The following is a 71,806-nucleotide window of genomic DNA, read 5'->3' as shown; positions in this document are numbered from 1 at the left end:
CATTAACATTACTACAAATAGTCAAAATCTACTACAGGTGAATTTGCAGATCTAAGAGGAGGAGACTTCCATTTCTTTAGCACCTTTCACAGATTCAGTATGTCCTAAAGCACTTAAGAAACACTGAAGTGTGTTTTGAAGTATAATCACTCAACACAGTCAGCAAATTGCACTTGGCAAAGACTCACAAACAGCAATGCGACAGTGACTAGATAGTCTGCTTTACTGGTGTTAGTTCAGGGAGAAATGTTGGCTTGGACACTGCGGAGAACTCGCAGGGTCTTCTTCAAAATAATGCTTCCTCTTTTAAGACAGTCACGATAAGTGCAAAGTTAAGGTCTAAGCTACCACCATTTGTGTGGAGAGTATTTCATACTTCCACTCATGAAATGTCTGGCTCTAATTTTTAGACTAAGCCCCTTAGTCCTAATCTCTCCAATGAGCAGAAATAGTTTCTTCCAATTGACCAAACCTGTTGTTTTAATACCTTGAATATTTTGAAATCATCCCTTACCCTTCTAAATTCCAAGAAATACAACACAAGTTTGTGTCATCCCTCCTTGTAATTGATCCCTTATAGTCTAGGTAACATTCTGATAAATCTAACTACACTTCCCTCAATGCCAATTGTCCACAGTTCTCCTAGTATGGCTTAGCTCGGACTCTGTACAGCTGAAGCACGACTTTAATCACTTTGTGTTTGAATTACTGGGTGATGTACTGGATGCAATGATTCAGTGGCTGATGCTTCAAAGTAATGCTACAGTATATAATGGCATTGTAACAAAATAAATATCCCTGCTCCCCTCCCGAACAAAGATCATGAAAGATAATCACTCCAATAACAGCATGCAGAGCTTATCCTCATCCCTCTCATTGCCTAACCCTAACTAACTAACATGAACTAAGATCAGACATGTTACTTCAAACCCCATGAGCTGCTCCCAAGGAACAGTGGAAGCACCGAGCATTCACAATGTCTCATTTTTGCACTTAGCTGAACAATGGCTTCATAAAATATACATGTGACAGTACATTCCAATAAAACATGCTTTGGAAAATCAATTTAAAAAGAAAAAATTGAAACTATCTGGTCAAAAGGGTGTTGCTATCTAGAACAAAAACAGAAATACCTGGAAAAACTCAGCAGGTCTGGCAGCATCGGCGGAGAAGAGCAAAGTTGACGTTTCGAGATGTTCTTCATTTAACATGGCCAAATGGATTGTAAGCTTAAGTAAATGGAACTCAGAACAATTCTTTTCCTAATGTGAAATTCTGCATGAAATCATTGTGTCTATTTTCCTCCCTTGGATGCCCGACCGATACTTGTTTGTGTTATTTTTTTTTTTCAAGATTCAGTCTGACCCAAAACAAATGTCGATAAAGTCAGCAAAGAATTGACTGACTGGACATAACATGTGTCACATAGTCATTGTACCAACAAGAGCAAGTTTATCTTGATCTTCCCAGGTCATCACAACTTCTGCAATGAGATTATGACCATGTCAAGCCACATGATCAATTGAGTTTTAATACATTTAAAGTTTTTTTTTAACAAATATATCTCATGATTAATTAACAAAACCCGTGTATGGCTGTTACATTTACAAAGAGACCAATTAGCTGTAGTCCATATGACATTAGGAACGAGGCAGTTTGCCACCTGAAAATTATTTAGGCCAAATAATGTTATTCCAAAATCATGAACTTTGATACTGATAAAAAGTGGATTATTCAGCAAAGTGACAACTCCAAGTGGTCACCTGATAACACAGTTACTGGTTATATATTTGGAGACAGGACCAAACTGAATTCAGATTCAACATGAAACGTCTCATCTTCTTGTTGGCTCTTGCATTTGCGGGTAAGTCAAGCCATTGAATATTTTCCCCCTATTTTTAAAAGCAAATTCTTGTACATTTGATAAGAAATCCTTTTTCCTGCTCACTTTTACTTGTTCCTTATTTCCCAGGGAGTGACCAAGTCAACAAATATAGTATGTATATTTTTTCTTATTCGAACACTGTGATATTTTGCTGCCATTTTAATTTTATATTTTACAATTTGATGCCACTTTCTTATCTCAATTTGCACAGGTCCCAGCTTTTCTCAAAGCAAGTTGTTTATTTACAAGTATGATGGCGTGATTCTGACTGGGCTGCCGGAGAAAGGCTTGAACAAAGCTGGGTTTAGAATCACCAGCAGAGTGAAGATCAGGGGACTAGGAATGAGACAGTACCTTCTAAAAGTAAGCCGGTTTATGGATTTTTCTGCAATATTGGGTCAGTGGGAGCAAGCACATAGAAAAAAAAAATAATCGCGCTCAAGAGACTGGGTGGGTCTCTTAAGCCATGAGAATGAGTTGTACATAAAAAGACTGAAGCATAAGCTCCGTTCTTTACATCAGATCTGAACTTCTCAAACAGTGGTTCGGTAAGCAATATTATTAACAATGATTTGATGGCTTTAGCATTATAATTCCCTTGGTGTCAGGAATGAAGCATCGCAATCTAAGGGTATGGGGTAGGCCATTTAGGACTGAGATGAGGAGAAACTTCTTCACTCAGAGGGTGGTGAGCCTATGGAATTCTCTACCACAGATGGCTGTGGAGGCCAAGTCACTGAATATATTTAAGAAGGAAATAGATAGATTTCTGGACTCTAAAGAGATCAAGGGGTATGAGGAGAGCGCAGGAGTACAGCGTTGAGATAGAGGATCAGCCATGGTCATGTTGAATGGCAGAGCAGACTCAAAGGGCCGAATGACCCTTTCCTGCTTCTAGTTTCTATGTTTAAGGGTGTAAATGGGAAGATGGTGATACGTATTTCAACCACGATTTCCTACACCATGGATTTCCAGGTCCCAGCCATGCCAAGGTGCAAAGTGAACCTGCTCCTGTCCTTCAGGAAGGGAAAGTGACAAGAGTGAGATCGTCCAGAAATTCTTGAGCTCTCTTTAAGAATAATTTGAAACAAGACCAAATTAAGGCCAAGGGGAAAAAGTAAAGGATCTCTAGCTTAGTAAGGAGCCTAATTAAACACATTAGGGAGAAAGGGATAGGACATATGCCAGTAAGGTTAGATGATAGAAGATGGGAAGATGTTAGTGTGGAGAATCAACAACAGCACAGACCTGTTTGGCCAAATGCCCTATTCCCACCCTGTAATTACGATAAGTGTTTAAAAGCTGTGGTCTCAGATGATTGGTGCAACCAGCTATTGTCCCATCTATATTGCTTGGCTGGAATACCAATCAGGATGGACCTTACATACCTTATCATGTTATATGTGTTATTGGCTCCACTCCTAGTTAAAATGTTCATATTCATTGTGTGCAGGTGGCAATGCCCTGTACTCTATCAGTAAATAAATGGAGGGAAATTGCATTGAAAAGTGTCCAAGACACCCAAGGAAGTGTGTCTCTGAGCACTTCCTAAGCCTGGTTTGATACTACACTGGGTCTGTCCTCCATGCCCACCAATGGCTCAATGCAGGAAATCAGGCATTTTCACAAGAAGTCAGAGTTAAGGGATTGGCGAGCTCTGATTCATTTGTAGAGTTGGAAATAGTTAAGGGGATATGATTTCACCATAAAACAGTATGCAAAAATCCAATTGTCTCATCATTAAAACTAGGCTGTGGGGTAAGAATGTGTTGGCACCAGCACAGCTTTCATCTCCTGTTATATCTTAATCTCAGCTGGAAAGTCCTCAACTTCAAGAGCTTAATGGGATTTGGCCCAAAGACCCGTTTACCTCACTCCATAAGCTGACGGAAAAGTGGATTCCATTCCTGACCAAACCTGTGAAGTTTGAGTATGTAAGCGGCCGAGTGGGAACTATCTTTACCTCTGAAAATTTACCTGAAGATATCTTGAACATCCACAGAGGAATCCTGAATATTTTTCAAATCACCGTCAAGAAATCCCAAAACTTCTATGATTTACAAGAGGTACTTTTTTTTTTACATACTTTATAATTCATCTACTTTTGCTTCCTTTGTCTCATACAATAACTTCATTTCACTTGGTCATGTTTAGGCTGGAATTGAAGGAATCTGCCATGCAAGATATATAATTCAAGAGGACAAGAGAAAAGATCGCTTAGTTATAACAAAAGCCAAAGACTTCACCAACTGTCAGGAGAGGGTTTTGAAACAAACTGGCGCAGCCTACACCCAACTCTGCCCTTCCTGTCAGCAGGTACACTTTACATCATCAATTCTTTCTCAAATTATTCCAAGTTAACTCACAATAAAAAAAAATGAGATCACTGTAGGTTCTGATCCATTTCCCCTGCCAAAACAATATTCTTTCATCTCTCGGGTGGGCTGGGTTATTGGACACCTCACCTTGTTTTCTGAACCTATCAATAGAAATAGACAGAATGGTAACCATGGTGATGTTTTCCTATCATCAGAGAAGCAGGAATATACGTGCATCTGCTGCTTTCACCATCGTCCTGAAGCCTACAATGCTTGGCGCAATCATTCAAGAAGCTAGGGTTCGAGAAGTGCATCAGTTTACACCATTCCATGAACTTGATGGAATTATTCGATTGGAGGCACGGTAAGGATTTGGACATTGTGTCAATAATTAGTTTTTATCTAATGATTCTCATCATTTCATATTACATTCTATATTTCTTAAGAGTGTCTGTAACTTAAAATTTTCAAATATCTGTAAGTCTAAAGCTTTGTAGACTACAGTAAAGTCTGATTATAGACCAGAAGGTTGCCATTATTGGTTGCCAAACAAAAACTCCACCAACCCTGTGACCCAAAGCTGAGCTTTCCCCCCCAAATCGTGCTGTTTGACTTTCTTTCATTGTCACATTAGTTCTGGACAGCCTCTGAGGAATATTTTCTATTGCAGACAAAGCCTTATCTTGGAGTCAGTCACAACACCGCACATGGAAACAACACCTGAACTGCTTAGTCAACGAAGCTTGCAATATCACAGTGAGAGAGATGTACTCCAGCAACCATTCTGGCTGCTTAAGAGCCAAACTTCTCTGATCGCCCAGGTGAATATATCACCAAATGTTCTTTTCCTTGTTAAATTCATTCATAGGATGTGGGGTCCCTTGTAACACCAGCATTTATTGCCCATCCATTATGGCCTTGAGAAGGTGGAGGTGAGCTGCCCTCTTAAACAGCTGCAGTCCATGTGGAACTGGGGGAAATAAGATATCTTAAAGCCAGGCTGATTTCTCTGCTGAGCTGGACCTAACCGGGAAGGGATGAAGGGCGGACAAGGCCAGCTCCCACCATTAGGTACACCCACAGTGCTGTTAGTGAGGGAATTCCATGATGTTGTCCCAGTGACAGTGAAGGAACGGCGATATAGTTCCAAGTCAGGATAGTGTGGGCTTGGAGAGGAACTTCCAGGTGATGGTGTTCTCATCTATCTGCTGCCCTTTTCCATCTAAGTGGTAGAGGTCGTGGGTTTGGAAGGTGCTGTCAAAGGGGCCTTGGTGAGTTGTTGCAGTGCATCTTGTAGATGGTACAGGTACTGGACCCCTTATCCGGGATGCTCAGGACCAGATGTGTACCGGACATGGGGATTTTCTGGATTTTGGGTCCTCTGGTGGGCGATGGGGGAAATAAGATAACTTAACACCAGGCTGATTTCTCCGCTGAGCTCGACCCAGCCGCGAAGGGATGATGGGCTGACCAAGCCGGCTCCCACCATAAATCCCAGGCCCAAAGAGCAGGGGCTCAGCGTGCCATGGTAGCTTTGTAGGACTGTAGTTCCCAGCACAGGACCCGGTTTTTGGGTCCTTCAGGATTTTGAGGCACCGGATAAGGGGTCCAGTGCCTGTACACACTGCTGCCACTGTAGGATGGTGGAGGAGGGAGTGAATGTCTAAGGTCCTGAATGGATTGCCAATTAAGCGGGCTGCTTGGATCTGGATGGTGTTGGGTTCCTGGAGTGTTGTTGAAACTGCTCTCATCCAGGCAGTTCTGTGAAAGGGCTTAATTTTATGGAGTTTTCTACCTTTTTTTAAAATAGCTAACAGATACCTTGAATCACATGGCTCAGCACAATCTGCAGGAAGTTCATAACGATGCTCCAGAGAGACTGTTGCAGCTTGTCCAGCTTTTCCGTTCAGCTTCACACAAAGAATTTTCGGACATTTGGATCTGGGTTAAGCATCAAGCTGAACAAAGGTACCTAATCACTAGAGCATTAATATTGCAATTTAAGATGAAAGTTTTGGCCAACTATAATTGTCTGCAAAATATTGTGAGTTGAAAAGTTAGCGATGACTGTTATCCAGCGATATCAAACCCAACAGACCTTTCTGCCTCTAGCTCTCGTTCACAATTCTACATCTCAACTTGTTTTTAATTATAAGGAGATTTGTGACTTAAATTTAGCAGGTGTAATATGTTTGGCCAAATGAGTTGACAGATCCAAAGTGCATGAGTTTAAACAGTCTCAATCAAAACCCACTGAATCACCCAACAGCGATGTCTGTAGTGGTGTTCTGCCTACAGGCAGCTCCTCTGCTCATTTCCCCATGCTGAGTGATCTTGGCTGTCCTTGTAAGTTCCTTGTAAGATTCTCCCATTTTCATCTGTAAACAAAAATGAACAATATGACTAGGGAAAAGAATGCATGAGCTGCAGTGGTTTCCCATTGCTTAAAGGGACCTCAAGTACTCCTCCTGACGATCTGCTGGCTGTAAGCAGCTATTGTCCCTCCAGATTCTCATTCTCCCACCATCACCACTGAAATTTCAATTTTATTGGTTCTGCAATTGGCCATGGTTCATAACCTTGAGCAGTGGGACCCTTACCTAGGTCTGTGGTGATTCGCAAAAGGGCAGGGACAACCCCCTCCCTCCCAACCCCCCAGATCTCAACTTATTCTGCCACCCTTAAGAGGTGTCTATTTAAAGTGAAATACAACATATCAGTTTATCAAAGGCTGCAATATTTGGGATTTTCAGCTTTCAAGTATTATAGTCCATTATGGTCAGATTTTTGTTTTCTCTTAAGAATGGCGGATATGAACATCACAAGCCAGGCAATCTCAAACTAAGAGGATGAGTGAGCTGGTATGGGCATTGGAAATGCTTTGCCAGAGGAATGACACTTCAGCCTCCAAACTTGGAGTTAGTCTATGTCAGATCTTCAACCTTATAGTGACAAATGATGATCATTTAACAATTTCCCCTCAATTAATAATTTTAAAAGTTTCAGAGTAATCCATGACCTTATTGTCCAGTCAGGCAGTTCCGGAAATGGCTCACTGTATGGAGAAGCTCGTTTAATTCATTCTTGGGATATGGGCATGGCAACAAGTTCAGCATTTTACTCCTCATCTTAGTTGCCCTGAAAGAGCAGTGGTGAGGCTTCTTCTTGACCCGGTGATACCTATAGGGTGAAGGTGCCACCTCAATGCCAGGAAAATCAGGACTGTGACCCAACAACTTTGATAATATTAATGTGGTGTCCGGAAAGGGAATGAATGAAAACTCTCTTTGTTTCCTAATTGTAGGCATTGGTTCCTTGAGGCACTTCCTGCGGTCGGAACAATAGAAGCTATGAAATGCCTCAAGAGCATAATTCTAGAAACTGAAGTACTCCATTCCGAAATGGTTCAGGTTTTAATTCTTGCAATGTACCAAGTTAAAACCAACCGAGAAGTTCTAAAGGTGACGAAAGTGAGTATGCACTTAGTCTACCCTTTGTACCCTATTAAAAGAAAAATTATTCTTGCAATATGGGCATCTCTGGCTAGGCCAGCATTTACTGCCCATCACCAGCTGCCGCTGTAAGGAACATTTGAAGACTTCCAATTGTTAGGCCACTTCACAGTCAACCACAATGATGCCAGACTGGAATCACAAATAGGGCAGAGCGCATATGAACAGCAGGTTTCCTTCTCAAATAGACGCTAGTGAAGCCACCGGTATTTTAACAAAAGTCTGACAATGTCATGGTCACTATTAGCATACAAAATTGTTAAATTGATTTCATATTCTACAGCATGTGGGATTTCAACTCAAGTTCTCTGGATTATTTTGTCCAGTGCCATAACCACTCGACTCCGCAGGAATCTACTTTGGAACACTATTGCCACTTTCACCATGTTAATGTGTGCACTGTAACTGTAAATATAATGGTTATTCTAATTTGGTTTCTCTCTGCAGGAAGTCATCGGCCTGGACCAAGTGAGACATCACTGGCTTGCTCGCAAACTTGCACTTCTTGCATATGGCTCTATGATTTTCAGACACTGTGCAGAAAAGCCAGTCTGTCCTGAGGATATACTGAAGGTAAGCTGATACTCATCTGTCTGTCTGACCTGTTTTTGCTGTGTTTGTGTGACCTCTGCACATCTGCTAACTGAGCCCTGTGTTCCAGCCCATCCACAACTTACTCATCGACGCCAGCAATCGGCCCAACGATGAGGACGTTGTTCTCGGCCTCAAAGTGATCGGCAATGCGGGGCAGCCAGAGAGCATCAAGAATATCATTAAACTGCTGCCTGGATTTGGCACGATGGCTTCCAGAATCTCGCTGAATGTCCGGTTTACTGCTATCATGGCGCTGCGGAACATTGCAAAGAAAGACCCACGAACAGTACGAGAGCCTGATTTCTTTTCTTGTCATTGGTTGTGAAATTGACTTCTGCTTCAGTTTAATTCTGCAATTAATCACATTTAACGCGTTAGATAAAATTAATTGAAAATGAGAGACTTGGGGTGGGGGGAGTTCATTTATGAAATTGATCACATTTAACATGTTTAAACCATTCATTAAAACTGAGACACTTGGGAAAATTGGTCGCAGGGAGGGATGCAAAAATGGGTGACATCGCAGTGGTTGCCCGTTATGCACTTCGCCCCACGTTGAATTTCATTGAATTCGAAGGGCTGATTACCTAGCCCAGCAATGGGCAACCACAGGCTAGTGAGAGGGATGAATGAGTGGCCCTTCTTCATCCCAGTGGGCCACAAGATTGAAATTGGGCATGCGAACTAACCATGATGCCATGAATAAGAATTTGCGGGGCGTGCCGATTGAACTGTAGCAGCGCTTTGATTGGATGCAGAGGGACCACACGGCTCTCACAGTCAATGCTATGTGCAGTCAGCATGTGCCTCACTTCACGTGCGCTTGCTTTGCATCTGCATCACTTTCATAATACCGGCAGGAGAAAAACTACCCAGACGGAAACCAGCAGAATCTGGCAACCCTGCGCATGGGCGACGGTCAACAAAATGTATCACGGGCCGCACTCAGAACCCTGATGGGCTTCATGCGGCCCAGCACTGATCTAGCCCAAGTCGATTTCCAGCTCCATACTGCTTTACCACAGGGTTAAATTGTCCTTTTTAATCGTCTGTTCCAAGGTACAACGTATCACTGCCCAGATCTTCCTCAGTCGAAAGAATCATCCTGAAGAACGAATGATGGCTTGTGCGGTACTATTCGCTACCAAACCACCTCTGACTTTAGCAGTTGCGGTAGCTAGCTCACTGACAACAGAGACCAGCTTTCAGGTGGCCAGTTTCACCTTTTCCTATATAAGAGCTCTCACTAGAAGTTCACTTCCATCTTTCAGTCCGCTGTAAGTAACCGGACTTTTATAACCAGTATTCCAGGTCATTTGCAGGTTATTCAGTATTAAATCCCATTGTTTGATAAATGTCTTGGCTTTCACAGGGCTGCTGCCTGCAATCTAGCAATGAATACCATAAGTCCCAAACTTGAGCAACTTGGTCATCGCTTCAGCAAAGTTTACCGTGGGGACATATTTGTGTGTAAGTATCTTGGTCCACTGCCAGGAGAGAAGTTTATAGTGATAGCTTAAATAGTTGCAAGTTTTAACAATGAAAGAAATAACATTTGTTTAAATGGAAACAGAAAATGCTGAATAACTCAGCAGGTCTGGCAGCATCTGTGGAGAGGGAAAGAGAGTTAACGTTTCTTCAGAACAAAGAAGAGACATATTAGACACGAAATGTTAACTCTGTTTCTCTCTCCACAGATACTGCCAGACCTGCTGAGTTTTTCCAGCACTTTCTGCTTTTATTTCAGATTTTCAGCATCTGCAGTATTTTCCTTTGATTTTTAAATGGAGCACTCTGAAGTTATTGCCTTCAAATTCCTTCTTTAAATAGACAGTTATGTGTTTCTGTAATGTGTTTACAGCTATCATGATAATTCATGAAATATCCAGTGTAATATACAATTAGCTTAAGATCATAAACTATATTCATGTTGCTATTACCTACCATGCAATCAGTGTTAATTTAAAATGACAAATGTGGCCTAGTGCAAGTATTTTGTTGATAAGGGACTACAAAAGTGCTTGTTTCATTGTTCTGTTCTTATGATGTAGACAAACTGATGGCGGGAGGATCTGCTAAAGCCTTTCTGTTTAAGACTTCCAGCAGTATCATTCCCACAGCCCTGCTGGCCAAAGTCAGAGGTCATGCTCTGGGAAGCTCATCAGATCTTATAGAGGTAATGTGCCACCAGATTGAACCAGTTGTGAATCTATTACTCCGGTTTATTTTGTAGACAGTTCTTTTTCATACTGTCTCTTTTTAATCTACAAAGGTTGGCTTTCGGGCAGAAGGTCTCCAGGAGGTGCTGATGAATGGTCGTGCACCAGACCTTAGAAAATTTGACAGTAGACCCATTCGGCGCATCATAAACAAGGTGGGGGCAGTTTAGCATGGTAGCTTGTTAAGAAGTGTATAATCTAATGTCATATGGACCAATGAGACCTGTGTATTCATACTTAAAACTTTCCATTCTCCAGTTGCTAAATTGGAAAGAATTGCCAGAAGAGAAACCTCTGGCTTCAGCATACGTCAAACTTTTTGGACAAGAGATAGCTTTCGCTCAAGTGACAAAGGAAGATCTTGATGTAATTAAACAGGTACTAAGCTTATAAGTAAAAGAATATTTTTAATGAACTGACCCCAGAGAGATCTGTGTAATTACTGACTTTGGTATCATTGAATTATCAATACTTTTTTTTACAGAAAGTCCCTATTCCAATCAACAAATACACGAACAAACTTAAAGAAGGAGTTAGTTTAAATCCTTCCAAGGCATTGGTCATAGCTGAGATACGACGTGTTGTACCTACAGTAATTGGTCTGCCAATGGAACTGAGCATCACTTCAGCTGCCATAGCACTGTCCAGTGTGAAAAGTAAGATTCTTATGAACATTTGAACTCAAAAGCAAAGTTTCCCTTCAGTTTGGTGGTAACTAGTCAAGATAGCGATGAAATCGGTACAGGTGCTTCTCCTTCCTCTGTCAAAGAGAGATGATGCTTTCCTCAACCTTTATGCTTCATCTAGCTTGGCCACAAACTGGCACAGTTTACAGCTGGCAAGAGTTCAGTGTAAGGAAGGATTTAACCATTGGCATGGGAACATGTGTTAGAACAATTAAAGCACTTAGTATGGAATAGAAGCATAGAGTAATGTAGCACAGATATAGACCATATATGAAATATACCACTCCCTGAGAAATCAGCATGGTCACAATGCTCTTTTTCATTCTCTTTTCTCAGTTGATGTCCACTCTGAACCCCCCATTGATAAAATCTCTCGCTTGCTCACTTCCAGAATTCAACTGAATGCCCACCTCAGCCCAAGGTATTCACTCCAATCGATTTTGTTTTCAGAGCCAGGAATACTGCCACTAAAACATATCTTAATTTGAATTATCATTCGCTGCAGAGATTTATAACGTTTCATATCCTTACCAGGCCTGCTTACTGTTCATTCCTTCTGTTATTTTGCAGTGTGTCCCTACAGACCAGAGTTTTCATGGGAATAAATATGCCTCAGATTCAGTCAGGTGTGCTACTCCAAGCAAAGGTCCACTCAATTATCCCCATGACCATAACTGCAAAGATAAACATAAAAGAGAGAAATATCAGGATCGACAGTTCACCAGCCGATAGGGAGAACAGGATTCTATCCATGACGTGAGTAAAGCTATCTTGTTTGATTACCTGATAACTATTTGATACTTGATACACTGTAATTGCCTCACACATTATTCAATGTGCAGTTCTCAGGTTTATGCTGTTTCAAGAAGTATCGATAACTTATCTGCAGAAAAAGTAACCCCGATTTTACCTTCGGCTCCAGGAAGTCCCATTTCCAGCCAACACTTTAGATCATCAGCTAAGTCATCTCATGCAACAAGTGCTAGAATTGCTGTAAGTTTCATTTGTTACATGCAATCGTTTTTTTTTTCTATTCGTTCATGGAATGTGAGCGACACTGGCTAGGCCAGAATTTATTGCACATCCCGAATAGCACTAGTTCAGCAAGCATTTAAGAATCAAACGTATTGCTGTGGGTCTGGAGTCACATGTAGGCCGAATTTCCTTCCCCAAAGGGCATTAGTGAACCACATGGGTTTTTACAAAAGTTGTTTCATGGTCATCATTAGACTTTTAATTCCAGATTTTTATTGAATTCAAATATCAAATATCTGCTCTGGTGAGATTCAAACCCAGGTCCCCAGAGCATTACACTGTCCATTATGCAGCACCTGCTCCCATCCACACAGGTAGTCATTGCTGTGGCGCTCGTCATTGAGTTAATCTGAATTATATTTTAATTCTTTTTATATACCACCTGATACTAACCCTTTAATTTCTCCTGGTATGTGACAGTTTGGAAAATAATGCTTTATGCTACTGCCTAATGACTATGTTTCATTTCCTTGTGTCTCGGTAGGTACATCTATCTCCAGAAACACTGTCTGACCAAGTTCCTTGCTCGGAAGATGAGCAAAGTCCACATCTTCCCAGTCACTTATCTTATCGCACGTGTGCAGCAACAACTAAATTTGGCCTCAAAGCTTGTGTGGATTCCAGAATGGAAAATGCTCTTGTCTTCAAACATATTCCATTGTACTGGCTGATTGGAGAACATACTTTGAACTTATTGATTGCACCAGGTAAAAGCATGAGAAAGCATTTCCCTTAAAGGTGATGATACCTGGCAAATTATTTGGATCAAAGCTTAGTTTTTTTTTTAAATATAAGAAATGCCAGAGGAATGGAGGACTGCAAACATTGTCCCAATAATAAAAAAGAGGGAAGGGATAGGCCAGGAAATTGCAGGCCAGTCCATCTAACCTCAGTGGTGGGGAAGTTACTAGAAAGAATTCTGAAGGACTTGGAGAGGCATGGATTAATCAGGGATAATCAGCATGGATTTGTTAAGGGAAGGTTGTGTTTGACAAATTTGATCAAATTTTTTGAGGAAGGAACCAGGGGTGTTGATGAGGGTAATGCATTTGATGTGGTCTACATGAACTTTAGCGAGGCTTTTGATAAGGTCCCTCATGGCAGACTGGTCAAGAAATTAAGAGCCCATGGGATCCGAGGCAAAATTGGCTGAGAGGCAGGAAGCAGAGGGTAATGGTAGAGGGATGTTTCTGTGTTTGGAAGTCTGTTTCCAGTGGGGTTCCACAGGGTTTGGTGCTGAGGCCCTTGCTGTTTGTGGTGTACATAAATGGTTCAGACTTAAATGTAGGGTGTATGACCAAAGAGTTCACGGATGACACAAAATTTGGTAAGATGGTAAATAGTGCGGAGGATAGCCGTAAACTGCATACAACTAGAAGAAACTAACTTGTCATTAACTCCTTGCAAGAGGTTGATGATGCCGCAATTGGATGGGTCCAATTAACTATGCTACTCATTGCCATGTTGTAGCTCTGTCAGTTTGAAAAGAGAGAGGCCACAGCCTTACCATGTGTATTTACAGCTACATATGAATCGAACAGGGATTTCACTGTGATTGTAATTGTCATTTTGTGATTCCTGCACTGTCCTCCTTTTCATTACAGCATCTGGGTAACAAACTATGTCTTTAAAAGTTAAGAGTGCACAAGGAAGCCATATTCAATGCATCATGGTTGTACCCATTCTTTGCATGGCATTCTGAGCTAAAACACCTGTCTCAAAGAGTAGGAGACAATAGTTTATTTCCTAACAATGTCCTGTGCAAAGTTTAGGTTAGATAGAAACTGGCAAGCATAATTGTGGTTTCTTTGTGTGTTTGTTTTTCTTTTTAATTGAGATGCTTAGATAGAAGGCAAGTAATAAATTTAGGAAATGAAGATATTTAGGGATAGAGGGAAAAGGCAAGGTATTGGGAATAAGAAGAGAGGGATGATGCAACTAAGAAAATTGGACGATCAACACAAGATGTAAATTGCTCTGTCCTCTTCTTCCATTCCATCCCTGATCACTGTCTTTTCTTTTAAATCGATTCTCAAATGGAGGAGAAGGGCTCCCAGCAACAAACCTGGCAAAGCTTGTCATATCAGTTATAGGGCTATACCATCACAAGTCATGTTGTTGACTTTACCTCTTAGCAGCAGGATTATTTTCATTTCCTAGATCAACTTGGAATGGGTTAAAGATGGGATAGGCTTATTATAAAGGTCTGGAGGATCAGTGAATCCTTCTTCCCTTAAAATAAAACTTCTGGCCCACTACAAATCACTATTTACGTGTTGAATGGTCCTAATCAGTTGTGGTGCTGATTGCCAGTAGGGTATTGAGACAGTACCTTGACAAATTAACACCAGACATGCTGAACACTAAACAATATTGGTGTCTTTAGGTCTCCTTGAAGATTGCACAATAGAGGCTTCTGAATGAATATGTTTCTCTCCCCATCACCAGTCAGTCAACATGACATTTGTAAGTGCTGTCAACTCATGAAAAATCTTTTATTTCTAGTTAATTCAGACTCAGAAATTGAAAAGATTGTGCTGGAAATACAAGCAGGATCCAGAGCATCTTCAAAACTAATGCGACTTACTGACAAGCAGTTAGGACCGGACAAAGCTCACAGCAGTAGTAATCGACTGAGACTGATGAAAACAGGTTCACAGGTACCTTCTGACTAATATATGTAGTGAACTCTCACATTGCACCTTCAATGTATCACAGGATCTTGGAACTCCAAGATACCTTTAGCCAGGAAATTTGAAACAAAGAAATCCATTGGATCATTCCCAATCAATCTCAACATGTGAGAGAGAAACAGAGTTAACATTTCGAGTCCAATGACTCTTCTTCGAAACATTAACTCTGTTTTTCTCTCCACTGATGCTGCCAGATCTGCTGAGTTTTTCCAGCACGTTGTTTTTATTTCAGATTACCAGCATCCGCAGTATTTTGCTTTTATCAAAGTGTGGGAGCCCTAATCAAAGCATTGTGTTTGGTTAGGGAAAGTTCTAATGTGTAATGAGGCAAAACACAATTTTCAAAGCATATCCCTGAGGGTCCAGCAAGTTGTCATCGAGTAGCTGGGCCATAAACGATAAGCAAGGTCCCTTTTCTGATACTCTTGTCAAGTAAACCTGTCCAGTAGCCCAATTGCACAGGAACAAACTGATCTGCTGCATTGGAAAGGGTAATTGGCTGTGTACCTCATTCATTTCACTCTATAGGAAAAGAATTAAACTTGCCATCATTGTCCCCAATATGGCAGGCTTGCTAGAAATCCCAGAGTCCTCCCTAAACCCCTTTTTCTGCTTTGATCTGCACAGTGAGCCATTGTTACATCAAAACAAGTTACCTTAAAATGCTTTCTCATTCACAGCTTCAAACTCAAAATAGCACTTGGTCTAGTTCAAGCTCCAGCAGCAGCAGAAGCAGCAGCGGCAGGAGCAAGGTGCAGTCAGGAAGAAGTCGCACCATTCAAAAATCGTCACTTTCAATTAATTCATCAGAGTATAATCAGAAGAAAGGTTCTTTGGAAGACCTCCACAGTAAAACAAAAATCAGTAAGAGGAGCTGGAGGAGCTGGAGCAGGAGCAGCAGCAGCAACAGCAGCAACAGCAGCAACAGCAGCAACAGCAGCAAAAGCAGAAACAGAAGCAGACGCAGAAGCAAAAGCAGAAGCAGCAGCAGCAGCAGCAGCAGCAGAAGACGTTCACTATCTTACAAAAGCAAACTCGACAGTGGAATTGTGCGCGGTAGCCAGGTAATCAGAGAGTGGTAACTGCTGATTCCTGCCAATAACTTGTCCTTTTTATGCCTGTGTTGGGAAATGGAATACTTTTCATTGAGAAAAAGAACTCTTCTTCTGCCTCGGCAAGGCATCGACCTCAAAATCATACTCTGTTCTACCATTTCCCAAACTTCCAAAATTGCCCACTAGCAAAGGGTTGTGAGGAAAGCAGTTTTTTTTCTCCCATAACATCCTTCCAGCCAAGAGAGGCAGAAGTCTCCTAGCCTCTCTGGCTGTGCTGGATTTAAACTAGATCACTAAGAATAATGGGCCAGCTATTTATCACACTAAATACCCCACCAACTCCTTCCCTCATTATAACATGTTTTATTTATTATAGTGAAGATGAGCATATGTAAATAAGTTTGTAAATGTGGCATTCTAAGAACATGCATTGACACTGAGGTAAGCAATATTACAATAACAATTTATTTTCAGATTCTTTAAGCTACATGTATATCATGTTGACAGCTATTGAGGAATTGTAAGTTGCAAGAAATATTCACCCATCAGATTCAACATTCACTTTTGTGAAGTGTTGCAAGTCGTAGGTGACACTAATAGCATTTCAAAAGTATGAATAGTCAAGGGGAAAAAGTGGGGGAGGAAATAAATAAAATAGCTATTACTAGATTAAAACACGCTAGAGAAACTAATGGGGCTAAAGGCTGATAAATCTCCTGGACCTGATGGGTTGCATCCTAGGATATTAAAGGAAGTAGCTACACAGATAATGGATGCACTGGTAGTAATCTTCCAAGAATCCTTAGATTCTGCAAAAGCCCAAGAAGATTGTATAACTGCCAATGTAACACCCTTATTCAAAAAGGGAGGGAGACAAAAAACAGGTAACTATAGGCCAGTTAGCTTAACATCCGTCATTGGGAAAACGTTAGCATCTATTATAAAGGGTGTAATAGCAGTGCATTTAGAAGTTCATAATATAATCAAGCAGAGTCAGCATGGCTTCATGAAGGGGAAATCATGCCTGACAAATTTATTAGAATCCTTTGAGGAGGAAATGAGCAAGACAGATAAAAGGAACCAATAGATGTAATATATTTGGATTTCCAAAAGATGTTCGATAAGGTACTATATGTAAAGCTACTTAATAAGATAAAAAGCCCATGGTGTCGGGGGTAGTATATTCGCATGGATAATAGATTGGCTAACTAATAGAAGACAGAGAGTTGGGATAAGGGGGGTCATTTTCAGGATGGGAACCTGTAACTAGTGATTACAGCACAGGGATTAGTGCTGGAACTACAATTATTTACAATATTTATTAATGACTTGGATAAGGGAAATGAATGTACTTTGTCAATTTTGTGGATGACACAAAAATAGGTGGGAAGGCAAGTGGTGAGGATGACACAAAGAGTCTACAGAGGGATATAGACAGGTTAAGTGAGTGGGCAAAATCTTGGCTGATGGAATATAATGTGGGAAACTGTGAGGTTATGCACTTTGGCAGAAAGAATAGAGGAGCTGAATATTATTTAAATGGAGAAAGACTGCAGAAATCTGCAACACAGATGGATTTGAGGGTCGTCGTGCATGAACCACAAAAAGCTAACATACAAGTTTAGCAGGTAATAGGGAAGGCAAACGGAATGTGGGCCTTTATTTCAAAGGGAATGGAGTATAAAAATAGGGAAGTCTTGGTTAAAACTATACAAGGCACTAGTTAGACCACACTTAGAATATTGTGAACAGTTTTGGTCCCCTTATCTAAGGAAAGATATACTGACATTGGAGGCAGCCCAGGAGAGGTTCACTTGGTTGATCACACGTATGGAAGTATTTTCTTATGAGGTGACGTTGAGTAGGTTGGGCCTGTACTCATTGGAGATTAGAAGAATGAGAGGCGACCTTATTGAAACACATAAGATTCTTAGGGAGCTTGACAGGGTAGATGCTGAGAGGTTGTTTCCCCTTGTGGGAGAGTCTTGGACCAAAGGGCATAATCTCAGAGTAAGAGGGTGCCCGTTTAAGACAGAGATGAGGGGGAATTTCTTCTCTCAGAGAGTAGTGAACCTGTGGAATTCTTTACCACAGAGGGCTGTAGAGGCTGAGTCGTTAAGTATATTCAAGGAGGAGATAGACAGATTTTTAATCAGTAAGGGAATCAAGGGTTATGGGGAAAAAGCAGGAAAGTGGAGTGAGGATAATCGGATCAGCCATAATCTCATTGAATGGTGGAGCAGACCCGATGGGCCGAATGGCCTACTTCTGCTCCTACGACTTATGAACTTATGACCTTATTGATCTGTTGGAGCACAAGCTGAAATTGTAGAATTAACTTCCTTAATGTTGAGCCAAACAGTTCAGGTCTGAAATTTACTGAGTATCTTCATTGATTGAAAGAGCAAGCATAGGTATGATGGGCCAAATAGTCATTTTCGGTGCTGTTATTTCAGTGTGAAAACTATAATTGAGGACAAAGGACTTTTTTTCTAAATTGGACATCGTGGGTGCAAAATCTAAGACTGGGCAAAACTGATGTGAATCACCCCATGAGGACTGGAGAATGGTGTGGGATCCAGTGCCATCGCCCCGGGACTTCTGCCATTTTCTGTGAGAGTGGGGTAGTAGGGATAGAGGAGGATGGTGGGGAGAGCACCTTGGGCAAATCTTCATGCTTATCCTGTCCCATTAGGGCCCTGAGCATATCCAATAACATGGTTTTAGGAAGTCCCCTTCCAGAATTTAAGGAAGCTCTAGTGCTGCTATCATTATCTATGAGACAAACTGTTGTGATTACCATGTAAATATCACCGGATAGACTCTATGGAAAGGAGTAAGTGATCTGATTATTTATTAAAACATATTTTCACAGTCACAAAGTGTCCAGTTCCTGGAACTTGCATTCAAACCATTTCAGGAAAGCCGGGTAAGATAATATTCTTCTCCAACAGTTATCAATTCTTTTTCTGTGACATTTGGATATTTATGTAAATTATGTAAGTCATATTGTCTGGAACCTGATTTAATAATTTGCTATGTAAGAATATATTGGTGAATACCTGTAGTAAATATTAATCATATTGTGACACTGAAATATGTACATTTGCAATGATACATTTAAATAATAGATACCAAATAATTAACATAGCCAGCAGTAAATGAGACAGTTTGTTCTCTGGTTCTTGATCTGCATCTTCAGTTTATCAATTTGTAAATTGATTTTGTTTAGTACACAGTCAAAAGAAAGTCAGTACGAACCAGCTCTGGCTCTGGCTGGAGTCGCATTATCAGGAAACGTCATAGCTCTAGGTTAAGGTCAAGTCGGGTCAGCCGTAGCTCATCCATCCTTGGATCAAGTCGCTCCAGCCATAGTTCATCCATCCTTAGATCACGTCGCTCCAGCCATGGTTCATCCATTCTTCGATCATCTGAGCAGGTTTGTCTAATAGTCGCTAGAGCTGTTTAAGAAGTTTTTGGTGCTTAGAGATTGTTGTGGCCTTGGTGTTCATTTTTTAAATGTGGCATTTATGTTTATAATTGCAGCGCTATTTGATTAGCAGGGTGGGTCCACCTTCCCTCGTTGTCCTTCTTCGATCAAGAAGGACCAATGGCACACAACAAGGCTACCAGCTCACTGGATATGTGAAGATGAAATCTCACCTGCCTAGGGTACATTTGCGTCTCGTGGAACTGGATGAAACGAGCAACTGGAAAATCTGTGCCGACGCAGCAATACCCAGCTCTCACAAAGTATTGGTAATGATGAATTCTTCTCCAACCTACCTGCCTTCTGTAGACATTCTCAGGTAAAGTGTCTCCTAGTCTCATTGTTATTTCTTTCAACATTCTGTAGACATCAGCGAGATGGGGTGAAAACTGTGAGAAATACAAAGTTTCCGTTAAGGTATCAAATGGTCAGCTTGCAAGTCATCCAGCAGTCAAGATCAAAACGCAATGGTGGAAGATTCCTGAGAGTCTGAAATATAGGGCAAAAGTGTGAGTGTTATTATAATATCATTGTCTCAGCTTGCTCTTCACTTTGTAGCCTATACACAATATTAAGATCCCAACCATTTGTTTCTGGATCAGGGTTGGGGACTATATACCAGGATTGGCCTATGCATTCGGGTTTTCTCAAACCTACAAACGCAATCCTCCTCGCCAGATTACAGCACTGGTGGCTCTGACAACTCCACACACAATTGATACAATCTTCAGACTGCCCAAGGTATTTATTTACTGTTGATTGACTGTGATTTTCTCACTTATTTTCACACTTCTTTTGTGCCAGTGTGAACCTTTTTGTTTCTATTTCAGATGACAGCCTATTATCAGGGTTGGCAGATCCCCACAACACTGCCCATGTGCGCAATAAGTGTACGAGTGCAACAGAAAGGACTCAGCAGCATAAACGAAATCCCAGACCTGCTCCTGTCAATAAACCAACGTAATTACTATTTCAAATTCTCACTTCCCGGACTTGGCTGTGGCGAATGGTTGTGAAAACTTGTCCTTATTTTAATTTGAAGCTCATTTTTTTTTTATTCATTCATGGGACGTTGGGCATCACTGGCTAGGCAAGGGTTTATTGCCTACCTCTGATTGGCCTTGCTCAGAGGGCATTTTAAGAGTCAACAACATTGCTGTGGGCCTGGAGTCACAAAGACAGCAGAGTTCCTTCCCTAAAGGGCATTAATGAACTAGATGGGTTTTTAACAACAATCGGCGACACTTTCATTATCAACATCAGCCTTTGAATTCCGTATTTTTTTTTTGCTTTAATGAAAATTTCACCATCTGCTGTGGTGGGATTTGAACCCAGGATCCCCAGGGCATTATACTGGGCCACTGGTCTAGTGACAATGCTACCACAACGCCACCTCCCCCATAATGCTGATTTATGTCTGGTAACCAAAATAAGATGCTCCCTGGGGAATGAGCACATCAGCAATATTGGAAATGCTTCCCTCTGCTCTTTCGAGGGTGTGTTGGTTTTCAGGGTTTTGGAACCAATCACAGAGCTTAATGTGTAATTCTAAAGATAAAATGCCAGCCTAGCAATTATTGTTGGAGTATTAATGGCTGAATAATTAATACATTATTCTGGTGTTGCTCTGTTTCTCTTTTTACCATTGGTTTTAACTTACTTATTTTAAAAAGGTTAACCAACCCATTAAAATAAGGGACAAAGGAATAATGGCTGACTATGTTAGCACTTATCTCATTAATAATCATTTCAAGGCCCATGTATCCTGCAAGTAAAAATGTTTGGAATTCAATAAATGAAACTCCACTTACTACTAATAATACTGACTGCAACTCATTGAGATGCAAATATTCTTTGATTGTTCTATAGGTCAGTGCTCTGCAGAACGTGAAATTGTTAAGACTTTTGATGAGGTAGAATTGAAATATTCGCTACCTAATAGATGCTGGTATGTCCTGACCCAAGATTGTTCAGAATCTCCAAAGTTTATATTAATGTTTAGACGTGCTGAAATTGATCAGAAGAAGAAGGAAATAAAATTGGTGCTGGCAGTGAATAATACGTAAGTTATATTATATTTGATTTTTCATGCCTTTAATGTATATTTCTAGATGAAGTGATTGTTTCATTGAAAGAAAGTAAAGTTGTCAGACTGGGGAATGGCAAATTATGTGACAATTTAATGTATCTGATATTTCGATGCTACATGCTGGGTGTCCACTGTTAAATGTATTAGTGGACACAGGCAACCAGCTTAGTGCAGGTTCTGAATTGGTAATGCAAAGAACTTTTAAGGATACTGCACTGCTTATTAGAATCCAAATGTGGTATTAAAACTGGAAGAGCTGGAAAGATTAGTTAAATTTATCAAGTTAACCATGGGCTGGATGAGTAAAAATACACATTGTTAACAGGATAATCATGAAATTCCATTGCAACAGTGACTGCATTTCAAAGAAGTTCATTGTATATGAAACAATTTTGGACTCCTTGAGAATGATGAGGATACAAAATATTTGTTTGTCTCTTTCTTTCCTTCCTATTGGTTTCATTTTTCTGGTCGGGGGGTGGGGTGGGGGAGAGATATTTCACAATGGTGAATAATTGAGGTCACACTAGGTTCCATTAGGGATGAAGGAAATTAATGCAGAGGCTTCCCTCAGGAGCAGTAGGTTGGAGTCCATGAAGGGGAAATGTGGGAAAAAGTGAACTTGGTTATTTGACTCCATATGTTCCATTGTTCCAATGCTATAGAACATTTGCAGCTGCTTCAATAGGATCTGTGTGTTTGCTTTTACACAGGAGTATTGAAGCAATTCCTATACTAAGTGGGATAAAGCTGTTGGTTAATGGTGCAGAGAGAAATCTGAGCGAGCAGATTCCACAGCTACGAGGTGAGTAAATCTTCCACTCCTAACAGGCTACTGGTAACACCTTTACATTTTGCCAACCTCTTTGCATTTCTGCATATCAGGGAACAAGCAAATAAAGACATCAGACCCTGGGTTTCTTGTCTTACTCACTTCAGCATGTGTTGGCGTCATTTTACATGGTGAATTGCACAAATAAGAGTCATTTCAATGCCATGAGTTTATATTTGAGAAAATCACACCATATAATTGCACTGCTCACCATCATCTCTTGCACTACTTAATACGATAGGCCACAAAAACATTAATTGGCAAAAATTGTCCACAAATTATTTAGACACAGAGAGGTTGTTTCCGCTGGTTGGGGAATCTAAAACACAGGGGCAGTGTCAAGGTAAGGGGCCGATCATTTAGGACTGAGATGAGGAGAAATTTCTTCACCCAAAGGGTTGTGAATTTTGGAATTCTCTACCCCACTAAGTTACGGGTGCTTCACCATTGAGTAAATTTAAGGCTGAGCTAGACAGACCTTTGGGGATCAAGGGATATGGGGAGTGGGTGGGAAAGTGGAGTTAAGGCTGATGAGCAGCCGTGAACATATTGAATGGAGGAGCAGGCTTCAGGGGATCTATGGTCGCATCCTGCTCATTTCGTGTGGAGCTAAAAAGGTAAGGCAGACTAACTATAGAAAATAGAAATATCTTAAAAGATGTCTGTGAGCCTTTATCCTCATATTCAACTCAATGCCAAAGTAAGTAGCACAACCCTTTGCTGTGGATTTTTTTTTCTAAAGACAAAAAGCACAATAGGCTGTCATCATCTGCTGATGCATCCCTTCAATCTGTGGGCAGAACTCATGTTCTGGCGCTCGCCTGACCCAAATGGGCATAAAATCACGCGAGATGACATCGGGTGAGCATCCTGAAGTCATCGCGCGATATCTTGCTTGGCGGGTGTGCATGGTAGTTGGAAGAGCCCCTGCTGACAAGCGAGCAATCAGGCAAATTAATGGCGCAATTTGCAAGTGATTTATCATGGCCCACCGAACCTTAAGGGCCAATCAGCCAGCTGGCCTTTATATTTTTGATGAAACCTCATCCTAGGACGTGACGAGGTCTCCGTTAGGATATAAAGTAAAAAGAAATATCTGGGGACAGCATTTTTATGAGGCATGCTTTCAGGTGCTTGACGATGCTGCATGGACATATTTTTGCAGCTTTTTTGTGCTTTTTATTATCATTTGGAGGTCTGCAGCTCCCAGAGGCAGCTGTCTCCTTCAGGGAGCTCAGTGGAAGTGCTCACGCCTGCCCTCTTCCTGCCCCCCGCCCTGGTACCATTGAGTTTTTCAGCACGAGTTTCACGCTGGCTGGCTGTTAATTGGCCAACCCATGTGAAACCGTGGTCGGGGGCCAATCGCAGTCAGAGACCGGTTTCCGACCACTCCTGGGCCTGCTGATCGCGCGCGGCCCACGAGCACAAAATTCAGGCCTGTATGTTTTCTCTTCCACACTTCACTCAATGTACAGTTCAGTCCATATACTATCTACGTTACAATTGTCTTGCAGCTTGAAAGTCCCTTGCTTCTCACATTATTTTAGTAGCAACAGTTGCTCTATATAAATTGTCAGAAGATCTAAGTAGCTGATTGGAAAAATGAATGTCTGTCTTGTTCCAGGCGTTGTAACAATTCAGCAGAAAGATGCCGGGATTAGCTTAGAAGCACCATCTCTCAATATTGATCGATTGTACTTTGATGGAGTAAAAGTGGAGGTACCTCATGCTTATTAACACATTGCAGCTTCAAATGTAACTTTGAACTGTAGTTGATATATGGATGTTTTTTGCCTGTGTGTAGGTTGTACTTGATCAGATGATGAGTAAGACGTGTGGTATCTGTGGAATTAATAATGGCGAAAAAAAAAGGATGATGCCAAATCAAGAGGAAGCCAAAGATGTTGAGGGTCTTTTTGAATCATGGACATATCCAGGACAATCCTGCACAGATGGTAAGAGAATCACAACTCATTTTAAATCACGTTCTGTCCCTAAACCATCACCTTACCTGTATTTTTTTCTACAGCAATAAACTGTGCTTTGTTGAATTTCAGACTGCAAAGTTACACAAGAATTTGTGCAATTAGAAAAAGTCATTGAATTTGAAGGACTGGAATCCAAATGTTATTCAGTTGAACCAGTTCAAAAGTGCCTGGAAAATTGTTCACCGATTGAAATACGCTCTCAGATTGTCAGTTTCCACTGTGTATCATCCAGTAAGTGTGCCGTACGAATGTCTGTCCTTTGAACTACAACAAAAAAAAACCATAACAGAATTTACAGCACAGATACAGGACATTCAGCCAACTAGTCCATGCCAGGTTTATGTTCCACTCGAGCCTCCTCTCATCTTTACTCATCTAAATTTACCATTGTAACCTTCTATTCCCTTCTCCCTCACATGTTTGTCTAGTTTCCTCTTAAATGCATCTATACTATTCACTTCACCCACTCCCTGTGGTTGCGAGTTCCACATTCTTATCACTCTTTGGTTCAAGAGGTTTCTTCCAAATTCCCGATAAGATTTCTTAAGGACTATCTTACATTGATGGCCTCTAGTTATTGCGACCAGAGCTTTAAGCAGTTAAGGAATTCTATTCATTATTGCACAGAGTGAAATTCTCTTTGTTTCAACATTGTTTCAATGATCAGCATATGACCAAGTGCAGAGATCAACATGTCCCCACAAACCCAGATGACCACATGTCAGTCATAAAGAATCAAAGCTGTGATTATCCAATAACTCGTGATTTGATATTACCTAAACACACACAACAGCAATATCTTACTTTTAAAAGCGTTGCATTTTGTATTTTTACATTTAAAGTTCCATATTTATTTCACTGGAAGCTCTGGAGAAGAGTTGTGCTAGCGTGAGATGTTAACTCCGTTTCTCTCTCCACAGATGCTGTCGGAACTGCTGAGTTTTGCCAGCATTTTCTGTTTTTATTTCATATTTCCAGCATTTATTCCACTGGTTTGTACTTTCTTCCCTCCAGCTGCACATGAAATGTTTCCCCTTGGTTCTATGATTCTTTTTGATCGAGATATGGATTGAAACGGATTAAAATGATAGTTACATACCAGGAGGAATACCACTTAAATTACCAATTAAATATATCAGCACTTTAGACTGGTTCTCCTACTAATCCTACATTTTTCTATCCACAGATTTCACTGTGCCCGACAATACAATGTTCTATAAGAAGTCTGCGGACATACTTCATGCCGTGGATTCCCATAGTGATTGCACGTGCATGTGTGCTGAAGTGTAAAGACATAGATACAGAAATATATATGCATGAAATACATAAAGACATACACAAAAGAGGATACAGGGGGCTCTATATTCATTTGTGAATTTAAATAATTTGAAAATTATGAACCAGTGTACACAAGATAAATTAAATGTACTGTAAATTTAACATTTTGTCAAGTTCTTTCAAATGCAACAATAAAGTTTTTATTTCTCAGCAAGTGCAAAACAAACTGTTTATGAGTCATTTTTATAGTTCAGGTTGAACCGTTCTCTGAAATTATTCTGTCAGTTACTGCCTGTGACCCTCGATCATTTCCTAGTTCCTCCCTTGTCTTCCCCAAGCCATTTCTGAACTCATCTTGTCAGCAATAGCCACTTGCTGTTTCCTTGGTTCCAGTTCCACAAAACTGTTGACTTTACAACTTCCCTTCATGTACCCACCCTCCCCACATGTTAATTCACATTGTAAATGGTCCCCTTGCCCTAGGTACTGCCATACTCCCCCTGCCTGCATTCCCCACCACCAGCACAACTGCCCCCCCCACCCCCAACTAACTTTAATCTCTCGTGTTTATGGGACTTGGCTGTGAATGCATTGGCTGCTGTATTCTGCTGCACAATACTGAGTGTGTTTCAAAAGCATTTCTTTAGCTGGGCATGCATGCTTTGTGATGTCCCTACGATGTGGAAAGCACAAAATAAATACACATTTTTTCCTTATGAATTAAGCTCAAAAGATGCTATGCACCGGTTGGATAGAACTACTTCATACTAAGGGTAGTAAAGGCTTGGAATAGGCAGCACAGACTGGTAACACAACAATGTTAAATTAGTTCATGGGATGTGGGCATTGCTGGCTAGGCCAGCATTTATTGCCCATCCCGAATTGCCTTTGTTTAAGAATCAGCCACATTGCTGTGGGTCTGGAGTCACATGTAGGCCAGACCAGGTGAGAACAGCAGATTTCCTTTCCTAAAGGGTATTAGTGAACCAAATGGGGTTTTTACTACAATCAGCAATGATTTCATGTTCGTCATCAGACTCTTAATTCAATATTTTTATCTGCTGTGATGGGATTATGAGCCCCAGTCCTAGAGCATTACCTTGGGCCTCTGGAATACTAGTCAGTGACAATACCACTTCCACCATTATACTGAGCTTATACTGGGAAACCGAATGGAGGGAACTGGGTATTCATTTTTGAAATGTAGAAATCGCCAGTTAGTCCAAAATAGACTTTTCCACGATTAAATATCCCCCTGTTCCCATGACGAGAATCCCATGAAGTTTGAGTTCTGCTTCTGTATCATAGGCCAGAGTTTGCCCCACGTTAGGCGTGCTCAGCAGGAGCGACTGGGAAGCCGCTCGCAATCGGCTCCGCACCGCGATTTCACGTGGGCGGGCCAATTAAGCCCCACCCTGCGTGGATCGCGAACCTACAGCGCTCAGCGTTACCTGTGGGGGGCAGCGGTGGGGGGAGGGCGGGGGGGCAGGGGGAAGGAGGGAGAGCCAGGCCTTGCCCGCAGCTTGGGCATGCGTGTGAGAGGGTGCATTGATCTCCCTGGGGTATGGACCTGCCTTGGGGAAACTGAAGCACTTTTTAAAAAAATAATTAATACAGTATAAGTTCTTTTTTAAAAAAAAATCACCTCGTGTCACATGAGATGGGGCACGTTTTTAATTCCAAAATAAAGTTCTTATTTAATGTTTACCTGGTTTGGGAAAACCTCATCCCGATCGTGGATGAGATTTCCTAAAAAATGTAAAGGCCGCTTGGCATTTTTGCCTGCCCGCCAAGTTGGACGGGAAGCGTAAGTTTGATTTTAAGTAGCTTGTTAATGGCCTTAATAGGTCTTTCAATCATCAGCAGACGCACAGCGGACTCCAGCACACGCCCACCGAACAAAATATCGCGCAAGTGAGCGATGACGTCGGGATACACGCCCGACATCATCATACGGCATATTACACTCGGGCCCGCACGTCGAACGTAAAATTCTGCCCATAATTAACGTGCTCGTCACGTTGCCTATCCTGTCAGTAGGGTGCTACTTGTTTTTGGCTGAATGGTCACTAAGGGAAGGAAGGAGAAGTGAGAGTGAGGAACCGACGCACTTCTGCAGGGTCTCGAGTGGCCAACGACGCAGGACCACTCAAAAAGTGACACTGGGCAGAATTTTTCCGTCAGCGAGCTGGGGGCAGGGCCCGCTCGCCGAGGCAAAAATGATGCTGGGTGACGTCAGGAGGAATCCCGCCCCATTTAAATATTCAGGAAGATGGGGGGGGCGGTGGGGGAGGGGGACAGCAAAATCAGCTGTCCGCCCGCCGACCTGTCAATGGCAAATTGAGGCCATTGACAGGCTAGTTAAATCAATTAAAGGCCCTGCCCGTCCAACGTTAAGGCTGGCGGGCAGGCCAGGAACCCCAGCGGGCTCCTGATTATACACGAAACCTCATCCACCGGCGGGATGGGGTTTCATGTCAGTTTTAAAAAACTTTAATAAAGTTTCTGTGAGATTTATTAACGTGTCCCATCCCGTGCGACACTGTCACATGAGGGGGACATGTTAATGATTTTTTTTATTTTTCTATTTTTAAACTTTCAAAAACTTTCAGCGATCTCCCTGAGGCAGCACTTAGCCTCAGGGAGATGTGGGCATGCGTGAAAGAGCTCACTCTGACAGTTGGGGAATCCCACCCTCCCCCCCTCGAAGCCCGCACAGGAAGTGCTTCCCGCCGGGTAGCCCACTGGGCGGGTCTTAATTGGCCCGCCCACTTAAAATGGTGGGCGGGCCCCGTTTCGGCGGCGGCGATTGGCTGCCTGCCGGCCGCCAAGCCAGTGGGGCCCGTCCGCCCATCAAGGGCAAAATTCTGCCCCCTTTGTGTGTTATTTTAACTCATTCGAAACCGATCCACTTGCATAGATTTAAAATCAGGCCTCACAAGTTCTGGGTAGAGTAGAGTCGCTTGGGAATTTTCCTATCAATCATTCCTGGAGACCTCACTGCCCATGTATTAATGCTACACACCGTTTGCATGTAACTATCCTCCATTTACTACATTTTGCCATAGAAATAATACATTTGTACAATATTGGTCTCCTTAGTTAAGGAAAGATGTAAACGCATTAGAAGCAATTCATAGATTAATACTTGGAATGGGCGCTTTATCTTAAGAGGAAAAGCTGGACAGGTTAGGCTTGCATTCACTGGAGTTTAGAAGAGTAAGAGGCGACTTGATTGAAACATATAAGATCCTGAGGGGACTTGACAGGGTGGATGTGGGAAGGATATTTTCTCTTGTGGGGGAAGTGGTAGAACTCAGGGTCACCATTTCAAAATAATGGGCTGCCCATTTAGGACAGAGATGAGGAATTTTTTTTTCTCCTAAGAGGGTTGTGAGGTTTTGGAATTCTCTTGCTCAAGAGGTGGTTGAAACAGAGTCCATGGGCAGAATTTTGCCCTTGATGTGTGGGTGGACTTTGTGACTGTAACTGTAAACTTTTCCTCCTCGTCCTTCTTGACCTGTCTGTAGTCTTTGATGCAACTGACCACACCATCCTCCTCCAATGCCTCTCCACTGCCATCCAGCTGGGTGGGACTGCTCTCACCTGATTCCATTCTTATCTGTCTAATTGGCGCCAGATGCAATGTCATCCTATTACCTCACCATTACCTCTGGTGCCTCTCAAAGATCTATCCTTGGCCCCCTCCTATTTCGTACCTACATGCTGTCCCTTGGTGACAACATCGGAAAGCACAGATGTTGCATTACGCTGGTGACACCTGCCTCTCCCTCTCCACAACCTTTTTCAACTTCTCCATGGTTGCTAAATTATTGGACAGCATTAAACATTGAGAAGAATGAAGCCATTGTTTTTGATTCCTGCTCAGACTCCATTCCCAACTCCTGACTTTATCCTTCTCCTCGGCAACTTGGTGTTACATCTGAGCTTCTGATCTCATATTTGCGTCCACACCTAAAACCGCCTATTTCCACCTCTATGACCTTGCTCCACTTTGCCTCTGTTTCAGATCATCTGGTGCTGAAACCTTCATTACCTCTGGTTTTGACTATTCCAATGCACTCCTGGGCCAATGTCCCACGTTCTACCTTTTGTAAACCTGAGGTCATCCAAAACTCTGCTGCCTGTGTCTTAACTCACACCAAATTCCAATTCCCTTTCACCCCTGTGCTCACTAATTTATATTAGTTCCCAGTCAAGCAATGCCTTGATTTTAAAATTATCAGCTTTGTTTTCAAATACCTTCATGGCCTTTCTCCCTCCTTCCCATCTCTATAATCTCCTCCAGCCCCATAACCCTTCAAGATATATGCATTCCTCAAATTCTGGCTTCTTCAGCATCCCAGACTTTAATTGCTGTGTCATTGGAGGACATAACTTCTGGTGCCTGGGCCTAAGCTCTGGAATACCCTCCCCGAACCTCTCCACCTCTTTACCTCCACCTCTCCTTTGAGGCACATGAACATAAGACTCAGGAGCAGGAGTAGGCCAATTAGTCCTCTGAGCCTTCTCCACCATTCAATAAGATTATGGCTGATCTGATTGTGGTCTCAACTCCACTTTCCTGTCTGCCCCCTGTAATCCTTGACTCTCTTGTCAAAATCCAACAAACTCAGCCTTGAATAAATTCAGTGGCCCATCCTTCACTGCCCTCTTGTGAAGGGAATTCTCCACAGACTAACAACCCTCTGAGAGAAAAAAAATTCTCCTCATCTCCATCTTAAATGGGAGACCTCTCATTTTTAAACCATGCCCCCTTGTTCTAGTTTCCCCCACGAGAAGAAACATCCTCTCAGTATCCACTCTATCCCAGTCCCCTCAGGATCTTATAAGATCCAATAAGATCACCTCTCATTCTTCTAAACATGTAGGCCCTTTCCAACCTTTCTTCATAAGATAAGCCCTTCATCCCAGGAATCAGTAAAGGCAACTTCTCTGAATTAAAATTGGGGTACCAAAACCGTACAAGGTAACTCCAGATGTGGTCTCATCAAGGCCCTGCACAGCTGCAGCAAAACATCCCTACTTTTATATTCCATTCCCCTTGCAATAAACACCAACGTTCCCTTTGCCTTCCTAATCACTTGCTGTGCCTGAATACTAACTTTTTGTGATTCATGTATCAGGACACCCAGATCCCTCTGTACCAGTGGGTTCTGCAATCTCTCTCCATTTAAATAGTGCACTGCTTTTCTATTCTTCCAGCCAAAGTGAGCAAGTTCACATTTTCCCACATCATACCTCATCCGCCAATATTTTTCAAACTCACTTAACCCCCGTCTAAATCCATTTGTAGACTCTTTGGGCAGAATTTTCCGGCTGACGGAGCCCGCAGGTCAACGCTTAAAATGTCGCGCGCTGACACCGCGAGAGGGTCCCAACGTCAGCGTGCAGCCTTGCGATATTTCGGTCAGCGGGGGGGCACAGCAGTGGGATGCGCGCCCACCATTAATGAAAGGCCTCATTGAGGCCCTTAACTTGCCAATTGTCCAGGATTTTGAGGGGCCCTGTGCGAATTTCGGGTTGGCGCACCAGCCCAACGGGCAGGCGGGTAGGAGATATTTTAATAAAAGTCACGCACTGGCGGGATATGTGGACTCCGAGGGGTTGTTCATGTTTTCCACAGTTTTTAATGGCTGAAAGTGTTTTAAAGTTGCCTGTGTGATTGTTAGCAGTTCACAGCGATTTCCAAGAGCTTCTTGTGTACTTTGAAACCAGTCTGCAGACAGTAATTTTTCTCGGGCCTACAGCTTTCCGGAGGCCTCCATTTAGCCTGGGGCTATGGGTTCTGACCTCTCCACTGGAGGCAGCTCCTCTGAGGAGGAGGGGAAGGATAGAATAAGGAGGAGGCCAGGACTGGACAATCAGCCTCCAGGGGAGCCACCTTTGGGAGGACAGGCACAGGCACAAGGGGCACAGGGCCAAGAGGTTGTCCAAGGTGGAAGGGGCCGCAGAAGATGCCACTATCCTGCTGCTAGGGTTTACAGGCAGTGAAGCAGCTACCTCAATATGTCTGAGGTGCAGTGCCAAAGGAGGCTCCAACTGTCAAGGGAGACAGTCAACTATATCTCTTGGATGATTGGCCCTGAGATCTCCCCTAACTGTGTGGGTGGACACCCCATGCCAGCGGCTGAAGCTCACAGTTGCCCTCCACTTCTATGTCTCTGGCTCCTTCCAGGGCTCGGTGAGTGATCTTTGTGGTGTCTCCCAATCAGCTGCCCACACTTGTGTCAAGCAGGTTACAGACACTCTGTTCAGACAGGCATTGACCTTCATCCACTTCCGCTGTGACCAGGCAAGTCAGACACAGCGGGCCAGAGGCTCCGCGGCCATTGCTGGCTTCCCCCATGTCCAGGGTGCTATAGACTGTACACATGTGGCCATCAAGGCTCCAGCAGGTGAGCCCGGTGCCTTCGTCAACAGGAAGGGCTTCCACTCCATGAACGTGCAGATAGTGTGTGATCACAGGATGCTGATTCTACAAGTCTGTGCAAGGTACCCAGGCAGCTCCCATGACGCCTACATCCTCAGACACTCCCAGGTGCCGGGGCTCTTCAGTGCTCCAGCCCGGCTGGATGGGTGGCTGCTGGGTGACAAGGGCTATCCCCTCAGAAGGTGGCTCATGACCCCTCTCCACCATCCAAGAACAGAAGCTGAGCAGCGGTACAATGGGAGACACGGCTCCACAAGGGCTGTGATGGAGAGAGACAAGGGTCTTCTCAAGATGCGCTTCCGTTGCCTAGACCGCTCAGGGGTCGCATTCCAGTACCCCCCAGATCAAGTCTCTCTGATAGTGGTGGTCTGCTGCGCTCTGCACAATCTTGCGTTGGAAAGGGGGGATGCAGTTGATGATGAAGACCTTGACGCAGTGGATGAGGCTTCACATGATGAAACCGGCAGTGGCTCAGAGGATGAGGAAACACAGGGAGATTATGAGGGGCAGCACGCCGACCCGCTACTACACCAAGGAGGCAGGGTCACCTGGGACAATTTAATACAAAGAACCTTCAGCTAGCTCCACATACATGGATCTGCAGGAGCAGCATTGCCTGGAACTTCCAAACGTGGCACTTAGGTGCTACATCTTCCACCTTATCAGCTGCAACCAAGGTCTCAGTACAGAAGCATCAATGTCCACTCAAACACTCATGATATGTCTGTGAAAAAGAAAAATGCACCTCAAAGGAAACACCCTCAGCCATGGTCAGAAAAGTGGACATTATTATGTCCAAAAAAATTATTATGTCCAAAAAAAAAATGGCTTCTCCATTCCAATAAGAAGAATTTTGTTCCCTATTCTAAGGCCAACACAAAATCACTATGATATACCTGTTGAGTGCCTAAAGTGCCTTATGCTTACGTTTGCAGCCGTTACATCTAGGTGCCACCCCATCGCTCGGAGTGGCTTGTGAGCCAGCCCCCTGACTCTGCTGTCCTGTTGACCTTGATGACCTTGGCGGCCGTCCTGTAGCCCGTGGAGCCTGTGATGTCCCCGCCTGGGAGGGAGCGGCCAGTTCCAGAACTGACACCCCCCCAGTTGTCGCAGCCTCAACGGAAGCAACGTTGATTGGCAGAGGGGTGGAGGAGCTGCTGCCCTCATCCGGTGCGCCCTGAGAGGAGCTCACTGTGATGATAGGCAGCTGTTGCGCCGATGTGAGGTCCCTTTCGACCTCCCTGCTCACCACAGATGCATGGGCACCGAGCGCTGACGTTTGGTGCCCATAACATCTCCCACTTTTATCTACTGGGATTTAGAAGTGTAAGAGGCAATTTAATTGAAACCTTTAAGATACTGAGGGGTCTTGACAGGGTAGATTTGGAGAGGATGGTTCCTCTTGTGGGAGAATCTAGAACTAGGGGGTCACTATTTAAAAATAAGGGATCGCTCATTTAAGATGGAGACGAGGGGAACATTTTTCTCTTGGAGGGTTGTGAGTCTTTGGAACTCTCTTCCTCAAAAGGCAATGGAAGGAGAGCATTTGAATATTTTTAAGGCAGACTTAGACAAATTCTTGATTAACAAGGGGGTGAAAGGTTATCGGGGGTAGGCAGGAATGTGGGGTTGAGGTTACATTCAGATCAGCCATGATCTTATTGAATGGCGGAGCAGGCTCGAGGGGCCGAGTGGCCTATTCCTGCTCCTAAATTGCATGTTTGTAATAATGAGACCTAAAGTGAAAAAGGAAATTTAGCATCAGCGTCAGGAAATGCAAAGAGTGATCAACGTACAGAGAAGAATTGCAGATCCTGGGAGCTGGGGTGAAAATCCTAGGGAATCATTTTAGAAACAATTGGACACTAAAATGGGAAAGCATGACTTGTGGTTTTGTCTGGATGGACCAAGTGAGCTCCTTGATCAGTAATTATCTTGTACAATGTTGTCAATTCAGTGGATGCACAAGTCTGTGTTAATTATTTTGACTTTTGGCGAAGTCTGATACTAGCCCATTATTCTAAAAGTGATTCACACCTCTTTAAGTAGACTTTAGGCAGCAGCTTTACAGGCAGGTGTGGGGTGGGGGAGTATCTTTAAAATTCACCGGGTTACTTTCCCCTGCCCTCTCCCACCCCTGAGATGTCCACAATTTTATTTCTTTATTCTTTGATGGGATGTGGGCATTGCTGGCAAGGCCAGCATTTGTTGCCCACCCCTAATGCCCTTTGAACTAAGATAAAAGCAAAATGCTGCGGATGCTGGAAATCTGAAACAAAAACAAAAATTAAAATTGTTGGAAAATCTCAGCAGGTCTGACAGCATCTGTGGAGAGGAAGACAGAGTTAACATTACGAATCCGAATGACCCTTCATCAGAACTAGGGCCTTGCAACAGTGACTATACTTCAAAAAGTACTTCATTTGCTGTAAAGTGCTCTGAAACATCTGGTGGTTGCGAGAAGCACTACATGAATTCAAGTCTTTCTTTCTGGAGTTCCAGATAGAATTGAGCACTGCGTAATCATCAGTGAATATCCGCACTTCTGACCTAATGATGGAGGGAAGGTCATTGATGAAGCAGCTAAAGATGGTTGGATCTAGAAAACTACCCTGAGCAATCACCGTAGCGATATCCTTTGTACTCAGTATGACTTCAGCTAGTGGTGAGTTTCCCTTGATCCCCATTGACTTTAATTTTACCCAGGTACCTTGATGTCACATGGTCAAATTCTGCCTTGCTGTCAAGGCAGTGGCTCACACCTCAAGGTTAGGTGAGGAACTCAGTTCCTTCCTTTGAGGTCTGGGGTCAAGTGGTCCTGGCAGAACCCAAACTGAGCACTGGTGAGCAGTTCATTTGAGGGAGGGGGGTTAAGTGCTTCTTGATAGCCCAATTGCTGACACATTCCATAACCTTGCTTATGGTTGGTTCAAGTTAGGTTATGTAAGAAGAGTTTTGGATTAACTTAATTTTATGCAGGTGGAAGGTGGTTAGACAATGAGGAGAACATTGGAATAGTCATGTCTAGAAGTAACAAAGCCATGGTTTCAGTTTCCAGTCATGGATGAGCTTAGACTGGGACAGAAAGAGATAACGCAACAGAAGAAGATGGTCTTGCTGATGGAGCAGATATGTGGTTGGACTTTTATCTCAGGGTCAGAGAGGACAGCACGATGTGAACAGCCTAGTTCATTTTCTGACAGTAGCCAGGGCGAGGGACAGAGTGCTTTCAGAATATTCAGAACCACAGAATCACAGTGCAGAAGAGGCCCTTTGGTCCATCGAGTCTGCACCGACACATGAGAAACAGCTGACCTACCTACCTAATGCCATTTACCAGCACTTGGCCCATAGCCTTGAATGTTATGATGTGCCAAGTGCTCATCCAGTGCTTCTTAAAGGATGTGAGGCAACCTGCCTCCACCACCCTCCCAGGCAGCGCATCCCAGACCGTCACCACCCTCTGGGTAAAAAAGTTTTTCCTCACATCCCCCCCTAAACCTCCTGCCCCTCACCTTGAACTTATGTCCCCTTGTGACTGACTCTTCAACTAAGGGGAACAGCTGCTCCCTATCCACCCTGTCTATACCCCTCATAATCTTGTACACCTCGATCAGGTCGCCCCTCAGTCTTCTCTGCTCCATCGAAAACAACCCAAGTCTATCCAACCTCTCTTCATAACTTAAATGTTTCATCCCAGGCAACATCCTGGTGAATCTTCTCTGCATCCCCTACAGTGTAATCACATCCTTCCTATAATGTGGCGACCAGAACTGCACACAGTACTCCAGCTGTGGCCTCACCAAGGTTCTATACAACTCCAACATGACCTCCCTACTTTTGTAATCTATGCCTTGATTGATAAAGGCACGAGTCCCATATGCCTTTTTCACCACCCCATTAACATGCCCATCCGCCTTCAGAGATCTATGGACACACACACACACACACCAAGTTCCCTTTGTTCCTCAGAACTTCCTAGTGCCATGCCGTTCATTGAATACTTCCTTGTCAAATTACTCCTTCCAAAGTGTATCATCTCACACTTTTCAGGGTTAAATTCCATCGGCCACCTATCTGCCCATTTGACCATCCAGTGCTTGTGAGGTTCATTTAAATGAAAATGATTTATTTTTCTTTTTAGTTTCTCTCGTTAGCTTTGGGGAATGTTACCAAGGGGAGAATTTTCCCCATGTCGGGTGGGCCGAGCAGGCGCGGGCGCGGACCTGATCCCCGCCCGCGATAGGGTCCGTGCCGCCATTTTATGTGGGCGGGCCAACTAAGGTCCGCCCAGCGTGATCCTCAACTCCCGGCGATAGCGGGAGTGGGCGGGCAGACACAGACTGCTGGGTCCAATGGCGACCCAGCGGCCTGTTTAAATGAAACGCTGGCAGCCTTTGCAAGGCTGCTCACAATGGCCGGAAGGGCTCAGCGGAGGGCTTCTGGTGAGCAGGCAAGTCCAGAGGGCAGGGCAGCGGAGCAGGCTAGGCCGGAGGGTAGGGCAGCAGGGCAGGCTAGGCTGGAGGGTAGGGCAGCGGGGCAGTGTGCCCCTTGGTTCTCGGATGTGTGCCTGGCTACCCTCCTGGAGGAGGTGGCAGCGCTGCAGGAGATCCTGATTCCGAGGGACGGGAGGCGGAGGTCTCCCCACCTGACCAAACGTGCGTGGGGGGAGGTGGCTGAGAGTGTGAGCTCCCATGATGTGGTGCGATGCACGTGAGTCCAGTGCCGAAAACGATTCAATAACCTCCTGTGCTCGGGAAGGGTGAGTACCATGCTGGCTGAGGTCACAATGCAGCCATCACCCTTCCCACCCCCCCCAACCCCCCAACACCATCCCCTCGCCTAGCAACTCTGAGTACAGCATTGAATCCTTCACGGCATGTATCTCTCGCTGGGCGGGCCAGCAGATACTGCCCGTGCCTAGTTCAATTTCAGAAGGGGTTGAGCTAAGATGGATTCTGTACCCGCAGCACGTGTGACACTGACACCAGAGTATAGATTGGTGGGGAAACTCAAGGATCAGCGCCTAGGCATAGTGCTGGAACTGGGAAACATGTCAAAGTCAGGGTGTGACAAGCTGGGAGGGGAGCTTCCCGGTGGCAGGGCACCAATCCATCTGCTGGCCTTTGTGTTCCATGTGCGTGTGCCCCTCTGCTTTGCCAGGTTACACCTTGTGGTGCTAAATGTGATGGAGGCAGCATTTGAGCAAGGCGGGGTCAGCCCTGGCTTCTTTGGCTGAGTGTGCAGCTGCTGCGGGGTGACAAAGAACTAGAGCCCTGCAATATCCCACTCTGGCTGCGTTGGCAGGGATGCGATGGGAATTCACTAATCAATGCTTTCTCTCGTTTTCAGGAAAAGACTGCACACAATTCCACCGAGCGGATGAGGTCTGGCAGAGGACAGGCCCAGTTGGCCATCTTGACTCCTTTTGAACAGCAGGCCATGGATCTGGAGAGACGTTATGTGCCCAGGTCCACCAGCGGCGGTGAGGCTGGGGTGCCACGGGGAGGTATGTTTGCCGAGCACTGAGGTCACCATGTGTGTCCCAGCAGCCATGGCACTGCTGAATGCTCAGTGATTGAAGTTTGCAACATGGGTTGACCATTAATAATGGAAGGATAAGCGCATAATGATCCAGGGGACAGGGATGCAAATTGGCATTGTCTGCACTGTGACTAATCAAATGTCCTTGTTCTTCCTTTCAGCATTAATGGAGCAGGGCCAGGAGGAGGAAGCAGTGGGGGGGGCCACCTCTGATACCTGAGGACACAGAACATATCGACTCACCGGTGTCACACCATCTCAGCCAGGCAGGCACCAGCGCAGATACTAGCACCTCAGTGGGAATTAGATCTTCGGCTAGTGTCCCGGGGCATGGCAGTGAGGGCATTTCACACTCACTTGAGGTGCGGGCGGAGACAGAGAGTGCCCAGGGCGCTGGCAGTCGGAGGACTGCTGGGGACCAGGCACGTGCTCGGTCGGTGGCTGATGATGGGCCTCTGGAGTCGTCCGTGAGGTAGCAAATGCTGGAAGTGCAGTAGGGTATGCGGGGCAATCTGGCAGAGATACATGAGGCGATGCATGGCATGGTGCCCGTGCTGGAGGAATCCATGCAGAGCATCACCGATGCAAGGAGCCTCATGGCCGGGTGCCATGCTTCCTCCATGGAGAGGGTAGTGACTCACGTGGAGGCTCCTTGAGGAGAACAGCCAGAGCCTCCTGGTGTCATGCTCGGATCTGCAATTCCTCACAGCGGCACTGACCTCAGCTGGTCAGTGCCCGTGTGGGAGATGGTTTGGGCACCAAGTATCCCAGCTCGTGCCCATCCATCTACGGTGAGCAGGGAGGTCCGAAGTGACCTCATGTCAGTGCAGCTGCTGCCTGTCGTCTCTGCGGGCTCCTCTCAGGGCACTCCGGGTGAGGGCAGCAGCTTCTCCGCCCCTCTGTCAGTGACCGTGGCTTCCGATGAGACTGCAGCGACTGGGAACTGGCTGCTCCCTCCCAGGCAGGCCCATCAAAGGCTCCACGGGCCAGAGGATGTCTGCCAAGGTCATTGAGGCCAACAGGACAGCACAGTGAGCAGGCTGTCTCAGATGCCCATGCCAGCGAGGGGACAGCACCTGGACGCCTTAGGCACACCACAGGTTTATCATTGGTGCTTTTATATCGCTCCATATTCGTCCATTTAAGATTTGGTGTGATGTGCAACACCTTTTTTTTGTTTTCTGAAGTTAATTTTGTAATCTCATTAAATTTTGACGTGTAACCATGGCCCAGGGCAATTCCTTACTTCTGCAGGTGAACTGGAACCCATGATGTTATGCATGAGTTGTTTGACATTAAGCTTTATTGAGAACGTCCTTAGTTAATATTCCTATCTAAGCAGGTTTAGCACTCAGGTATTGTGTATGGAGCCTGCAGCCCTGGCGTGTGTTGAAGATCCATCTGTGTTGGGCTAGCTGAAGGTTCTTTGGATTAAAGCCTCTTGGGTGTCCCTGCCTCTCTGGAGTATACCTGGGTCAGCATCTACCCCCTCAGCATTCTCCTGTGTGTGCTCATCCTCGGACTCACTGCTGGACTCATGATGTGCATCCGGAGCAACTGCATCTACATCTTCTTTGTCCTCTGCGTCCCCCCCTTTCCAGCGCAAGATTGTGGAGAGCCCAGCATGCAACCACTATCAGCAACACACGATCTTGGGGTTATTGAAGTGCACCCCCTGAACAGTCTAGGCATTGGAAGTGCATCTTGAGAAGACCGATGGCTCTCTCCACCACAGTCCTTGTGGACGCGTGGCTCCTATTGTAGTGCTGCTCAGCTTCTGTTCTTGGATGGCGGAGAGGAGTCATAAGCCACCTTCTGAGGGGATAGCCCTTGTCACCCAGTAGCCATCCATCCAGCCGGGCTGGAGCACTGAAGAGCCCCGGCACCTGGGAGTGTCTGAATATGTAAGTGTCCTGCCTGGGTACCTTGCACAAACTTGCAGAATCAGCATCCTGTGATCACACACTATCTGCACATTCAAGGAGTGGAATCCCTTCCTGTTGATAAAGGCACTGGGCTCACTTGCTGGAGCCTTGATCACCACATGTGTACAGTCTATAGCACCCTGGACACGGGGGAAGCCAGCAATCGCTGCGGAGCCTTTGGCTCGCTCTGTCTGGCTGGCCTCATCCCAGTGGTAGTGGATGAAAGTCAATGCATGTCTAAACAGAGTGTCTGTCACCTGCTTGACACAAGTGAGGACAGCTGCTTGGGAGACACCGCAAAGATCACTCACCGAACCCTGGAAAGATCCATAGAGCATAGAAGGTGAGGGCAGCAGTGACCTTTAGCATCACTGGCATGGGGTACCCACCCACACAGTTGGCGGAGATCTCAGGTCCAATCATCTGACAAATGGAGGTGACTGTCTCCCTTGAGAGTCGGAGCCTCCTTCGGCGCTGCAACTCAGACATATTGAGGTAGCTGCTTCACCGCCTGTAAACCCTGGCAGCAGGATAGTGGCATCTTCTACGGCTTCTTCCACCTTGGACTTCCTGTTGGCCCTGCGCCCCTTGTGCCTGCACCTCTCCTCCCAAAGGTGGCTCCCCTGGAGGCTGAATGTGGACTCCTGGCCTCCTCCCCCTGCTGGCCCTCCCTTCCTCCTCAGAGGAGGTGCCACCAGTGGAGAGCACAACTCCCATTCGCAGGCTAAGGGAAGGCTTCCTGAAACCTACAGGTCCCAAAACTAATCTTTACTGTGGAGTCCTGACCTGAAGGTTGTGAGTCCTGTCCAAGCAGCTGGTATGAGTTTTGAAGTCTTCCTGATCACACAGGCAAGTAGCAGTAACTTTCACAATTCAACATATAACAGATACCATTCGCAACCCCACTCACCCCTCTTATCCCGCCCGTGGATGAGGTTTATACGAATGTCTGTCTGTTGTGCCTATGCAACGCCCTGAAGATCGCACGGGCCCTACAAATTGCAAACAATTGCTGCCTCGAGGCCTTAAGTACTTGATTAATTAAAGGCAGGCTCGAGTCCAAGAACATCATGCGCCTGCCCACCTAAATATCGCGATGGCGCATGGTGATGTCAGGACACTCGCCCGATGTCACCGCCCGTCATTTTACATGTCGGCGTGCGGGGCCCACCCCCTCATGCCAGCGGGAAAATTCTGGCCCAAGAAGAAGGGGACGAGAAGTTTAGGGACGAATGTTGGACAAGGCACGGAGAATGGAGAAGAGAGTCTAGGGGTGAATGATGATTAAAAACAAGGAAGGAAGGTGGAAAGATTCAGTGATGAGTGCTGACCAAAACATGCCATAGAGTCATAGAATTATACAGCACAGCAACAGGCCTTTCAGCCCATCGTGTCCGTGCTGGCCATCAAGCACTTATCTATTCTAATCCCATTTTCCAGCACTTGGCGCATTGCCCTGTATGCTATGGTGTTTCAAGTGCTCGTCTAAATACTTCTTAAATGTTGTGAGGGTTCCTGCCTCAGGCAGTGTGTTCCAGATTCCAGCCACTCTCTGGGTGAAAAATCTTTTCCTCAAATCCCCTCTAAACCTTTTGCCCCTAACATTATATCTATGCCCCCTGGTTATTGACACCTCCACTAAGGGGAAAAGTTTCTTCCCAACCACCCTACCTATGCCCCTCATAATTTTGTATAACTCCATCAGGTCCCCCCTCAGTCTTCTCTGCTCGAAGGAAAACAACCCTAGCCTATCCAGTCTCTCTTCATAGCTGAAACGCTCCAGTCCAGGAAACCCTTTTACATCCTAGTAAATTTCCTCTGCACCCTCTCCGGTGCAATCACATCCTTCCTATAACAAAAATAAAAATGCATGAAAAAACTCAACATGTTTGACAGCATCTACGGAGAGGAACACAGTTAACGTTTCGAGTCCGTATGACTCTTCAACAGAACTAAGGAAAAATAGAAAAGAGGTGAAATATAAGCTGGTTTAAGTGGGGGGTGGGATAAGTAGAGCTGGATAGAGGGCCAGTGATAGGTGGAGATAACCAAAAGATGTCATAGATCAAAGGACAAAGAGGTGTTGAAGGTGGTGATATTATCTAAGGAATGTGCTAATAGGTGACATTAAGGGTAGAAAGCAGGTCGAGCAAGGTACAGATAGCCCTAGTGGAGGTGGGATGGGGGGGAGGGATCAAAATAGGCTAAAAGGTAGAGATAAAACAATGGATGGAAATACATTTAAAAATAATGGAAATAGGTGGGAAAAGAAAAGTCTATATAAATTATTGGAAAAAAGGGGGAATTGGAAAGGGGTGGGGATGGAGGAGAGAGTTCATGATCTAAAATTGTTGAACTCAATATTCAGTCCGGAAGGCTGTAAAGTGCCTAGTCGGAAGATGAGGTGCTGTTCCTCCAGTTTGCGTTGAGCTTCACTGGAACATTGCAGCAATCCAAGGACAGACATGTGGGCATGAGAGCAGGGTGGAGTGTTGAAATGGCAAGCAACAGGGAGATCTGGGTCATGCTTGCGGACAGACCGAAGGTGTTCCGCAAAGCGGTCACCTAGTCTGCGTTTGGTCTCTCCAATGTAGAGGAAACCGCATTGGGAGAAGCGAATGCAGTAGACTAAATTGAGGGGAGTGCAAGTGAAATGCTGCTTCACATGAAAGGGGTGTTTGGGCCCTTGGACGGTGAAGAGAGGGGAAGTAAAGGGGCAGGTGTTACACCTTCTGCGGTTGCATGGGAAGGTGCTGTGGGAGGGGGTTGAGGTGTAGGCGGTGATGGAGGAGTGGACCAGGGTGTCCAGGAGAGAACGATCCCTGCGGAATGCCGCCGGGGTGGATGAAGGGAAGATGTGTCTGGTGATGGCATCGTGCTGGAGTTGGCGGAAATGGTGGAGGATGATCCTTCGAATGCGGAGGCTGGTGGGGTGATAAGTGAGGACAAGGGGGACCCTATCATGGTTCTGGGAGGGAGAGGAAGGTGTGAGGGCGGACGTGCGGGAGATGGGCCAGACACGGCTGAGGGCCCTGTCAACCACAGTGGGTGGAAAACCTCGGTTAAGGAAGAAGGAAGACATGTCAGAGGAACTGTTTTTGAAAGTGGCATCATCAGAACAGATGCGACGGAGGCGAAGGAACTGAGAGAATGGGATGGAGTCCTTACAGGAAGCAGGGTGTGAGGACCTATAGTCGAGGTAGCTGTGGGAGTCGGTAGGCTTGTAATGAATATTGGTGGACAGTCTATCACCAGAGATTGAGATAGAGAGGACAAGGAAGGGAAGGGAAGTGTCAAAGATGGACCATGTGAAAATGATGGAGGGGTGGAAATTGGAAGCAAAATTAATACATTTTTCCAGGTCCAGACAGGAGCATGAGGCAGCACCGATGCAATCATTGATTTACCGGAGAAAGAGTTGTGGGAGGGGGCCGGAGTAGGACTGGAACAAGGAATGTTCCACATACCCCATAAAGAAACAGGCATAACTGGGGCCCATGTGGGTACCAATAGCCACACCTTTTATTTGGAGGAAGTGAGAGGAGTTTAAGGAGAAATTGTTCAGTGAGAGAACAAGTTCAGCCAGGTGGAGGAGAGTAGTGGTGGATGGGGATTGTTCGGGCCTCTGTTCGAGGAAGAAGCAGAGAGCCCTCAGACCATCCTGGTGGGGGATGGAGGTGTAGAGGGATTGGACGTCCATGGTGAAGAGGAGGCGGTTGGGGCCAGGGAACTGGAAATTGTTGATATGATGTAGGGTGTCAGAGGAATCACAGATGTAGATGGGAAGGGACTGGACAAGGGGAGAGCAAATGGAGTCAAGATAGCAAGAAATTAGTTTTGTGGGGCAGGAACAGGCTGACACGATCAGTCTGCCAGGACAGTCCTGTTTGTGGATTTTGGGTGGGAGGTAGAAGCGGGCAGTCCTTGGGAGACTATGAGGTTGGAAGCTGTGGAAGGAAGATCTCCAGAGGAGATGAGGTCAGTAACAGTCCTGGAAACAATGGGTTGATGTTTAGTGGTGGGGTCATGGTCTGGAGGAGGTAGGAGGAAGTGTCTGCAAGTTGACGTTCAGCCTCTGCGAGGTAGAGGTCAGTGCGCCAGACAACAACAGCACCACCCTTGTCAGCAGGTTTGATGACAATGTCAGGGTTGGACCTGTGAGAACGGAGTGCAGCAAGTTCAGAGAGTGACAGGTTAGAATTGAGACGACTGATGTCACGCCAACAATTCTCAATGAAAAGATCAAGAGAAGGTAAGAATCCAGAGGGAGGGGTCCAGGTGGAGGGAGAATACATCCTTCCTTTAGTGTGGTGACCAGAAGTGCACAAAGTATTCCAGCTGTGCCATAACTAGCATTTTACATAGCTCCAACATAACCTCCCTGCTCTTATATTCTATGCCTCAGCTAGTAAAGGGAGGTATCCCATAAGCTTTCTCAACCACCTTATCTACTTGTGCTGTTGTCTTCAGGGATTTATGGAGATGTACACCAAGGTCCCTCTGATCCTCTGTACTTCCTAGGGTCCTACCATTCATTGTGTATTCCCTTGCTGTGTTAGTCTTCCCAAAATGCATCACCTCAAACTTCTCAGGATTAAGTTCCATTTGCCATATGAGCAGAGCAGAACTATCGTCCTGTTTGTAAAGCTTTCCTCCTCACTATTTACGACACCACCAATTTTCATGTCATCTGCGAACTTACTGCTCATACCTCCTGTATTCAAATCTAAAACAGTAATGTACACTACAAACAGCAAGGGGAATTGTGATAGGGGGAGGAATAGAAATTGGAAGATGACTGTTGACCCGGACATGAGGGAAGGGAGTAGAGAATAGACAGAAGTTTGAGGATGAATGCCAATCAGGAGGGAAGGAGGAATAGCAATTAGACTGAACTTCAAGGAAAAATGTTGATGCTTTCTCTACAAAGTTGCCTTTGCCCAGATGTGTATGTGTACAAATCATTGAAGGTAGCAGGGCAAGTGGAGAAAGTGGTTAATAAAGCATACGTGGGTTGATGGGCGGGGGGTTTGCTGGGCAAGACAAGACTGGACAACTTGATAATCATCTTCTTAAAAGAATAAAGTTGTATGTGCATGCCACCATTGTACAATTGATGATTGCACTCCCAAAGGATTTGAAGTCTTATTACTGCAATTGTACAGTTGTAGAAGCGGTTGCATTGGTGGTTCAGTGGTAGAATTCTCGCCCGCCACGCGGGAGGGCTGGGCTCGATTCCTGGCCAATGCCAGGACAGCCTTTAGTTGCTCTTTGAATTCTTCCTGCACTCTTGCTTGCAATGTCACTGTGTCCTGTGCAGCCGCCCAATCTCATTGACAGCTTCATTGGGGCTCCAAATTGAAGCATTTCAAGAAATGTACAGGTGTAGAGGCGGTGTTATAATAATCTACGCCATCTACAGCTGTCAGACCTGCTGAGCTTTTTCCAGCATTTCCTGATTTTGTTTCAGATTTCCAGCACCCACAGTATCTGACAGGAAATGGCGGGGGGGAATGTGGGTTGTGGTCATGTTTGGAGCCCACAAGGTGATTTATGTCTCGGCTGCTCGCCACCCAGACGCTGGGCTCCCTGTCTTGGAAGCCCGGATGTTGGTAGAACTCCGGAAGCGGTGGGGGCGGGGCCACCGTGCGTCACATCCGGGTCAGCTGATTAAAAGGGCAGCGGCCGGCAGACCGAGTTTCCGGTGGAGTGTTTGGCGCGGTGGGGGGGGGCGATGAGGTTTCGCTGTCGGGCCCCGGCCCCGGCCCTGGCCCCGGCCCCGGCCCTGGCCCTGGCCGTGTCACTCCTGCAGGCCCTGGGTGCTGCCGCCATCGACTGTCCGTGCATCGACACGGCCCTTTGCCTGCCCGTGTCCGGAGAGAAACCGTTCGAGGTCAGTGGGATGTGGGATGATGGGGGTGGGGGTGGGGGCGGGGATTTGAGCCCCCCGTTGGGAATTTGGGGGGGGGGGGGCCCCGTTGGGGGTTTGGAGCTGGGGCATTGTCAATGGGGAAGGAGATGGGGCGCTGGGATGTGAACTTGTTTTTTCTCATGTGGTTCAGCCCCCTCCCTCTCTCCCTCCCTCCCTCCCACCCACCCACACTCTCATCCCAATGCCCCCATCCCCGTGATTCAACTGAATACAGCTAAGCACATCTTTCAACCCACGTTAGTATCAACTGACTGTCACTGTTCTGCAGTTGATGACGTTAGCATTTGATTCAGAGTAACGTTGCTAAGTGGGCAGTGTGACATCACCAAGAGCTCCAGCAATATAACTTTCAGGCTGGATGTGTTTGGGTATTCTGTTCTGTCACTACCCAATTTTTAAAAAAAAAAAAATCTTGCAAAGATTGCAATGAATAATTGCGTGATTGCAAGAATGAATAAACCACACACTGACTTGGAACTATTACCGCTGTTCCTTCGCTCTTACCGGGTCAAATCCTGGAATTCCCTCCCTCACAACTCTATGAATTGCAGTGGTTTAAGGAGACTTGCCACCATCCCTTCTCAGAGCAATTAGAATGAACAATAAATGTTGCCCTTGCCAGTAACGTTCCCTTCCCATGAAGGAATTTTAAAAAAAACTTAACCGAAAGATGAGCTCTCCAAAAAGAGGAATAACTCTCATGGCCGTACAAAAGTGCCAGACTAGATGATGCAATTTTGATAGTCAAAGGGTCCACATCACAAAACTGCTGAAGTAACACTGACTTAACATTTTCATTTGAGACTATAAAATGCATGTTGTGGGCAATGGAAGATGTCATTCAGACGCAGTACAGGCTTTGTTGGTGGGTGGGGATTGGGATGGTAGTTTGCTGGTTGGACCAAAGATACTGAGTTCTGTTCTGGTCTAGTCATGTTGGCCTGACGGTAGAAATACTTGATGTCTGCAGAACTTTACTTTGAATGCAAAGTTTTAAGTTCTGTCGCATTAAAGTCCTTTTGTGAAAAGAGTTTGTTTACTTGAAGTTATCTTTGAAGTGAATTGAGCAACAATACTTGCAATGGAGAATTGGGATGTGAGCTCGTGTCTTTCCTCATGTGATTCAGCTCCTGTCAACAACACTGTTGTATAAGTTCGGAGAGATTATCTTCTATTAGATGCTTTTTTCTCTCTCTCTCCTGGCTGCCTTTAGATCAACATTGGTGGTAACCTGAGCAGTTTATCAGCTCTTTCTTATCCCTTTATCCTGGAGGCAATTATATTGATAAGAGAAAATATAAGACCCTAAGACATGGGAGCAGAAATTAGACCAATCGGCTCATCGAGTCTGCTCCGCCATTCAATCATGGTTGATAAGTTTCTGAACCCCATTCTCCCGCCTTCTCCCCATAACCTTTGATCCCCTTACCAATCAAGAAACTATCTATATAAAAACAAAAAAACTGCGGATGCTGGAAATCCAAAACAAAAACAAAAACAGAATTACCCGGAAAAACTCAGCAGGTCTGGCAGCATCGGCGGAGAAGAAAAAAGTTGACGTTTCGAGTCCTCATGACCCTTCGACAGAACTATCTGTCTATACTATCAGTTCTGTCGAAGGGTCATGAGGACTCGAAACGTCAACTCTTTTCTTCTCCGCCGATGCTGCCAGACCTGCTGAGTTTTTCCAAGAAACTATCTATCTCTGTCTTAAATACACTCAGTGACTTGGCCTCCACCGCCTGCTGTGGCAATGAATTCCATAGATTCACCACTCTCTGGATAAAGAAGTTTCTCCTCATCTCTGTTCTAAAAGGTCTTCCCTTTACTTTGAGGCTGTGCCCTCTGGTCCCAGTCTCTCCTACTAATGGAAACATCTTCCTCACGTCCACTCTATCCAGGCCTTTCAGTATTCTGTAAGTTTCAATCAGATCTCCACCCGCGCACCCCCCCCCCCCCCCATCCTTCTAAACTCCATCGAGCATAGATACAGAGTCCTCAAACGTTCCTCATATGTTAAGCCTTTCATTCCTGGGATCATTCTCGTGAACCTCCTCTGGACCCTCTCCAGGGCCAGCACATCGTTCCTGCGATACGGGGCCCAAAATTGCTCACAATATTCTAAATGTGGTCTGACCAAAGCCTTATAAAGCCTCAGCAGCGCATCCCTGCTTTTATTTTCTAGTCCTCTCGAAATAAATGCCAACATTGCATTTGCCTTCCTAACTACTAGGACTCCCAAGTCCCTTTACACTCCAGATTTCTGAATTCTCTCCCCATTTAGAAAATAGTCTATGCCTCTATTCTTCCTACCAAAGTGCATGACCTCACACTTCCCCACGTTATATTCCATCTGCCACTTCTTTGCCCATTCTCCTAACCTGTCCAAATCCTTCTGCAGCCTCCCCGCCGCCTCAATACTACCTGTCCCTCCACCTATCTTTGTATAATCTGCAAACTTAGCCAGGCTGCCTTCAGTTCCTTCATCTAGATCATTAATGTATAAAGTGAAAAGTTGTGGTCCCAACACTGACCGCTGTGGAACTCCACTAGTCACCGGCCACCATCCTGAGAAGTTATCCCCACTCTCTTGAACTTTGGGGATGTCACTCGTGTCTTCCACTGTGAAGACTGACCCCAAAGTACCTATTCAGTTCCTCCGCCATTTCTTTGTTCCCCACTACTACTTCTCCAGCGTCATTTACTAGCGGTCCAATGTCCACTTTTGCCCCTCTCTTACCCTTTATATATCTAAAAAAAACTCTTGCAATCTTCTTTTGTATTACTGGCTAGTTTACCCTCATATTTAATCTTCTCCCTCCTTATTTCTTTTTTAGTTGTCCTCTGTTGGTCTTTGTGGTTTCGCTTGGTTTCCCACTGCTCTTCACCACATTTAATGCTTTCTCTTTAGCTTTTATGCTGTCCCTGACTTCCCTTGTCAGCCATGGTTGCCTCGTCCTCCCTTTAGTATGCTTCTTCTTCCTAGGGATGAATTTTTGCTGTGTCTCCCAAATTACTCCCAGAAACTCCTTCCATTGCTGTTCCACTGTCTTTCCTGCTAGGCTCATCTCCCAGTCAATTCTGGCCAGCTCCTCCCTCATGCCTCTGTAGTTGCCTTTATTCAACTGTAATACCATTACATCTGATTCCAGTTTTTTCCTCTCAAATTGCAAGGTAAATTCTATCATATTATGGTCACTTCCTCCTAAGGGTTCCTTCACCTTAAGCTCCCTTATCAAATCTGCCTCATTACACATCACTAAATCTAGAATTGCCTGTTCCCTATTGGGCTGCACCACAAGCTGTTCCAAAAAGCCATTTCGTAGACATTCCACAAATTCCTTCTCTTGGGATCCACTACCAAACTGATTTTCCCAGTCTACCTGCATATTGAAATCCCCCATGATCACTGTAACCTTGCCTTTCTTACACACCTTTTCTATCTCCAGGTGTATCTTGTGCCCCACATCCTGACTACTGTTCAGAGGCCTGTACATAACTCCCATTATGGTTTTTTTACCTTTGCAGTTCCTCAACTCTACCCACACAGATTCTACGTCATCTGACCCTATGTCATTTCTTGCTATCGATTTAATTTAATTTCTTACTAACAAAGCAACCCCACCCCCTCTGCCAACCAACCTATCTTTTGGATAGGATGTATATCCTTGGTTATTTAGCTCCCAGTCCTGATCCCCTTGCAGTCATGTCTCCGTAATGCCCACCACATCATACCTGCCAATTTCAATCTGCACCACAAGCTCATTTACCTTATTTCGTAACATCAGATTTTTAATTCCAGATTTTATTTATTGAATTCAAATTTTGCCATCTACCGTGGTGGGATTCAAACCTTAGTCCCCAGAGCATTACCCTGGGTCTCTGGAATACTAGGCCAGCGACATGTTTTACTGTGGCTGACAGTTCTGTTTTTGTACCAGGTCTTGGTCTTTGACGTTGGTGGTGCAGATTGGAAGCATTATGACTGGTCTAAGGTCACGACCATTGCAGCTTTTGGGACGTATGACCCTGATCTTTTGTGTCGTGCTCATGCAAATCAAGTTCGAGTTGTCCTAAAAGGTAACTAATTTTATCATGGAAGAAAAATATTCTTCCTGTCCTCCAATGCAAGCTGTATTATTGAGAATCACAAAGGGACATGCTGTACACAGCCTTGACTTTGCTATTCTGTCCCTTCTTGATCTTACAGTGCTGAACTTCCTCTGTGGCTCTGATACAGCCATTGCTAAATATTCTACATTCAGTCTACAATACTAGAACATTTACAATGAGCATGCATTTGCTGTCTTCATGATTCCCTGTTCCATTACAGGAAGGGCATAATTGCTATGCAGAGAGTACAAAGGAGATTTACAAGAATGTTTCCAGGGCTAGGAAAATGCAGCTGTGAGGAAAGATTGGATAGACTAGGGTTGTTTTCCTCAGAACAGAGGAGGCTGAAGGGTGACCTAATTGAGGTTTACAAAGTTATGAGCGACCTAGGTAGGGTAGACAGGAAAGACCTGTTTCCCCTAACTGAGGAGTCAGTTACCAGGGGGCATAGGTTTAAGATGATTATTAGGGGGGACATGAGGAAAAGCCTTTTTGGCCCCGAGCCAGCAACACCCACATCCGAACAACATATTCCTGGAACGTATTAGCCCATGTCCAGTGGCGTAGCACAGGGATCTGCGCTGGGTCCCCTATTATGAGGAAAATGTGGACGTCTGGAATTAGTGGTTGATGCGCAATTTAAAAGGTACCTGCACCTGAAGTACTGTAACCTGCAAGGCTATGGATCAGGTGCTGGGAAGTGGGATTAAAAAAGAGTGGCTAATTTCTTCTATATTTGGCTGTCGTAGACACTATGGGCTGAATGGCCTCTTTCTGCACTAACTTTTCTATAGTAATTTTCCCTATGTTTCAGCACCTGTGTTCATGATAGAGTTTGGGGTCATATGATCTAGGATTGTAGGAAAGGAATAATTATGTAGCATTCAGGAGGATTCTGGTAAAAGGCGGTGGAGAATTGGGGCTGGGAGTGGGGAAAGTCTAGGCATAGATTGTTTGGGGGAAAGAGTGGAGATCTAATGAAAGAGGCATATTGCATTTGACATCACTGGAACCATCAGACTTATCTTTCACATGTTCCTACAAGTTAGATATCCTGACCACTTATCTACTACTGACGTCAGGCTCACTAGCCTGTAATTACCTGGTTTACTTTTGGAGCCTTTTTTAAACAACGGAACAACATGAGCTACCCTCCAATCCTCCGGCACATTATTTGTCATTTATATAAATGACATAGATGACTATGTAGGGGGTAGGATTAGTAAGTTTGCGGATGACACAAAGGTTGGCCAGGTGGTTAACAGGTTGAGTGTCTTGGGCTGCAGGAAGATTTAGACGGGATGGTCAAATGGGCAAATAAATGACAGATGGAATTTAACCCCAGGAAGTGTGAGGTGATACACTTTAGAAGGAGTAATTTGACAAGGAAGTATTCAGTGAATGGCATGACATTAGGAAGTTCTGAGGAACAAAGGGACCTTGGTGTGTGTGTGTGCGTGCGTGCGTGCGTGCGTGCGTGCGTGCGTGCGTGCGTGCGTGCGTGCGGCTTCACCAGGATGTTGCCTGGGGTGAAACATTTATGCAAGGAGGTTGTTTTCGTTGGAGCAGAGAGGACTGAGGGGTCACCTGATCGAGGTGTACAAGGCTACGGGGCGTGGATAGGGAGCAGCTGTTCCCCCTAGTTGAAGGGTCAGTTACGGGGGGGACACAAGTTCAAGGTGACGGGCAGGAGGTTTAGGGGGGGATATGAGAAAAACTCTTTTTACCCAGAGGGTGGTGATGGTCCGGATGCAACCAAAAGTGAGCAATCTGTTCTTGTTTCTGACCAACAAAATATGCAACCAGCTGTGAAATTTTTACTCATGGCTCTCATGATTTCTGTTAATACATTCTTCTGCTAATTCTGAGAAGTGCTTAGAAGAAAATCACAATTGAAATATTTATATAAATTTATCACTTACCTGAACTAAAAGCTTTGAAAATTTAATCTCCAATTTCTTGCAAAGGCTAATGGGGGAAAAAATAAGCCCTCCAATGCTCAGAATAAAAGAGACCCTCCTTCAATTTTTGTTGATGCAACAACTTGTATTTATATAGGCCTGTAACTTCTTCTGAGCTCCTCAGCGTTGGATTTGGTGTTGGTGGGGGGGGTTACCACAAAGATGCGCTGGGGAATCCCTCTGGGAAGCTCTCAGGTAAGGGTTTGCACAGCAATTGCCCAGAAGTGCGAACTTTCTCTGGACAATTGCGCTGCGCTGGGAACAATCCAAAAATGTGCTTTAAATCCCAAACTTCGGATGGCTCCAACAGTGTTACACAAATAATTATTCAGAAAAAATTAGAAGAATTAAAACCTCTTCTAACTTCTGAGTAACTATTGTAAAGACCCAGACCCACCCCACGGCACTCCCTCCGACAACCGCCCCACCCCTTCCCATGAACTTCCAATCCTCCCAACACTCTCGTATCCCAAATATGAGCACAGTTAAAATGGAAAACTGTTAACATGGAGCTTTAAATAAAAGATGACAGGGCATATTGTCTTTGATAACTTCGAATGAATATTCCACCTATTTAATTTTATGACAGCAGCAATATGTCTGGAATTAGAAAGCAGATTGCAGTTTAATTAAAATCTTACACAATTGAGTCCAGAACGTAGGCCCAGCACTCATGCTCCGCTTTTCTGATTCTGTCCCACTGAGACTTCTCTTTGACCACTATCAGTGGTGGATCTATCAGCTGTTATTATTTCTCCCCCTTGGCTGATGAGTCAGCGCTCCTCCATGTTGAACATGACTTGGTGAAACAATGAGGATGGCAAGGGTGCAAAATGTACTCAAGTGGGGGACTCCAATGTCAATTCACTCCATGGGATATCAAGAAATGGCTTAAGGCTCTGGATAGTGCAAAGACTATGGGCCCTGACAACATTCTGGCAATACTGCTGAAGGCTTGTGTTCCAGAATGTGCCATGCCGTTAGCCAAGTTGTTCAGGTACAGCTACAACACTGGCATCAGTCTGACAATGTGGAAAATTGCCCTGGTATCTCCTGTACACACAAAGCAGGACAAATCCAACCTGGCCAATTCCCATCCCATTATTCTACTCTTGGTCATCAGTAAAGAGATGGAAAGGGCCATCCGCAATGCTATCAAGCGGCACTTGCTTAGCAATAACCTGCTCACCGACACTCAGTTTGGGTTCCACTAGGATCGCTCAGCTCCTGATCTCATTACAGCCTTGGCTCAAACATAGACAAAAAGCTGCACCGTAAAGATCCTGTGACCTAGACAATATCCAGGCTTAGGCTGACAAATGGTAAGTAACATTCATGCCACACAAGTGCCAGGTCATGTCCATCTCCAACAAGAGAGGATCCAATCATTGCCCCTTGACATTCCATGGCACTACTGTCACTGAATCCCCCACTGTCAACATCCTGGGGGTTAACTTTTACAAGAAATTGAACTGACTAGCCATATCTGTGGATATAAGAGCAGAAGAGAGGCCAGGATTCCTGTGGTGAGTAACTCACCACCTGACTCCCTAGAGCCTGTCCACCATATACAAGGCACAAGTCATTAATATGATGGTATGCTCTCCTCTTGCCCGGATGCCTGTAGCTCCAACAACACTCGAAGCTTGACTACATCCAGGGCAAGCAGCCCGCTTGATTGGCAACCCGTCCACAAACATTCACTCTCTCCACCACTGACACAGTAACAGCAGTGTGTACCATCTACAAGATGCACTGCAGGAACCCCCCAAGGCTCCTTTGCAGCTCCCAAACCCACCACTGCTACCATCTAGAAGGACAAGGGCAGCAGATGCGTGGGAAGTTCCCCTCCAAGCCGCATACCATCCTGACTTGGAAATATACTGCTGTTCTTTCACTATTGCTGGGTAAAAATCCTGGAACTAACAGCACTGTGGTTGTACCTACACCTCATGGACTGCAGCAGTTCAAGAAGGCAGCTCAGCACCACCTCAATGGCAGTTAAGGATGGGCAATAAATGCTGGCCTAGCCAGTGACACCCATGAGTTAATTAAAAAAAAGGACAGTAAAACCGTCCTTGTACCCTCATCACAAGCATCACCTCTCCTCTTAAGCTCCCTCAATCTACCTATTTAACTGTGCTTTTGACACTGCATTTGCTTGCTCCCTCTGGGTCAGAAGTTTTGGGTTTACTCCAGCAACTGACACACACGAGGGCAATACTAAGGGAGTGCTGTATTGCCAGAGGTTCTGTGATTCTGAGACAAAGGTTCAGGTTGATGTAGAAGATCCCCATTGACTCAGTTTGAAGAATGAGTCCTTATCAATTATCCCTCTCTCAACACTGCCAAAATACCAAACTGTCCTTTAACTAATTTCCTATTTGTGGGGCCTTTGCTGGTCACATGTTAGCTAAAGCATCTGCATTGTAAGCAATAGTGGTCACACTTTATAAACAGCTCTGTAAAGTGCCCTGGAATACTATGTTTTGTGAATGGTGCTGTATAAATGTAAGTTGTTTCTTCACCCTTCACCAGGAGCTGTGCCAATAAAGGACATTATAGACCCAACTAACCGAATGATTTGGATCAACAATCAAGTAAAGTTGGCAAAAAGCCAGTTTATGGATGGAATTAATTTGGATCTGGAGGAAGCTGTTGAATTTCAATCTGAAGAATATTACGCACTAACTCAGTTGGTAAACGAAACCACACAAATCTTCCACCGTGAAATCCCAGGGTCTCAGGTAAAGGAGCATTTTTAAAATGGGGCAGTTTACTTCCAATGTAATGGTAAAGCAACAAGGATATTTTTCTAGATAAGTAAATCAAAATGATGATTTCTTGCTACTATTTGTTAGTGCACCATCTTGTTACAAGGCTGCTGGGACCACAGTCATTGTTGGCTGGATCAGCTTAAAGTGAATATGCCGCAGAATTGGTGATGCAGCACTTGTAGTCCAGAATTAGAAATTGAATTGAAACCCAGCTTCCAGGGATGGCAATGGCTCAAACTGTAACTTTTAATAAGTTTAAGAATGGTACAGCACAAAGGAGGCCATTCAGCCCATTGTGCCTGTTGCTTGTCCCGTTTTCTCCTCTGATACCCCACAACCTTACCTATAAATACTTTTTCCCTTCAAGTATTTATCTGAATCCTAACTTTCAAAGCATATTTAATCTGGTTCAGCCATTCAGGTAGTGCATTGCTGATCATTATAACCTGTGGCTTTGAGACAAAATTCTTCCGCCTACATGGCTCTCGCTCTCTCTGGAATTGCTTTAAACCTGGATGTTCTGGTTACTGACCCTCCTCCTATTGTAAACAGATTCTTTCTTACTCTGTGAAAACACTGCATAATGGGGACACAAAGTTCTGTTTATACTACGTCGATAAGATCCTTTGGTAATTTCCCACTGACGCATGCAAAAGGTTACACTGAAATTCAGGAACTGGTTAAGTAGCTTAAAAAAAAAAACTGCCTTTTTCTTTACTCATTGGATGTTAGTGTCACAAGCAAGGACAGTATTCATAACCCGTCCCTAACTGCCTTTCAGAAGGTGATCGACAACTGCCGTCCATTTGATGTAGGTACACCCTGAGTGTTAAGGAGGAAATTCCAAGATTTTGATGGTGAAGGCGCAGTGATATAGTAACAAGTCAGGTTGCTGTGTGTGGCCTGGAGGGGAACTTGCAGGTGATGCTGTTTCCTGCTCACCTCATTCTTCTAGGCAGTGCAGGTTGGGCGGTTTGGAAGTTGCTTTTGAAGAAGCCTTGACAAGTTGATGAAGTGCATCTTGTAGATGGTAGCTGCTGCCACTATGCCGATGTTGGAGGGAGTGAATGTTTAATGTGGTGGATGGCACGCCAATCAAGCAGGCTGCTTTGTCCTGGATGATGAGCTTCTTGTGTTGTTGGCACTGCAGCAACACATAAAGCTTAACATCAGAGGGGGAGGCAATGGCATTAGTGGTATTGTTGCTGACTAATCCAGACACCCAGGGTAATCCCGGGGACAGCAGATGGTGAATTTGAATTCAATAAAAATGTGGAATTAAAAGTTGATTGACCATGAAACCATTGTCGATTGTTGTAAATCCCAATCTGGTTCATTAATGTCCTTTAGGAAATCTGTTGTCCTTACCTGGTCTGGCCCACATATGACTCCAGACCCATTCTTATGCTCTCTAAAATAGCCTAGCAAGCCACTCAGTTATATCACACCGCTACAGAGTCACAAAAAAGGAATGAAACCGGATGGACCACCCGGAAATGACAACGACAAAGTCCTCCTTACTAACCTCTGGGGGCTAGTGCCAAAATTGGTAGAGCTATCACAGGCTAGTCAGTCAACAGCCTGACATAGTCATCCTCACAGAATCATACCTTACAGCTAAGGTTCCAAACTCCACCATAACCATCCCTGGGTATGTCCTTCCCATCGGCAGGACAGACCCAGCAGAAGTGGCAGCACAGTGGTATACATTCGGGAGGGAGATGCCCTTGGAGTCCTTTACATCAACTCTGGACCCCATGAAGTCTCATGGCATCATGGGCAAGGAAACCTCCTGCTGGTTACTATGTGCCACCCTCCCTCAGTTGATGGATCAGTGCTCCTCCATGTTGAACACCAGCACTGAGGGTGGCAAGGGTGCAGAATGCACTCTGGGTGGGGGACTTCAATGTCCATCACCAAGAGCGGCTTGGTAGCATCACCAGTACTGACTGAGCTGGCTGAGTCCTAAAGGACATAGCTGCTAGACTGGGTCTGCAGCAGGTGGTGGGGGAACCAACAGGAGGGGAAAACATCCTCACCAACCTGCCTGCAGCAGATGCATCTGTCCATGATGGTATCGATAGGGGTGACCACCTCTCAGTTGTTGTGGAGAAGAAGTCCTGCCTTCACATTGAGGATGCCCTCCACCATGCGGTGTGGCATGACCACCGTGCTAAATGAGATAGATTTTGAACAGATCTAGCAACTTGAGACTGGGCATCCAGGAGGCACTGTGGGCTATCAGCAGCTGCAGAACTGCACTCGAACACAATCTGTAACTTCATGGCCTGGCATATCCCTCACTACCATTACTATCAAGCCAGGAATCAACCCTGGTTCAATGAGTGCAGGAGAACATGCCAGGAACAGCACCAGGCATACCTAAAAAGGTGGTGTCAACCAGGTGAAACTACAACACAGGGCTACTTGTGTGCCAAACAGCATAAGCAGCAAGTGATAGACTGAGCTGAGCGATCCTATAACCAATGGATCAGATCTAAGCTTTGCAGTCCTGTCACATACAGCCATGAATAGTGGTGGACAATTAAACAACTCACTGAAGGAGGAGGCTTCACAAATATCCCCATCCTCAAAGATGGAGGAGCCCAGCACATCAGTGCAAAAGATGAGGCTGAAACATTCGCTGCAATCTTCAGCCAGAAGTGCCAAGTGGATGATCTATCTTTGCCTCCGGAGGCTTACCCAACATCACAGATGCCAGTCTTCAGCCAATTTGATTCACTCCATGTGATATCAGGAAATGGCTGAAGGCACTGAATAGTGCAAAGGCTATGGGCCCTGACAATATTCTGGCAATAGCACAAGACTTGTGCTCCAAAACTTGCCACTCCCCTAGCCAAGCTGTCCCAGTACAGTTAGAACACTGGCATCTGCCCAGCTATGTGGAAAATTGTCCATGTATATCCTGTACACAAAAAGCAGGACAAATCCAACCCGGCCAATTACTGCCCTATCGGTCTTCTCTTGATCATCAGTAAAGTAATGGAAGAGGTCATCAACAGTGCTATCAAGCGACACTTGCATAGCAATAACTTGCTCACTGATGCCCAGTTTGAGATCCACCAGGGCTACTCAGCTCATGACCTCATTACGGCCTTGGTTTGAACATGGACAAAGGAGTTGAACTCCTGAGGTGTGGTGAGAGTGACTGACCTTGACATCAAGGCCACATTTGACAGTGTGGCATCAAGGAGCCCGAGCAAAACTGGAGTCAATGGGAATTGGGAAAAACTCCCTGGTTGGATTTATACCTTGCACAAAGGAAGGTGGTTGTTGGAGGTCAGTCATCTTGGCCCCAGGCCATCACTGCAGGAGTTCCTCCAGCGTACTGTGCTCGCCCCAACCATCTTCAGTGCTTCATCAATGACTTTCCTTCCATCATAAGGTCAGAAGTGGGAATGTTCACTGATTGCACAATTGCAATTGCTCAGATACTGAAGCAGTCCATATCCAAATGCAGCAAGACCTGGACAATATCCAGGCTTGGGCTAACAAGTGGCAAGTAACATTCACGCCACACAAGTGCCAGGCAATGACCATCTCCAACAAGAGAGAATCTAACCATCGCCCCTTGACCTTCAGTGGCATTAGCATCACTGAACCCCTCACTGTCAACGTCCTGGGGGTTGTCATTGACCAGAAACTGAACTGGACTAACCATATGAATACTGTGGCTACAAGAGCAGGTCAGAGGCTGAGAATCATGTGACAGGTAACTCACCTCCTGACTCCCCAAAGCCTGTCCACCATCTACAAGGCTCAAGTCAGGAGTGTGATGGAATACTCCTCACTTTCCTGGATGAGTGCAGCTTCCACAACACAAGAAGCTTGACACCGTCCAGGACAAAGCAACCCCCTCGATTGGCACCACATCCACAAACACTCACTCCTTCCAACGTTGATGCAGTGTGTGCCATCTACAAGATGCACTGCATGAATTCACCAAGGCTCCTTAGTGAGCACCTTCCAAACACACAGCCACTACCATCTAGAAGGACAAGGGCAACAAATAGGTTGGAACATCACCACCTGCAAGTTCCCCTCCAAATCAGTCACCATCCTTCACTGTCACTGGGCCAAAATCCTGGAACTCCCTTCCTAACACTGGGTGTACCTACACCACATGGACTGCAGCGGTTCAAGAAGGTAGCTCACCACCACCTTCTCAAGGGCAACTAGGGATGGGCAATAAATGCTGGCCCAGCCAGCGAAGCCCACGTCCTGTGAATGAATAAAAAGTAAAGAGTATTCCATCACATTCTTGACTTGACTTGTAGAATCCCATTGTGAGAGTTTGAAGCCGACTTCTACTGTTGCGGTTTTCACATTGCAGACCTTAGTAACTCGGATTACCTTTGTTTAATTCTTGAGTTTCGACGCACTGCCTTCTGGTTAAGGTAGTAATTACATGGACCATACAAGTGCTGAGTTATCTGATCTCAGCTAGGATGTTGGAGGGCACAAGTTACCCCTGGAGTCACTGCCACAGATAATTAAATGCACCATTTGATCACTATCTGCCAGACATTCTATAGGGAATGTGACAGTGCTGAGATTGGGCAAAGACATGATTTGCCTGCCAGCATTTGATGTCTGGCCTAGCATTACCCAGACAAAGTGACTATGTATTTTAATGTAGCATGGCCTGCACTTTTGGGACTGCTGTTCATAGAATGACCACCTCCTCTGCTGTAGCCATTCAGCTCATTGTGTCTGTGCCAACTCTAAGAGCCATGCCCCTGCCTTTTCCCTGTAGCCCTGCAGTGTTTTTCTCTTCAGATAATTATCAAATTCTCTTTTGAAAGTCATGATTGAGTCTTATCTCCACCACACTTTCAGCCAGTGCATTCCAGGTCCTACATTTTACACATGGGGGGAAAAAAATGTTTCTTTCTAATGTCACCTCTCCTTTTGCCAGTGGCTTTAATCGTTGCCCTCTGGCCCTCACCTTTCCACCAATGGGAACCATTTCTTATCTACTTTGTCTAGACCCTTCATGATGTTTAGCACCTCTATCAAATCTACTCTCAACCTTCCCTTCTCTAAAGAGAACAGCCCCAGCTTTACCAGTCTATCCTTGCGATTGTATTCATTCTCATCAAACTTTGCTACTGCTTCTGCAATGCCTTTATGTTCTTCCTAAAATGTAGTGCCCAGAATTGGCACGATACTCCAGTTGAGCAGGACCAGTTTTCTATAAATGTTCTTGATAATTTCATTTGTACTCTGCCTCTAATTATAAAACCCAGATCCCAAGTACTTCCCGCTTTGTCAACCTGGTCTTCAATGATTGTGCACATATACCCGCAGGTCCCTCTATTCCTGCACCCCCTTCAAAGTTATCCTTTATTTTCCCTTTCCTCATTCTTCCCACCAAAATGTATAACATCACCCTTCTCTGCATTAAATTTCATTAGCCACTTGCCTGCCCAATCAGCCCATTTCACTGGCCTGTCTCTGTCTCCTTGAAATTTAACACTATCCTCCGCACAGTTCATAATACTTCACGTGTTTTGTCATCAGCAAATTTTGAAATTGTGACCTGTGCACCAAGTTTTGATCACTAACATAGATCAAGATTTGCCGTGGTCTTAATATTAACCCTTGTGTATATCTCACCATATACCTTCCTCCCGTCTGAGAAATAAAGCAAGCAAAGAAACAATTTACTGTTGCTTTTGCTGCCATTCAACCAACTACATATCCATGCTGTTACTTTCACTTTTATTCCATCGGTGTCCAACTTTGCCACAATTTGGTCGCAACTTGATGCTATAGGAGAGGAGAGAAAAATTGGAAGATACTGCATGACTGTTGGGGAATGGAACCTGATTAGTATTTTGATAACCTAAGAACTTAACGATTCTAGCTTACAATGTTCCCCAAAGTGTACTTTGTTTTATACAGTCATAAACCTGTAAATGTTCTTTCCCATTAAATTCACAGTAGGGGGAGTGCTTATTAAAAACTCATATAACTACTGGTGATATCCAGCATAAGGAATGAACTAAAATTAACCTGTTTTTATTTGACATTTCAGGTCACATTTGACGTGGCATGGAAACCAGGCTGTGTAGATGGCCGATGCTATGATTATGTAGCAATTGCACACTCTTGTGACTTTATATTTGTGATGTCCTATGATATGCAGAGTCAAATTTGGGGTGATTGTATTGCAAAGGCAAATGCACCGTATGACCAGACCTTAGCAGGTATGTACAACATGACTTTCTGGTTCAGGAACTACCTGCTTCCTCCATATCGTTAATCTAAGATTCTCATTGGGTTTTTTTTTGACCCATTTAGGTTATGATGCATATCTCAAGCTGGGTATTCCCCCAGTAAAGCTAGTGATGGGAGTTCCATGGTATGGTTATGACTATCCTTGCATATACTTGCTTGAGGTAAGGTCTCATTGTCGTGTGGCTTTCAGCTATCCTAATTATTTAGAACAATCACTTATAAACTATTATCTTGTTGCTGTGCAAACAGCCCCATTGATTCCCTTTTCTAGAGAAATGAGTCGATTGCATTGCACCAGAAATGAGATTGGACTACAGACTTCAATCAAGACATATAATTGTAATTTTGATTTTAATCTCTCTTATGTTTACCTTTCAGTAATTTCTATTTGATCCATTAGCTTGTTCTCTGGGTTCATTTTATTGGTGCTATTTTTATTTTATTTTACTGAAGCATTCCCTTAACTACATGATTCTGGGTTGTAAATCTCAAGCTTCTCCATTCCAAGCCTGGGTGAATGCAGTCATTCAAGGGCCGAATGGTCTATTCCTGCTTCTGTTTTCTATGTTTCAACTAGATCATGGCTGATTTCTGTTTTAGTTCCGTCTACTTGCCTTGGTTCCATAACCCTCAATGCCCAAGTCCTTTCTCTCTTCTCTCAAACATGTTGCCTCACAAATCCTTGTCATCTTTCTCGGAACCAATCTGGTTTGTGCCTCCATCAGGAAACTGGGACAGCTTTTACCAAAGTCATAATGATATCCCACTTCACTGAGAAAGGTGAACCCTTTAACCTTTATTGACCCTATCTATAGCCTTTGACCACAAAATTTTGCACCAGTGCCTCTCCATTGGTGCCCAGCTGGGTGGAACGACACTTATTTGGTTCCTTCCTTATCTATCCGGCCGCATTCAGACTCGCTTTCATTGGCTTCTGTTCTTGCTCCTGAATCATTGCCACTAGTATCCCCTTAAGGACCTATCCTTGATCTCCCCTCCATCTATATTCTGTCCCTTGGAGACATCATCTGACCACAAACTCAGTTTCCACATATATGCTGACGACACTTGCCCAGCTCTACTTCTCCACTGCCTCATTTGCCCATCCACTATCTCTAAACTGTCAGACTGTCTGACATCCAGTACTGAAAGAACAGAACTTTCTACCAACTAAATACCAGGAAACTGAAGCCATTGTTTTCAGTTCCTTTCATAAACTTTTTTCCCTTGCCACCAAAACCATCCTCGCTGCCAACTGTCTCTAGCTGAACCAGACTGTTTGCAACCTTGGTGTTATATTTGCCCCCCCCCCCCCGCCAAGGTGAGCTTCCAACACATATCCAAGCCACCACTAAGACCACTTATTTTCACCTTGGTAGTGTTGGCTGACTCCACCCCTGCCTCAGCTTATCTGCTGCTGGAACCATTATCCATGCCTTTGTTTTTTTTATTCGAATGCATTGTTGGCCAGCCTCCCACATTTTTATATTATCCCCTTGGCAAAGTTGAGGGCATCCAAAACTCTGCTGCCTGTGCTCTAACTTGCACCCAGTCATGTTCAGCTACCTCCCCTGAGTTTGCTGATGTACACTGGCTCCCGGGCTAGCAATGTTTTTTAAAAGCTCCCACCCTTGCCTTCAAATCGTGCGCCCCACCCCACCACCAAGAGGAGTCTCCCCTGCCTATCTCCATGATCTCCTCCAGTCTTGTTACACCCCCAGATTTCTGCACTGTGCCAGTTTGGACCTCTTAAACATCCTGATGTTTAATCCCTCTGCTCTTGATGTCTGTGTCTTCAGGTACCAAAGCCTTAAACTCTGAAATTTCCTCTCTAAAGCTCTCTGACTCTCTACTTCTCGTTCCTCCTTTCAGACTCTCCTTAAAACCTAAGTCTTTGAAGCTTTTGCCCTAATATGCCCTTCTCTGGTTCAGAATTTTGTTGGATAAAGCTTGTGAAAAGCACCCTGGAACGTTTTATTACTTTAAAAGCATTTTATTGTTATTGTGAGACAAAAATCCATCTACCTCAGTTTTGACATCTTCAACTGACCTGGCCTGAAGAGCTTTTGGGGAGGTAGCATTCCAGAATTCCACTTCCTTCATGTGAAGTGCTGCTTCTTGACATCATCCCTGAGGAGCCTAGGTTTAATATTAAATCATGCCTGCTGTTTTCAGCCCTCTGTATCTGCTGTAAGCCTCCATTTTTTTTTTTCCCTTATCCATTCGTCTATATCACTGCCCTGTTCTGGGCTCCCCCAACTGAGGTTTCTCCCTATCTGATCATCTTAAACACATCAACTGGATCACTCCTTGATCTGCTATGTTCAGACTTATTACTGTCCACTTGAAGTTACAACTTTGTCCCTGTCTATAAATGTGCCATTTAACTTTTTATATTTTAATGAGACCCTCCTTTCTTAATTGTAAGATTTAAGTTTCTCTAATTGTCCGTCATAACCTTTTACATTGGAGATTGGTCATGCCCTTCCTGCATTTTGGAAGGGTCCTAAGTAATTATATTCACAGTTTAGAGTGAAAGATTGAAGATTGCATGCCTAATCCATATAACTGTTGTGCTATAACAGACTATTTATTCACATTTTTGTATTTTTCAGGCTGGAATGTGTGTAATCCAGAGTATTCCTTTTAGAGGTGCTCCTTGCAGTGATTTAGCTGGATCTCAGGTCCCATATAAAAAGATCATGCAGCAACTCCCCAAATCAATTACTGGCAGATTTTGGGATGATGACCAGAAAGCTCCATATTTTATCTACAAGGTAAGACTATTCAGTAGCTGCACAGTGGAATAAAAGCAAAATGCTACAGATGCTGGAAATCTCGAATTAAAAACAGAAACTGAAAATGATGGAAATGCTCGGCAGGTCTGGCAGCATCTGCTGAGAGAGAAACCGAGGTCACAGACCTGAAACATCTCTTTCCAGATGCTGGCAGATCTGCCGAGTGTTTCCAGCATTTTGTGGTATTGCAGCACAGTGAAGACCTATGCACTGTTGCTTCCTTGTTAGAATGCCAGCATTGCAGCCTTTCATGATTCAATAACCTGAGTTGAGGATTAACAGAGTTGGGAATATGTTTGTAGGGTGGAAACGTGTGTAGTTGGAGAATTGACAAAACAATTGCATTTACAAAGCACCCAAATCATTTCAGTTCTTTCACTGTCGCTGGGTCAAAATCCTGGACCTCTCCTCCTAACAGCACTGAGGGAGTACCTACACCACATGGACTGCAGTGGTTCAAGAACGTGGCTCTCCACCACCTTCTCAAGGGCAACTAAGGATGGGTGAAGGAACAGCGATATAGTTCCAAGTCAGGATGGTGTGCGGCTTAGAGGGGAACTTTTGTAGGTGGTGGTGTTGCCATGCATTTGCTGCCCTTATGAACATTACCACCTAGAAGGACAAGTTTGGAAGGTGTTGTCAAATAAACCTCGAATTGCTACAGTGCATTTTGTAGATGATACAATAAATGCTAGTCACGCTCACAGTGAAACAATAAATTAAAAAGTGAGTTTTTTTTGAGTACAGTAGCACAGTTCTGCAGTTGTCGTGAAATTATCCCTGGGGTGTTAGCAGATGAACAGCCTTTGTGTTATTTTAACAGTCTATTAAATCATTTGTACTTTAGCTCATATCTGTGTAACTCTGATTTTCTTGGCAGGTTAATGGCTTATACCATGAGGTCTGGTATGATGACCCACAGAGCATTTCAATTAAAGCATCTCTCGTCAAGAAACTTAATCTCCGTGGCATAGGCATGTGGAATGGAAATCTCCTAAACTATGATGATCCATCAGCAGCAATGCAAACTGAAGAAATGTGGAAGGCACTGTACCCTTTCTGAGGAAAATTGCCAGCTTGAATCATTTAACTTCATGTGATTGTTTTGGTAATTGCAGCAACAAAAAGTGACTTTCTTCCAAAGTGAGAAGTCAAATTAATGCAAATCTATGGGGCAGATTTAGCATTTTATGTAACAAATTTCTATTCAATGAACAGATGCACTAAAGTGGACTAATGCACCCAACATGTTGGTATGCATGCTTATCAGTATTCTCTCATATGCTGCCGCATTTTAAGTTGTTTACAAAATGCACCAACTCTCTGGTCAGCTCTCAAGACAGGCAGATGAAAACTTCTTGCCACTAAATACTTACAGTTCAGGGAACAATTCAGCTTTCCACTCCTCCATCACTCCCTACTCCTCAACCCCACCTACAGCATCTCCCCATGCAAATGCAAAATATGCAACACCTGCCCCTTCACTTCCCCTCTCCTCACCGTCCAAGGGCCCAAACACTCCATTCAAGTGAAGCAGCATTTCACTTGTATTTCCCCCAACTTAGTCTACTGCGTTTGTTGCTCCCAATGCGATTTCCTCTACATTGGAGAGACCAAACGCAGACTGGGTGACCGCTTCGTAGAACACTGTCAGTCTGTCCGCAAGCATTACCCAGACCTCCCTGTCGCTTGCCATTTCAACACTCCACCCTGCTCTCTTGCCCACATGTCTGTCCTTGGCTTGCTGCATTGTTCCAATAAAGCTCAATGTAAACTGGAGGAACAGCACCTCATCTTCCGACTAGGTACTTCACAGCCTTCCGGACTGAATATTCAGTTCAACAACTTTAGATCTTGAACTCCCTCCTCCATCCCGACCCCCTTTCCGTTTCTTCCCCCTCCCTTTTGTTTTTTCCAATAATTTATATAGATTTTTCTTTTCCCACCTATTTCCATTATTTTTAAATGTATTCCATCCATCGTTTATTTCACCCCGCCCCCACTAGAGCTACCTTGCTTGTCCTGCTCTCCGATCTTAATTAGCACATTCTTTTAGATAATATATCACCACCTTCAACAACTTTGTTCTTTTGTCTGTGACATCTTTTGGTTATCTCCTCCTATCACTGCTTGCTTGTCCCAACAACACCCACCCCCTCCCCCCTTAAACCAGCTTATATTTCACCCCTCTCCTACTTTTACTTAATTCTGTTGAAGGGTCATGAGGACTCGAAACGTCAACTTTGCTCTTCTCCGCCGATACTGCCAGACCTGCTGAGTTTTTCCAGGTATTTGTTTTTCTTACAGCTTTTCCATTGATTGTGTATATCTGCTGTCTGTTTGGTGCACATAATTCTTGACTGCCTTCATCATTTTATTTTGCTGTGGTTATCATTTTGAACTTAATGGAGGATAAGGGATCTGAAAATAATGGGGTTTGAATGGTTCAGCAAACAATCCTGTTTACTGTTGTTGATTTTTAATTAACATTACAAGGCACTGTAACTATTTGACTTATCTTGAGTACTTTACAATTTTCTATTCCCGAAAGGCATAGTTTAGCTTTTTTACAAAATAAAATGCTGTCTTCAAAGTAAACTGATGTTGCTGCAGGAGATTCTTTATTGCATAATTTCCTAATTTCTAAAAATGTGATTTAAGTAGCTTTTGAAGTGAGATTACGACCTAGGTAAGTGCACAACTACAGGAACACGGTGAAATCCAGTTCAAGGTACAGAAGGGCGAGGAAAAACATTTCAGTGATCAGAATAAACACCCATGTCCTTGGAAAACTATAAATAATTTAAACTAAACACTGTCTTTGCAACAAAACCCAACCAGTTCTTGAAGATGTTAGGATTACTAAAGTTGTGCAGATGCATTCAGAGAAAGGTACTTGAAAGTAGTCTATAGGATAACTACCATTTGTGTGGAATCGACTGTTGTGCTCTATCTCCCTGGCCTGTCGTTACATAATGATCAATTTATTGCGACTCCCTTCTGTCCTTGATGTTTGAGGCAGTTACTGGGGGTTTGGGGAGTGGTGGTGTTGAAAGGAGAGAAGTGGGGTGGGTGGGTGTGATTGAACTGAAGAACCTGGAAGTCACAGGAGGGGCTATGCTGATTTTGGTCCCAAGGAGAGTCTTGTGTTTTTTGATCTTTCACAGCACTGACTCTGCTGGGTTCAGTTCATTTAATTAGCTTTTTCCAATTAGAGGGCAGCCTCTGAAGATCCAAGATTCATGGTAGAGTGCAGCAGCAGGTTAAAGGAGATGGGGGGAGGCACAATCTGATCAGCCATGATCTTATTGAATGGCAGAGCAGGCTTGAGGGGCCAAAAGGCCTACTCCTCCTATTCTTAGGCTCTCAAGTGGTTAAGTAGAAATGTGTTTGACTCTTAGTGAACTGGTCAGGTAGCTAAGCTGGAAAATTCCTTTTTTGTGTGTGTGTACCACTTTTAAACAAATGGGGCTGGAAATTTGTTTGTGTGGCACTGCCTCAAGTGGCGTTCTGGAGACCTACCTTCCTGAGGAGCGATCCACTTCCTGTGCAGCCTGCCTCAGTTTGCAGCAGCAGGAGTGCAGGTTGGTGTCTCCTGTGTGCGCGCCTTGAATTAACACACTTTTAATATCACACAGAAAATCAGCTGATGAGGCACAGGTTCCAGATCTGGGCGATGCACATCCTGTTTAAGGCTGTAAAGTTTGTGTTGCACTACTGTTCCTTAAAGAACCAGGCATCTAAATTAATGGAATTTAATCTGAAGTAATAGAATTTTTGGAGTTTTGTTTTCTGTTGCAAAGTATCCGCAAGGAGTATTTCTAGAGGTCTTGAACTTCTGAATATGCTGCACAGTGTCGTTGCATCCTTATAGCAAGGGTGCAGGAATCGGTATCCTGTCCACACAAGATTGCAACTGATGTGGGGACAGTGTTGCTAGCTCTGTAAGATGACCAGGAAGATTGAGCAGAGGCTGTGGAAAGGGTGAGTTCTGATGATGCCCTCTGCCAAATTGGTGCCAGGCTCTTCCATTCTCCTTGATCATGACAAGAAGCTGTCTGGTGAATGTACCCAGTATCTTGGTGTGAAAGCCTATCGTCGTTCTCCCATAAGCTGCACCATCAAGCTCCTCACCTGCATTCTGTTCAGCAGAACTGGTCTGGTTGCAGCCCACTTACGCCTTGACTACTTGTGCTGATCACCCACCCTACAATAACCTCTAGAGTGCATTGCCAATATCAAAGCTGGTGCCTGTAAGTTTCAGATCAAGTCATGGGACCTGTTCATCAGTAAAATGCTGTTCCCTTCCTCCCTCCTTAGGTTACTGTGGCTGAGCAGGTGGTAGTTCTTGGTGTCTGAAAAGGTGAAATCAAAAGCAGAAGTATGATGTGAGCCAAGGTGGGACGGGTGGGGTGTAGTCAATAAGCAGCAGCTTGCTCGTGTCCAATAGCAGGTTGAGTGGGTGCTGGAAGTTAAGGAGGCAAAGGGCAGAAATATACCATCTGCCAGTCTCTCATACCGGATGCTCATAGCTCTGTTGCCATCAGCCCTATGGTGTGGAGTACCAATCCCTCCATAGGGCTCAGGAGATGCACATACCCTTACCCTGCCAGTTCTGCTCTGCTTCCTTGGATTCTTTAATGGACTAATACAAATGCCTGGATGGATCTTTTGAGGCCCTTCAATATGCACCTGGAAAGGTCTTGTGTATTGTGGTGGAGTGATGTGCTACCCAAGGGTGAAGCTTTGAACAGTGTGGATATCCTAGAACATGAGGCCTCTTCCATGGATGAGGATATGGAAGGGGGCAGTGACGAGACAACAGGCTGTAGACCCTGAGGTGCTGTGAGTAAGGGAGGTTTGAACTTTTGCTTACACTTTCAATCCAATAAATCTTCCATCTCTTGCAGCCATTTCCTTGAATCCTTTTCATCTTTCAGCTTTTCCCATGTTACATGAGGTCACCATAATGTTGGTTTTTTTAATTCACTGCATCACCTGCCACTGCACTGTAACGAGAAGTTGGTGCTGCCGATGTCATTGTGTGCCTGGAACAGGAAGTCGGCGCACTCTGCATGTATGCACGTGCGGTGCCGCTGACTTCATCGTTGTGCACCCATTGAATACTCGCCTGCCCACATGCTGCTTTGCTCTCCACCCAGCTCAAACCCTCACCCACTTACAGCCTGTAGACAGTAAGGGAGTAGAGCGACTTGTAAGAAGGAGGCAGTGAGCCAGATGGTCAGTGAGGAGGAGGCAATGAGGCGTTGGGAGCTGGGTGGTCAGTGAGGTGGAGGCAATGAGGCGTTGGGAGCTGGGCGGTCAGTGAGGAAGAGGTAATGAGGGGCCAGGAGCTGGGTGGTCAGGGAGGAGGAGGCAGGGAGGTGTCGGGAGCCAGGTGGTCAGGGAGGTGTCAGGAGCCGGATGGTCAGTGAGCAGGGTGGTCAGTTGAGGGAGCAGTGAGGGGTCGGGAGCCAAATGGTCAGTGAGCAGGGCAGCAAGCAAATTACAGTCACGATTCAAGGGTTTCTAATTGATGTTTTGGGGTTCAATGTTGTTTAAAAACTGCAGTCCTGAACCATGGTGGAAAAACTCATTGTATTGAAGTTGCATTCCTTAAAATATCTTTACATTGCTCAATATTACAGATAATCCTATTCTTTGTTACTGTGGCATCTCTGGCAATGACATCACAGGCACTGGGACTGCATGTTTGGTGAATGCTCCTCCTGCAGTTGCAGTGACAGCAAATGCAGCTTTTTGAATTTGGTGTGTGGCTTTACAGGCAGATGCCTTTCCTGCCACTAATCTTCCCCATTTACCTGGGACTGGGAACCAGAGTATGGCTGACCGGGTGTGTCTCCTGCTCTTACTGCCTGCCATAGGTGTATTGAAAGGATTTACAAGTTGGCCATCTTTCTGTACCGCCGTGTTATGAACAACCCTTCCTTGGCTGCCAAATCCTGGGGTGGGACTCAAACCCTGAATGTTCTGGCTCTGGCAGGGATGCTACCCACTGCACCACAGGAGCTCCCATTGACCTTTCCTTGGATGCTCTTACCCTTCCCCTGAGGTCGCTGTCGTCATATGAACCAATGACACGGGAATTTACTGACCTCATGGGATGTAGTCCTGCCCACCAGGAGCCCAGTAGTATGTGGAAAAAGGTAAAGGATTCTTTTTGTGGTGCCCCATTTTAGAATTCACAGAAAGGTGCCATCTAATAACAACATGACAGTGACACTCAAGTGCAGCTAGATGGACTTTTCCAGGTATTTGCAGATACTCTGACGTGCTGCTCCATCTGCATTCAGTTTGAGGTGGTGGGAGGCTGTTGACTTTCTGCTCCATGACTGATGTTCATCCGTTGGTTTCCTGAGGCCTTGGGGGGTCCAGGCATATTGAGGGCCTCCTGCACTGGTGCACAAGATGCCTTCTATCTCTGCAGGTTCATGAGATACTCGTGTCACCAGTCAGAGGGTAAAGGGCCAGCAGTCTTTCCCAGCAGAACCCTGAGAGGGCCTCCTGCTGCATTAGGCAATCCCTTCTCCACCCCTTCTGGGCACACTTGTTCCTCCTCTACTCAACTAAGGAGTCTGAGGACTTGATGGTGACTCCAGGCATCTGTGTCCCCTCACCAAGCCATTACTACAATAGGCTCATGGAGGTACAAAGTAATGTATGTCTCCACCCATCACTGGCACCTGCTGAGTGGAATGCTGCATAAGGTTCTCCATGAGGGTTGCCAGTCTCTCAATGGATCGTGCCATGCATACATTCAGCAGACTCATGGCCTGGATGGACTACTCCAATACAGTCTTAAATGGGAAACCCCTAATTTTTAAACTGTCCCCTGGTTGTAGACTACACCACAAAGAGAACCATCTTCTCAGCATCCACCATCCAAATCTCCTCCAGATCCTCTGTTGCAATAAGATTACCCTTCATTCTTTTAAACCGCAATGGGTATGGGCCCAAATTGCTCAATCTTTTGTCTTAAGATAAACCCTTCATTCCAGGAATCTGTCAAATGAACCTTCTCTGAACTGCTTCCAACACGTTTATATCTTTTTTAAATAAGGAGACCAAAACTGTGAACAGTACTCTAGATGTGGTCTCACCAAGGCCCTGTACAACTATAACATAACTTCCTGTTTTTATATTCGATTCCCCTTGCAATAAATGCCAACATTCTATTTACCTTCCTAATCACTTGCTACGCTTGCATACTAACTTTTTATGATTCATGTACTAGGACACCTAGATCCTTCTGTACTATAGAGTTTTGTAGTTTCACTACAGTCAAATAAATGCTCCTTTTATATACTTCATCTGCCAAGTTTTTGTCCAGCCACTTAACCTATCTGTGATGACTCGATGGAACTGACATGGTTTAAGAAACAGTTAACCTTTATTACAGAGACATTTACAGTGCTTGCATGCTCGGCCAGGACTCTCCTTAGGAAATCCTGCCGGTTTGTCCATGCTTAATGCTCACTGGCCAGGGCTCTTGTGGCTAATCGCATGACCTGTGACTGATAGAAGGGAGAGGCAATACATCCAGTTACCACATTTCCTCCCCCTTTTAGTTTTTTTAGTTATTATTTACAGAAAAGCATTTGAACAATCCAACAACATATGTACAATCTCAGGTGATTATAAATCAAGTCTCTGAGGTGCTCTTACACGATTAGAGTGGTGTAGCTCTACCACTTTAGGTTCCTGAGCAGGATTGACAGGATCTGGAGCTGCATTATGCGATACATCATTGGAACGAGGCAGTTTGGAATTTTGTAACTCTTCTGGAACATCTGGAATGTGTGTTCTAGGTCGATCACATACCTCAGAAGTTGACAGTTCAACGTTAATCACAGATTAATCAGTTAGTTGTTGGAATGTCTCTCTGGTGCGATTATGATCTACATGCTTACAGATGATTCTGTCTCCCACTTGTACTTGGAAAGGTAATGGATTAGTCTCAAACAATGGCTGCTGGAGCCCAACAGGATCCACTGCTGTAATTCCACACATATACCGTGTCACTTACACTGTGCAAGCTTTACCGCATGTGGCATGGTTAAATTGCTGATTACTCTGGCTCTGCGCTGTCTTCCCCTCTAAATTCAGAAACACCCAAGTGTAAATGTGTACGCTCACAGTGTTTCATCAATAAATCCGATGGTGTTCAACCTCTAGTCGAATGTGGCGTTGTACAATAACTGAAAAATAAACAGGAAAGTCGAGATTCCAGAGTACCTTCTGATAACTTCTTCACACTAGACTTGAAAAGTTTGTTCTGTCCTCTCAGCTAAACCATTCAATGAGAGATGCCAAGGGGCTGTTTTAATTTGGTGGATTCCATTC

At 44.7% G+C, this 71,806-nt stretch overlaps 2 protein-coding genes across 2 annotated transcripts; both read left to right on the top strand.

The window, feature by feature from the left end:
- The first annotated feature begins 1,824 nt into the window (after positions 1-1,824).
- On the top strand, positions 1,825-25,686 carry LOC121288986 (vitellogenin-like). Its single transcript, XM_041207847.1, has 36 exons — positions 1,825-1,864; positions 1,973-1,996; positions 2,097-2,248; positions 3,700-3,951; positions 4,040-4,201; positions 4,419-4,567; positions 4,874-5,024; positions 6,014-6,171; positions 7,508-7,673; positions 8,163-8,288; positions 8,377-8,595; positions 9,369-9,586; positions 9,682-9,779; positions 10,361-10,485; positions 10,582-10,683; positions 10,787-10,906; positions 11,013-11,184; positions 11,551-11,635; positions 11,785-11,970; positions 12,057-12,207; positions 12,734-12,956; positions 14,755-14,909; positions 15,623-16,006; positions 18,873-18,926; positions 19,230-19,309; positions 19,388-19,436; positions 19,544-19,756; positions 19,854-19,996; positions 20,090-20,228; positions 20,318-20,447; positions 21,357-21,549; positions 22,290-22,381; positions 24,033-24,127; positions 24,213-24,363; positions 24,466-24,627; positions 25,583-25,686. The coding sequence occupies exons 1-36, from the start codon at positions 1,825-1,827 to the stop codon at positions 25,684-25,686; spliced, it is 5,223 nt and encodes a 1,740-aa protein (XP_041063781.1).
- A 19,609-nt stretch (positions 25,687-45,295) lies between these two features.
- Positions 45,296-65,025, top strand: ctbs (chitobiase, di-N-acetyl-). The gene is made up of 7 exons (XM_041207644.1): positions 45,296-45,490; positions 49,471-49,609; positions 54,142-54,350; positions 60,442-60,613; positions 60,708-60,805; positions 63,260-63,421; positions 64,323-65,025. The coding sequence occupies exons 1-7, from the start codon at positions 45,332-45,334 to the stop codon at positions 64,503-64,505; spliced, it is 1,122 nt and encodes a 373-aa protein (XP_041063578.1). The 5' UTR covers positions 45,296-45,331; the 3' UTR covers positions 64,506-65,025.
- The last annotated feature ends 6,781 nt before the right edge of the window (positions 65,026-71,806 follow it).

This window comes from Carcharodon carcharias, chromosome 16 (genome assembly GCF_017639515.1).
Source record: "Carcharodon carcharias isolate sCarCar2 chromosome 16, sCarCar2.pri, whole genome shotgun sequence".
NCBI lineage: Eukaryota > Metazoa > Chordata > Chondrichthyes > Lamniformes > Lamnidae > Carcharodon > Carcharodon carcharias.
This window is presented reverse-complemented; position numbering and strand designations above follow the sequence as displayed.

What these genes read in the sequence shown, in the direction of transcription:
- LOC121288986 (XM_041207847.1), top strand. Translation starts at nt 1,825, where the DNA reads ATGAAACGTCTCATCTTCTTGTTGGCTCTTGCATTTGCGG. An exon ending in CAATCTTCAGACTGCCCAAG is followed by an intron (nt 20,229 to 20,317) that starts GTATTTATTTAC and finishes TTTCTATTTCAG; the next exon opens with ATGACAGCCTATTATCAGGG. An exon ending in GTGCTGGCAGTGAATAATAC is followed by an intron (nt 21,550 to 22,289) that starts GTAAGTTATATT and finishes GCTTTTACACAG; the next exon opens with GAGTATTGAAGCAATTCCTA.
- ctbs (XM_041207644.1), top strand. Translation starts at nt 45,332, where the DNA reads ATGAGGTTTCGCTGTCGGGCCCCGGCCCCGGCCCTGGCCCCGGCCCCG. An exon ending in AGTTCGAGTTGTCCTAAAAG is followed by an intron (nt 49,610 to 54,141) that starts GTAACTAATTTT and finishes ACCCTTCACCAG; the next exon opens with GAGCTGTGCCAATAAAGGAC. An exon ending in GTATGACCAGACCTTAGCAG is followed by an intron (nt 60,614 to 60,707) that starts GTATGTACAACA and finishes TGACCCATTTAG; the next exon opens with GTTATGATGCATATCTCAAG.